The 72,089-nt window shown below is 33.9% G+C and overlaps 3 protein-coding genes across 3 annotated transcripts; 1 reads left to right on the top strand and 2 right to left on the bottom strand.

Moving 5' to 3' along the window:
- Positions 1-11,065: 11,065 nt before the first annotated feature.
- On the bottom strand, positions 11,066-13,125 carry LOC139896959 (F-box/FBD/LRR-repeat protein At1g13570-like). The gene is made up of 5 exons (XM_071879593.1): positions 13,015-13,125; positions 11,888-12,487; positions 11,709-11,813; positions 11,473-11,625; positions 11,066-11,392 (listed from the first exon to the last, which is right to left on the bottom strand). Exons 2-5 carry the CDS (start codon positions 12,470-12,472, stop codon positions 11,081-11,083), a joined length of 1,155 nt encoding a protein of 384 aa, XP_071735694.1. The 5' UTR covers positions 12,473-12,487; positions 13,015-13,125; the 3' UTR covers positions 11,066-11,080.
- A 563-nt stretch (positions 13,126-13,688) lies between these two features.
- LOC139900562 (uncharacterized) lies at positions 13,689-28,806 on the top strand. The gene is made up of 2 exons (XM_071883329.1): positions 13,689-14,757; positions 28,076-28,806. Exons 1-2 carry the CDS (start codon positions 13,689-13,691, stop codon positions 28,804-28,806), a joined length of 1,800 nt encoding a protein of 599 aa, XP_071739430.1.
- Positions 28,807-56,179: 27,373 nt separating this feature from the next.
- Positions 56,180-63,431, bottom strand: LOC139900563 (F-box/FBD/LRR-repeat protein At1g13570-like). Its single transcript, XM_071883330.1, has 6 exons — positions 62,856-63,431; positions 62,681-62,788; positions 62,435-62,587; positions 62,201-62,357; positions 58,788-58,948; positions 56,180-56,260 (listed from the first exon to the last, which is right to left on the bottom strand). Exons 1-6 carry the CDS (start codon positions 63,429-63,431, stop codon positions 56,180-56,182), a joined length of 1,236 nt encoding a protein of 411 aa, XP_071739431.1.
- Between the last annotated feature and the right edge of the window lie 8,658 nt (positions 63,432-72,089).

Below are 72,089 nucleotides of genomic sequence, written 5' to 3' on the forward strand. Positions count from 1 at the left end.
TAATTAAACTTATGATATGACATGATTATACAAATATGACTTTAAATAATACTATAACTTATATTATTAATATAATTTACACTTTAATTTCAATATTGACTAAGTTTGACCAAGGTTGACTTTTGAGTTGACTTTCGGTTGACTTTGACTTTCGGTTGACTTTTGTTGACTTTTGTTGACTTTTTAAATTAACGAAACTTTCCTAAGTTAAAAACTTTCCAAAAATAGAAACTCTCTAAAAATAGAAACTTTCCAAAAATAGAAACTTTCCAAAAATAGAAACTTTCCAAAAATAGAAACTTTCCTAAAATAGAAACTTTCCAAAAATGGAAACCTGCTAAAAATAGAAACTTTCTAAAAATAAAAAGCACGTGTTATACGATGTCCTGATCATACCAAAACGTACCGAGTGTTGTTCTATGATTATTTACAACAAGTACTATAGCTATCATACTAAGACTTGACATAAGTTAGTTATTTATATCGACGTGCTTTATTTATAGGTCGGCGTTATGATCATTCTTGAGCACTTTACCATTTGTTGTTCGCATTTCTGTGTTGTTGCTTCATTTACGTTAAGGTGAGTTATAGTCTCATTTTTCATACTATTTAAAGTATTTTTGGAGTGAGATTACATGCAATTTTTGTTTTACGTTTAGACACAAGTGGAAATTGATTTAAATTATTCATTATGAGTTGAACGTAAATATTCCCTAGTCTGGTAACTGTAATCACTGGTTTTTACTGGTGAACGCGAATCCTATGGATAGATCTATCGGGTTTGACAACCCCATTTCGAGCTAGTCGCGCTAGCTATTTATAATCGGAATGTATTAGTACTTCGTTATTTTTGAAGATACACTTGTTCAGTGTATAATGATGTTTGGTAAGGGTATGAAATTGGTTAAGTGATTACCAGGTGACTCATGGATTATTGGAATAATATATTATATGTTTTCTAACATTTGAAATCTTGTGGTCAAAAGTTTATACGGTTTTTAAACCTATAATTCACTCAACATTTTTGTTGACAGTTTACTCGCATGTTTTCTCGGGTACTTGATTAATTGGCTTCCGCTGTGCTTAGAGAGTCTACATATTTATGATGGCAGCTTTTGTTAAACATTAACTTGCATTCTATTTTGATACATTAAATTGTGAGTGTTTGTTGACTTTGTTTTTGTCAACTTTTGGTTAAGTATTTATGTATGGTTTTTCTAAACTTACATATTTTGGTAGGTTTTCTTTATAGGAAATCATTTTTAAATAAAGAATGCAAGGTTATTTATTAAATTCATTTAGAGTTATGATCAAGCTGTGGGACCAAGATAATGATGGCCGTCAAGTGTACTTTGATGGGTCGTTAAAGTTCGGTCTATACTTGATCAACAAACAAAGGGGATTTAAGAGTCTTTCGAGTTTAACTCTCCGGTCCGGAGTACCGTGAGTAACTCGGATACTAGATGCTGATCTCGGAAGGGGTGGTTAAACGTGACCCACCATCATTCGGGTTAGCCGGGGTTGATGGCTCATGGACGGTGCTAGGATTTATGTTTAAAGAACGTTACCTGAAACCGTGAGCTAAGTGTTGGATGTTCCGGCAGCACGGGTGAAAGGTGTTGTTGATGTGGAATTCTGTATTTCTCCAAGGAAGAATTATATTATTTTGTATATGCTGAATTTGGATTTCATTATGACTATTTATATATGGGAGTAGTTGTCCTTTAATTGTCACGTCAGGAGACAAAAAAAGGACGTACTAATACTACGTTTTACTATCATGTCGAATAAAGTTTTGTACGTACGTGGTCCTCGACGTATTGTGCTATCCTACCATCTTTTGCTATTTGTACGTTATAGAGATCCTGTCCATTGTTCGTACTGCTCTTTGTCTTATTCAGCCCATGTTTGTTTTTATTTCACGCACCTATCTAGTCGCGCAGTATTTATGCGTGCAATGAACGTTTTACGTTGTTGACTTACCCAGTATATAGCACTTTTATTCGCATATTCGTTGTATGTGACGAGCACATAACGCTAGTGTTCTCACAAATTGTGACGTGACAATTCTGTGTATTTACTGACGCAATCATTATTGCATTTCGTAACTGTCACTTCTGTGGTTAACTCATTAAATTCTCTGCCTATCTGTCATGCTTCGTCTGACACGTGTGCGGCTCAGATTTTATCCTATTTCTCTTTTGTTAAGCATTTACATGAAACAACTGAAGTTGATCTTGATGACGAGGAGTTTTCAGTTTGTAATGTATGGGTTAATGAATTAGGTCCATCCTCGGATGTGAGTAGTGTTTTAACAGATGAATTTCCTCATGAGTTTATGACTATTTCTAACCGGATTGTTATGACGGGCCACCCTTTATACGATCAACATGTCATTAATGTGCAAGACGCTATTGATGTCGAGGTTTCAATCGATAAGAAAAATGTTGGTGTCGAAGTTGAAACGAATGTTGTTGTGGCAGATTGCGTGGATGAGACTACCAGATCGGGTTCGAAATTTGGAAGTTTGGAAGTCTATGATCTTGTCGATTCTCCGGTTCACAAACGTGATCCTTGTGTTTTGGTTTGATACATTTGTTGAGGTTCGTGTTTTGAAAGTAGTTGAACCATGTATTAAACAAACTAAGGTACAACAAGTTGGTGTTGCACAAATATGAGTTACACAACAGATTGAGATTTTGTCAACGTGGAGTTGAAAAAAATAAGTTTGGTTAATCAACCTGTTGAAAACAATGAGGCTAGCACTATTGTTCAAACTGCTTATTCCCGTACAAAGATTGACAAATCAAAACTTGAGAATTAAAGGATAATGGTTCAGTCGTGCTTCAGGACGAAAATGAGGCGGTTAATCCGGACAACAATTGGAAAAGTTTATTTTCAAAATTTGACATGTCGATAAAGTGGACGGGATGCTTCTTGTCCGGATGAAAGTGTTAGCCGATTACTATTTATGATCTGCATGCCCATTTGTATCTTATTTGTATTGGGCCTGCGAGCCTGTTTGTGATTTGTATTGGGCCTGCGAGCCTGCTTAGTGCTAGGTTTTCCTTCTATATATATGCATTGTATATGTACGCTTAACATTGCTTCAATGGTACCGCGGTTACACTTGTGTACTCGCAGGACTAGAGGTCTCGGGTACGAGCCTCGTCACCCGCTCTAGGAATTGAAATATATTCCTTGAAGGTGGCCCAAAGGGAAGGTTTTACCGACTCGCTCCGGGACTAAGATCCGGCCCGCCTGCCCCTCGGGATGGTTAAAGGGTCGGATCCTCAGAGTGTGGTTCGGGTTTCCTGCCCAAAAGCGTGTGTGTGTGTGTGCAAATGATGACTAGGCTTCGGTCCGGACTGATGCAAGCTTGCCTTTCAAAAAAAAAAATATGTACGCTTAACATATGAATAAAACCGATCACTTTCCAAACCGACAGAAAGAAATCTAAAATAACCTTCTCAAGCCAGTTAAAACGTTTCTTTTAGTTGTCTTTCTTGTTGCTTTTAAATTCTAATGATATTTGTTAAATTTTGTTCTTTTATGTTGTTTTTTGTTCCGTTTTGAACGTTGGACTCAGTTAAAGTTAGCGAGTTATTAAGTTGTCTAGTTGGTTAAATTTTTTAGAGCCTTTCATTTTGTTGTCCACGTGTATCAGTTTGGGGGATTTTCATCTTCTGATGAATTGTTTCTTTAATTTTAATAGTGATCGATATTTAAACAAAAAAAAAAAATGATTTTCAACTCGTTGAAGTGATTTTTTTCGCAAAATATATTAGAGTATCGATTGCCTTCATTCATCGTCTACTTTTTGATAACGTCCAAAACTTTAATCATGTGTAGGTGTAAGTCCTTCACGGGATCCAATTATCCAAATTCATCATATTATACTCGTAAAATACAAAAGTTTTGTTACTTTGAGACTAAAATTATTGAAAAGTTTACCAAAGAGGTGATGCATAGATTCCTAGTCAATTGTGGTTACATAAATTTGAATAATTGATATGGCCCGGGTTCTTGGTAGGCTTATGTTAGAATCTGCATTTAAAGCACCAATAACAAGATCAAGCAGTATCTACACAATAATGAACTACCTCTTTTGTTAAAGTTATTGGAGATGGTAACACTATCAAATTCTGGTCGGATCTATGCATCGGTAATGCGTCGCTTAAAGAAATGTTCAGCAAGCTGTATGCTCTCGAGGCGGATAAAGAAGTAACGGTTCGAGATAGCGTACATCTACTGGGGAAAAGTTGATGCATAAATTGGCAATGGGTTAGGGTACCTCGGGGCATAAATATAGCCGAGATTGACACTCTGACATCTCTCATTTCATCTGTCAGATTTCACTCTAGCTCGCAAGATTCTTGGAGATGGTGTTTAGGGGTGGATAATGTCTTCACTACAAAACAGTTAACAACTTTGTTCGATGGGAAAAGATTGTCTCCAGGTATCAATCCACAAAACAACGTCTTCACTACAAAACAGCTAACGACTTTGAAACTTTAGGAGCAAATCAATTCCACAAAAGGTAGAAATTTTTGTTTCGGGGGCTAAACTCGATAGATTACCGCTACATATGGAACTTGATAAACGTGGTATAGACTTGGATTCTACTTTGTGTCCTATTTGTGAAGATGAAATAGAAACCGTGGAGCACTCGGTATTAAAGTGTAAAAAAGTGATTGATTTTTGGAGTGGTTTTCTTAGATGGTGGAGCATCCCTGAAGATAATGTAAGTTCTTTGGATCCTCTCGGTATTGACTCAATATTCTGTTCATTCTCCAAATCCGGGAAATGTATTTGGGAATCGGTTAAGTGGGTATGTTGCTACACTTTATGGAAAGCGAGGAATAATAAAGTCTTTAAAAACAAAGAGTGGAATATCACAAATATATTATCCGAGGTGCAAACCATATCGTTTGGTTGGATTTCAAGACTTTCCAAAAGGTTTGCCTTAGAATAGAATCAATGGATGCTTATCCCCGGTTTTTATGTGCCTTCATCAAATAATAGAACGAGTGTAGGCTAATTTTCGGCTTTAAAATTGTTCAGTGTAGGTTTTTTTTTTTGCTATCAGTTGTAATTGTCTTTTTTGTGCTTAGGGGGCTCTATTATCTCTGTACATGTCGTCGCCCCTCTGTTACTTTCGTTTATTTTCGGTGCCATTGTTTGTATATATGTATATATGTTGCTTGCGTTTCAAAAAAAAAAAAAATCCTTTAAAGACAAGCTTCTGATTTAAGATAGAGTAAAAAGTAGCACTTCATATAACATAATAACATAAACTAAACATGTAGTCCACAAATACAGTCCACATAACACCACAACACTTTGCTTTGACAATCCTTAAGAATCTTCAGTTTTTGGTCTTTCAACAATTACTTTTTGCTGAAGATAATGCACGGGGAAATGGCAGATAAATCATGTCTAAAAATCTTCAAATCTTCGTTCACATAAACATTGTCCTCAAGCTCAATCCGTTCTATCTGTTGATGTTGGATGGTGAATAATATCAAACAAAGTAATAAGGAAATGAAAAGTTGTTGTTGCACTAAACTTGAGACCAAGAGAGACTGTTTGTGATCGCAAAGGTTCAAACATCGCGAACCAGAGTCTTTATTTCGCGACAGGAAATTGTCATCGATCTGTTGCTCGCGAACGCGAGACTGGTTTACACTACGAGAGTCGCGATCGCGAAATAAGGCCTGGGCCGCCAGAACTGTATACGGACTAGGACTCCTTGTTTCTTCGCAATTTGGATTCGTTTCATTCTATAAATAGACCCTATGTATCCCATAACTTGTATGCACGAATTTTATCAATATTCTACTATTTAGTTTGGTCTGTGGATTAAAGTAACCGCATTGATTACATATAACCAAGTTATATCTCGTGTTCTTTAATTTTTCTCATATTACTTTCGTTTGTCGTTGTGGGTGGGTGATTGTGCTTAATCCCCTGCGTTGTTTGGGTCCTAAAATTTCCTTGGTATCAGAGCTAAGGCTTCAAGTTTGGAAACGATGGCGGAAAAGGAAAGTTTAAGATATCACGGCTTGATGGAAAAGACTTTGCTTTTTTAAAGATGCATATCGAAGACTACTTGTATCAAAAAATGCTTCATAACCCTTGTCGGAAGCTAAACCCGAAGACATGAGTAATGTTGATTGGAAGTTATTGGATTGCCAAGCCTTGGGTGTGGTTCGTCTTGCACTGGCTAAGAACGTTATTGGCAACGTTATGAATGAGACGACTACGTTTAATACGAAGATGAAGGATGATATGAGCGCAATGGATCATATCAACGAGTTCAACAATCTTATCTCGAGGCTAGCATCAGTTGAAATTGTGTTTGATGATGAACTAAAGACACTAATTTTTCTTTCATCTTTACCGGAAAGTTGGTCGGGTATGGTTACCGCGATTAGTAGTTATGTGAGAAATATTAAGCTTGCGTTTGAAGGAATTCGGGATTTGATTCTCGGTGAAGACACTCGTAGGAGAAACTCAAGGGAATCGTCATCCGGTTCTTTTTTGAGTACCTATAACCGTGGTAGAAAAATTGATCGCGGTGAAAGGAAGGGTATGAGAAAGTCTAAGAAAAGGTATCCATCTAAGGACCGAAGTAAAGTTATTTGTTGGGGTTGCAATCAAAAGGGGCAAACTAAATGTAATTGTAAGAATGATCTAACTAAATGTGTTAACTAAATCGCGATGGATATGGATGATGCACTTTTGTGTAATGTTGAAAATTTGGCGGAGTCTTGAATTTTAGATTCAGGAGCTTCTTTTTACGCTTCTCCCATTATGAGCGTGATGAAGAATTTTTGGTCGTACCGAGGTAAGGTAAGATTGACAAACAACAGAAGGCTTGAGATTGAGGGCATTGGAGATGTTATATTGAGTTCTACTGTAGATCTAGTTGGACTTTGAAAGACGTGAGACTCATTCCTAAGTTAAAAAGGAAGCTTATCCTAGTCGGTCAATTGGATGGGGAAGGTAACACGATTACTTTTGAAAACCGACAATGGAAGGTGGTAAAGGGTATTTGTGTCGTGGCTCATGGGCATAAAAGGAGAACAGTTTATATGGTTGAGGTGTTTGATGAAGACACGGTGGTTGCTACGGTTGATGTGGGAGCCGAGTCTACTCTATGAAGTTGAAGACTCGGGCATATGAGTGAGAAAGGTATGAAGATGCTTGTTTCGAGTGGGAGAATTCCGGATTTGAGGGTGAAACTTAGGTTTTGCGAACTATGTGTCTATGGGAAGCAGAAGAAGGTGACTTTTGGGAAATCGAGGAATGCGCCCAAATTAGAGAAATTGGAGCTAGTTCATACGGATGTGTTTGGTCCAACGAATGTAGAATCACACGGAGGTTCTTGCTATTATGTCACCTTCATTGACGACTGATATCGGCTAAAAGTTTTCACCCCGGTATTAAGGCCCAAAAACAAGAAAGATTCGAACTTTGTCGGCAAAATACCCACTTCGTCGGTTAGAATTGAAGAACAAGTAATTACGAAGGCGGTGCAAAAAGAATCAAGAGAATCGGAGCTAAAACGAAGATTCTAGAGCAGAAACGGTGAAAGACAAGAAATCAAGTTACGATCCAGTGAATCAAGGCTGACCAGCACCAAAAATGGCCTGCCATATGGCTTGCCAGTATGGGATACGACCTGCCAAACGGTCAAACGGGTTGCCAAGCAAACGGCTGGCCAAATACGGCCTGCCAAACGGCTTGCCATACGGCTTGCCAGCCGTTTGCAGGCAAAAAATTTGCTTATTTAAAGGGCCTTTGTCATTCATTCCAACACACACTTCAATTCACTTCTTTCTCTCTCTTGTACAATATTAGTCATACTCTCAAGCCCTTCGACTCTGTGCGGGAAACCTAGTACCCGGAGAAGAACGTTGAAGATTGTATTAGGAGCGGTCTGGAGTCTTGAAGTTGTCACTTTTGTATTCAGAACTCGTTTAATCTACTGGAACTTCTATCCTTTATCTTATATAATGTTTTATGATATTGTTGCCATGATTAGCGAGTAGTTATCTTTAGTGTATGCTATGATGTAAGCAGTTATAATGCCGAAATAATATTATGGTCTGTGCATGCTGTTGAAATGCTTTCCGATTACGCTTTAAACTCAATCGCTTTTCCAGCTAATAGAACATAGTTATAGGCTCTGTTATTGGGAAGTCGCGAACCCCGATTCAGAGTAGACTATCTGTGTCACCCCTTGGTAAGAGAAGTCTATCGGATACAACGTAAGATCAACTGAGGCACACCGGTTGTAGTAAGTCTATCAAGCTTTGGATTCTGACTGAGAACTCTTTCGTAGTGAAACATCTGACTAGACCCTTAGTACATTGTCGGTCCTAGACCATGCTAGCGTAGTCACCAAGCATATAAACTTCGTACGTGCACGCTGAAGCACAGCGGTTGTTGTAAGCTGTACCTCTGCTAAGTAAGGCCATGGAACTCGGTTAGTGTTGACCAGTACACTGCACCATAATGCGTCTCAAGCATTGCACCCCGCTTGAGGGATTCTTAGTTAATTAATGAACTGTTTGTTTAGACACATAAAGGATTGGACCGTTAGGATAACCGAACGTATTCATGGAAGTTAGCTTGACTTGGCCATGGTGTTCTTTATGGTTGAACTCTTTTTAAGGGCCTAACTATCTTTCAAAACCAATCATTAACGAAAGCATTGAAACACATCACGTCTCTCGGATATGGTAAACCATGTATTCTATTATGCTTACGAAAGTTTAGACCATTTTGGAATGTTAATACGTCACCCAACTGAGTCGCTCAATTGGATGAGTCGTCTGAACGTGTATGCCTGTAGTCAGACTGCACGGGCGTCGGGGGTAAGGGACGTTGCTGTCTATTCAGAATCTTCAAGCCTAACGCAATACCCAGTGACATGTCTTATGACAGGGGCGTTTAGGACCAGTGTAATGAATACAAGGCCTCTGCCTATTCATGAGCCAGCATTCCATAATCTCGGCTCACTTTAACCTTATCTGAATTACGAATTTTATCGCATTTACTTTATCTGTCTTATAAATTAGAAAATCCCAAAATAAATAAACACAACTCCCTAACTATCTTAGGCTTAAATATAGGTTCTATTCTACTGATATCTCAAAAATACGACTCTAGGTCATACTTCCGTTACTTATAAGGAGTAGTAAGATTTAGGCCCCGCTAAATATAAATTTAAAACAGTACCCTCTCCCACGAGTGGTTGATCCTGGCGAGCCGCGGCCCGACGACACCGCGCAAATAAAAACCGTCCGTTTCGGCCATATCAATGACTCCACTCGAAAGTTATGGGTTTATTTTCTTAAAGCTAAATCCGATGTGTTTGATACTTTTGTGAAGTGGAAAGTTATGGTTGAGAATGAGACTAATCTAAATGTATAGTGCTTGAAGTCGGATTACGGATGAGAATATGGCAGTCTTGAGTTTAAAGAACATTGTGCAAAGCTCGGTATTAAGATGTTGAAAACAGTACGGGAGACACCACAACACAATGGGACCGCCGAACGTATGAATTGTACGTTGAGTGAAAGGGCTAAAGGTATGAGACTACATGTCGGTTTGCGTAAGATGTTTTGGGAGGATGCGGTCAATATGGCGGCTTACTTGATCAATAGTCATATAATGACTTCATGTTGGTGAAATTTGTCAATTCATATCATATCTGGAACTTCTATAAATCTTATTATCGTTACAAAAGTCATTTAATGACTTCATGTTAGTGTAATTTGTTAACTCAATTTCACAAAGTCAGAATTCCAACATCCCATAAGATCAGAATACCGAAACTTGGAATCTTATTCTAAACCGTTGATTGCATATTAAAAACCGATATAACCAACTTATTTCAATAAGACAAATAACCGCTGCAAAGTTAACAATAATGGCAATAGCTTTATGAGTAATGACCATCACCTAGCCCTGTTGAATGAATAAATTCCATCACATTAGCATTTATGATAAATGACGTATCATCGGGTCAATCACAGATCAGCTACTTAATGTATACACAAAAGAGAGAAGTCGTGTTCATTTCTGGACTTTTGTGTAGTAACAAGATTGTGTAGATAGCGTGTAAGACATTACATTGGATGGATTACTTATTAAATGAAGGTCGTTCAAAGAGTTCATCGTCGAATTTCCTTTTCGGAATATTTTCACAGTGAATTAATCTGATTATCCAGTTCATGGTACTATATTCGTTCCATTCGTTCCAGGCAACCTGAAGAGCGAAAAAATCTTTTCATTTATTGAGGGGTATATAAAATTTTATGGTTCAGAAAAGGTAATCAAAGTCTAATATCTCAAAAAATTCCATACTTCAAACTTTCAAAACTCTGTATGCTACGTTTCTGAATTTTCTGTAATTAAAACAAAATTAATGACTTGACAATTGAGTAAAATTTTATATAATTTCATTGACAATGACAAATCTAGGATCAAAACTCAAATACTCTTTCATACATAGTGGTTTACCTAAAAAGCCATAAATCCTACTTATATATGGGTTCCTATACTCCTCTAGAAGTTAACATCTACCATCTTAGAGCTACCACTGTACTCCTCTAGGTTATATATCTATTCTCATCACACTGAATTGTCATGTAGCTACCAATGTATACATCCTTACACTTGCGCGACAAACAGTTAGTATTAAATGCATCAAGTATTGACATAAGATCACTGTTAAAATCCAACGTCAATATTTCAAGTGTCATTCTGCTCGAAAATAATGAACTTGAATGATCAGGGGTTCTTTCGAGGCCAATCTTATAATCTACATACATAAGCACCCCATAACAAGATCAAACTGTATGTACAAAATAATTAACGTGACTGGGTTCCGCAGAAGATGATTACTTCTAAAACAAGCTTTGTTTTTATTACAGAGCAGAAAGTAGCACTTCATACGACATAATGTAAACACATACTCCACAGAAATAGTCCACATAAAACCACAACACTTTGCTTTGACAATCTTTAATACTAACAAAGACAATTACCTAACATCGCCAAAATCTTAGTAAAGAGGTGTCCGTTGGATAAGTAATTTTGCTGAAGGTGATGCACGGGGAAATGGCAGATAAAGCATATTTCTAAGAATCTTCAGTTCTTCTTCAGCAGAAACACTGTCCTTAAGCACAATTCGTGCTATCTCTAGTTCAGGCGATTTAGCCATGATGAGTTTCACAAATTCCATCTCACACACAATGTTACCAAAATTATATATTTCAAAATGCTTAAGATGATCTAAGGTCAAACTCAAGTCGTCTTGGAGATCAACAAACTTCATGGAACTTTCCTTAGTAGGCAACTTTTCATTATCGTACATCTAATTCAGAAAACATGGTAATTAAATGTCATTTAAACTGTATTTAAAGAACTATAATCGAAAAATATACAATTATATACCAAGAAAGAAAGTTGCTCTAGATTTGGGGAGCTCCTGATTATGCACAGGGCGGATGAAATGACATCTTGTTCCCTTAGGCACACTTCCAAACCAACATCTTTGAGGTGAAGCGAAGTCGGAAGCTTATTTGGCATACCACCTACAGCCATGTACTTTAACAGAACAAAAAAACAAAATGAAGTTTAGCAATCACAATATTCTTGTAATGAATGTATATAATCTTAACCAAAATCACCTTCATGTAATACTTCGAGATAACTAAAGTATCAATTAAAGGTGCACACTGGAAAAATGTTACAAAATTAATGAATTTTTCATCTACATGTTCTTCATGAGCAATCTGCATTAATAAACATTCATTTAAAATGATATCTTCAAGTAAAGAAGCTTCATAAAAGGTTATATGCATGTTACCAAAACGAGTTCCTCAAGTAGCGGGCAACTCGAGAGGAAATGTTGAAGCTCTTCAGCAGAAACCATAACATTTTCAAAGTGCATATTCCTCAACTTATTAAATCCATTAAATTTCACTGGAGGTTGAAATTCACAAGCCGTTAGCTCTAAAGATTCTAATCCTTGTAACAAAAAGAACGATGTAGGTAGTTTGTAGAAGGTGTTTGAAGTATTAATGATCAAATCTTTCACATTAATTTTACTTGAAAGAGAAAGTATGATCTGATCAAACTCGGTTGTCATGCCCAATTTGTTGACATCAAGCTCAAAGTTTAGTGTCGTCGGACCACGGTGTATTAACAAAACATGGAAGATCGCGTTGACAAGCTTATATTTCACCAAACGTTTGCCACCAGCCGATATCGCTCTAACCAAGTTGTGATCAAATACAAGTTTGGGCATTGTCGTCCAGGAATACCTCCATCTCTTTGACAAAATGCTTGTTCTCAAAGCATCTCGAATTGGCATAAGACTTAAAATAGTATCGATTATGTTTTGAGGAAGGGAGCCGATTCTATCCGAACTTAGACGTTGAGTTTTCATCATATACACTCCTCAAGTCTGCAATATACATATACAATAATGTAAATCAGCAAACCAAGAGTTTTAATAAGTGCATTTGGCTATACAAGGGTGAACGTGTTATCCAGAAGATAGGTGACAAATATAGTTTTTAAGAAAAGAAAATAAAACATTTATAGAAACAAAAACCTCAATTTATAAATTATAACTGACCTTTTTGAAACTAACATTGACATAAACAGGATCGCATTATCCAAATTCCGGTAGTTTTATAGATTAAAAAGGACATTTCTTTTAACTTTATCAGATCAAACGCACTATTCTTCAGGATGGATCAAAAATATTAATTTTATCAAATCTAGGGCTAGAAAATTAGGAGTTTCGAGTAAGCGAATTATCAATTCAGATTAGAGTGATGTGTAGCTGTGATGTTTCTCAATCGGATTTATAAATAGAACTTGAACAAAAATTATATTTAATTAATCCGCAGTACAATGAGTTGTTGAGCTAATTAATAGAATAATGCATGTTTTCTTTCCCACAAGAAAGAAGAGACTGTGAATTACCTGTACGCTTTTGATCGAATTAGGGCTCCATCATCATCATCGAGCTACAATCTGGAACTGGAAGTACAAAGAGTGGGCACCCAAGGGCAGAAGTGATAAACTAGTAGTAACTTAATTAGGGCAAATTTTGTACAGCGAATGGAGCGTGTTCTATTTAATTTTAAACTGAATTACCGAAACCGTCCCTGTGTTTGTCAGTATTAATTGTTTTAGTCCCTATTTTTACAAAGCTGCAGTTTCCATCTTTAAATGAAGAAAAACGTCCTAAAATGATGTTGAGGGTTGATTTAATACAACAAATATGGATGGAGGAACCGAGCCTTCGTTTGGTGAGAATGGTCATCTCGACACAAACCAAGATGTGTTTAAAGATGCTAATGTTTGTGGAGGTGTAACAAATGTTGTAGGTGTAACAAATGTTATTTTAATAGGGATTGAGGATTTAAATGTCAAATGTGATGCTACTATTAAAAGATGTGGGTTTTCAAGTAGCACAATAGTGGTGATTTAAATAGCACAAAGGTAGTAAATGTTGAAAGAAACGAAGTCGTTAATGATGTGGGTGGTATAATGCAAAGTAGAAAAAAAAAATGTTTTGAGGATATCTCCGGTACGCATATTACACTATTATACTTAGCGAATGGACGAGACATAACATTAGAAGCTATTTCAAAATGCTAAAATGTTTTGAGGATATCTCGGGGCTTAAAGTAAACCACTATAAAAGTCATGTGTACGGTATTGGAATTACTCTAGGTGATGTACAAGCTTTGGCGACCCAAATTGGATGCAAACTTGGCTCACTCCCCATTATGTATTTGGGGCTCCCGGTCGTGTCTAAAATAAATAGGATGGAAGTTTGGAACCCGTTTATTGATATGTTTAAAAAGAGATGGGGTTGTGCCTCCTCAAAGGCCTCAGGACCGGATGGTTTCAATTTTAATTTCATTAAGCGTTTTTGGAATATTCTTGAGGCTGATGTAGTCAGGTGTGTCAACGAGTTTGCAACTTATGGAACTTTCTCAAGAGGTTGCAATAGCTCTTTCATCTCCCTTATCCCCAAGGTTTCCAATCCCGTTGGATTTAACGACTTCATGCGTATAAGTTTGATAGGCTGCCTTTATAAAATTGTTGCGAAACTCTTGGCTAATAGGCTTAAGAAGGTGCTTCCTAAGGTGATAAGTTTCAATCAATCGGCATTCATAAAGGGGAGGCAAATCTTAGATGGAGTCCTAATCGCAAACGAAGTCACTGATTCATGTAAAAGAGATAAGCGCAAGTTATTATTGCTCAAAATTGACTTTGAAAAAGCTTTCGATTGCATCAAATGGGATTTTCTTGAAGATGTTATGAGACTAATGAATTTCTCTTCTAAATGGATGTCGTGGATTCGTGGCTGCCTAAATTCAGGAGAGGCGTTAAGCGTGGCTATTGATGAGGCATCCAGAATCGGATGGTTCAAAGGAATTTCAATTGGATCAGATGCAATCAAATTGTCTCATCTGCAATATGCAGATGATGCTCTGTTTTTCGGTGAATGGTCCAAAGATAATCTATCAAACCTGATCACCATTGTTTCTTGCTTTGGGATGGCATCGGGGTTACAGATAAATTTTTCAAAAAGTAAATTATATGGAATAAATGTGGCTGCTTCGGAGGTGTTGGATACAGCCTCATCTTTTTATTACTCTTCAGGCTCGCTCCCTTTTGTGTATCTTGGTATGCCAGTGGGTCAGCGTATGGGTACAACTTGTAGTGACCCGAACTTTTCCATGTTTATATATATTAATTGAGATTGATATTTACATGATTAAATGTTTCCAACATGTTAAGCAATCAAAATTGTTAAGACTTGATTAATTGAAATATGTTTCATATAGACAATTGACCACCCAAGTTGACCGGTGATTCACGAACGTTAAAAATTGTAAAAACTATATGATGACATATATATGGATATATATATAGTTAACATGATACTATGATAAGTAAACATATCATTAAGTATATTAACAATGAACTACATATGTAAAAACAAGACTACTAACTTAATGATTTTTAAACGAGACATATATGTAACGATTATCGTTGTAAAGACATTTAATGTATATATATCATATTAAGAGATATTCGTACATGATAATATCATGATAATATAATAATTTAAATTCTCATTTGATATTATAAACATTGGGTTAACAACATTTAACAAGATCATTAACCTAAAGGTTTCAAAACAACACTTACATGTAACGACTAACGATGACTTAACGACTCAGTTAAAATGTATATACATGTAGTGTTTTAATATGTATTTATACACTTTTGAAAGACTTCAATACACTTATCAAAATACTTCTACTTAACAAAAATGCTTACAATTACATCCTCGTTCAGTTTCATCAACAATTCTACTCGTATGCAACCGTATTCGTACACGTACAATACACAGCTCTTAGATGTATGTACTATTGGTATATACACTCCAATGATCAGCTCTTAGCAGCCCATGTGAGTCACCTAACACATGTGGGAACCATCATTTGGCAACTAGCATGAAATATCTCATAAAATTACAAAAATATGAGTAATCATTCATGACTTATTTACATGAAAACAAAATTACATATCCTTTATATCTAATCCATACACCAACGACCAAAAACACCTACAAACACTTTCATTCTTCAATTTTCTTCATCTAATTGATCTCTCTCAAGTTCTATCTTCAAGTTCTAAGTGTTCTTCATAAATTCTACAAGTTCTAGTTACATAAAATCAAGAATACTTTCAAGTTTGCTAGCTCACTTCCAATCTTGTAAGGTGATCATCCAACCTCAAGAAATCTTTGTTTCTTACAGTAGGTTATCATTCTAATACAAGGTAATAATCATATTCAAACTTTGGTTCAATTTCTATAACTATAACTATCTTATTTCAAGTGATGATCTTACTTGAACTTGTTTTCGTGTCATGATTCTGCTTCAAGAACTTCGAGCCATCCAAGGATCCGTTGAAGCTAGATCCATTTTTATCTTTTCCAGTAGGTTTATCCAAGGAACTTAAGGTAGTAATGATGTTCATAACATCATTCGATTCATACATATAAAGCTATCTTATTCGAAGGTTTAAACTTGTAATCACTAGAACATAGTTTAGTTAATTCTAAACTTGTTCGCAAACAAAAGTTAATCCTTCTAACTTGACTTTTAAAATCAACTAAACACATGTTCTATATCTATATGATATGCTAACTTAATGATTTAAAACCTGGAAACACGAAAAACACCGTAAAACTGGATTTACGCCGTCGTAGTAACACCGCGGGCTGTTTTGGGTTAGTTAATTAAAAACTATGATAAACTTTGATTTAAAAGTTGTTATTCTGAGAAAATGATTTTTATTATGAACATGAAACTATATCCAAAAATTATGATTAAACTCAAAGTGGAAGTATGTTTTCTAAAATGGTCATCTAAACGTCGTTCTTTCGACTGAAATGACTACCTTTACAAAAACGACTTGTAACTTATTTTTCCGACTATAAACCTATACTTTTTCTGTTTAGATTCATAAAATAGAGTTCAATATGAAACCATATCAATTTTATTCACTCAAAAAGGATTTAAAATGAAGAAGTTATGGGTAAAACAAGATTGGATAATTTTTCTCATTTTAGCTACGTGAAAATTGGTAACAAATCTATTCCAACCATAACTTAATCAACTTGTATTGTATATTATGTAATCTTGAGATACCATAGACACGTATACAATGTTTCTACCTATCATGTCGACACATCTATATATATTTCGGAACAACCATAGACACTCTATATGTGAATGTTGGAGTTAGCTATACAGGGTTGAGGTTGATTCCAAAATATATATAGTTTGAGTTGTGATCAATACTAAGATACGTATACACTGGGTCGTGGATTGATTCAAGATAATATTTATCGATTTATTTCTGTACATCTAACTGTGGACAACTAGTTGTAGGTTACTAACGAGGACAGCTGACTTAATAAACTTAAAACATCAAAATATATTAAAAGTGTTGTAAATATATTTTGAACATACTTTGATATATATGTATATATTGTTATAGGTTCGTGAATCAACCAGTGGCCAAGTCTTACTTCCCGACGAAGTAAAAATCTGTGAAAGTGAGTTATAGTCCCACTTTTAAAATCTAATATTTTTGGGATGAGAATACATGCAGGTTTTATAAATGATTTACAAAATAAACACAAGTACGTGAAACTACATTCTATGGTTGAATTATCGAAATCGAATATGCCCCTTTTTATTAAGTCTGGTAATCTAAGAATTAGGGAACAGACACCCTAATTGACGCGAATCCTAAAGATAGATCTATTGGGCCTAACAAACCCCATCCAAAGTATCGGATGCTTTAGTACTTCGAAATTTATATCATATCCGAAGGGTGTCCCGGAATGATGGGGATATTCTTATATATGCATCTTGTTAATGTCGGTTACCAGATGTTCACCATATGAATGACTTTTATCTCTATGTATGGGATGTGTATTGAAATATGAAATCTTGTGGTCTATTATTATGATTTGATATATATATAGGTTAAACCTATAACTCACCAACATTTTTGTTGACGTTTTAAGCATGTTTATTCTCAGGTGATTATTAAGAGCTTCCGCTGTCGCATACTTAAATAAGGACGAGATTTGGAGTCCATGCTTGTATGATATTGTGTAAAAACTGCATTCAAGAAACTTATTTTGTTGTAACATATTTGTATTGTAAACCATTATGTAATGGTCGTGTGTAAACAGGATATTTTAGATTATCATTATTTGATAATCTACGTAAAGCTTTTTAAACCTTTATTGATGAAATAAAGGTTATGGTTTGTTTTAAAATGAATGCAGTCTTTGAAAAACGTCTCATATAGAGGTCAAAACCTCGCAACGAAATCAATTAATATGGAACGTTTTTAATCAATAAGAACGGGACATTTCAGTTGGTATCCGAGCGTTGGTCTTAGAGAACCAGAATTTTGCATTAGTGTGTCTTATCGAGTTTGTTAGGATGCATTAGTGAGTCTGGACTTCGACCGTGTTTACTTGAAAAATGATTGCTTAACAAATTTTGTTGGAAACTATATATTTTTAACATGTGAATATTATGTGATATATTAATCTCTTAACGCGTTTGATATTATGTGATAGATGTCTACCTCTAGAACAAGTCCCATTGACTCACCTAATAATAATGAAGAGTCAAATGTAAATTGGAATGATTCGTGGACTGATTCACAAGTTCCCGAAGAGGAACCGAAAGAAGAGTCGGAACCGGAAGAAGAATCGGAACCGGAAGAAGAATCGGAACCGGATGAAGAAATAGAACCGGTGGGGGAAATAATAAAACGGTTAAGTAAAAGAAAATCCTCAACCAACCGAACAAGGTTAATTATGGTCAATGGTGTTTCCGCCAAGGAAGCAAAATTTTGGGAGGATTACCAATTCTCCGATGAATTGGATTTCGACGAGAATTCCGATGATGTTATAGAAATTACCCCAACTGAATTTAAAAAGGCCAAAGAAAATAATAAGGGAAAGGGCATAAAAATAGAGAAATCTAATTCCAACCCCGATGAACTTTATATGTATCGTCAACCCCCGAAGTCCTTAAGTTGTAACAATGACCCGGGAACCTCTAAACCATCAGGTTTTTCTAAACCAATGTGGAAAATTACGGCTCGTATTAGGGGAACATCATATATCCCTAGAAACTTGGCAAAACGAACCAAAACCGAAGAAGAAGAAACAAGCGAGTCGGAATAAGATAGTTGTATTCGTGTGGTGTAATATATGTAATATAGTGTGCTTATGCTTTATGATATATGTAAAAATTGCTTGTATTAATAAGTATTTTTTTTATGAATCTAACTCTTGTCTATTTTACAGTATAAAAACACAAAATGGATAGACAACCCAATATTTTAAGAGACCTACCCGGAGACATGATTGATGAAATCTTGTCTAGAGTCGGTCAACATTCTTCGGCACAACTATTTAAGGCGAGATCAGCTTGTAAGACATTCGAAGAACGTTCCAAGAATGCCTTGGTTTATAAAAGGCTTTCGTTCGAAAGATGGGGGATATCACATTGGGAAATCCATAAGTTACGATGTGTTTACTTTGACGCATATATTGCGGGGAACCCAAATGCTATTTTACGCAATGGGTTAAGAAATTATTTTGACTCAATATATCCGAATATTGGACTTCGTGATTTAGAAAAAGCAGCTAACATGCAACATAAAGAAGCATGTTATGCTTACGGATTAGTAATGTTCGCTTCTCACAAAAGTGAGAACAAGAACATCGGGCTACAACTATTAAATAAAACATTCCCACAAGTGACGGAGTCGGTAATTGGGGTAAGAAATGAGGTTTTTAGATTGTTACGGGACTGTTGGACATTACGTAACCCTCGTCCCTTTGACGACGTTACAACACGCTGTCTTATCAACAGCCATAACGATTATGTTCCACAAGACCAAGGATGGGAAGTAATCCTAGTAAAACCAGAATGCATGACTTGTTTCTGGACGTATGAATTACGTGTCTTTATTACCTTTGCTGAACGACTTGTGTACTAGCTAGAATTATCTTCACAACCATCTTGTATCAAATTTATTGTGTGCTATATTTCATGCTATATGTAAAATAAGCGGTATTGTAAGTTTGTAAAATATTGTGTAAAAGTTTGAACGCGAAATATTATTATAACCAGTTTTTCATATAGAATTGTAGTAGTTGAATTGTATATTAGCTACTAAGTATGAACTTAACGGGTAGGTACTACCCGAATTTAAACTTATAAAACGCTAATATGAAGAAAAAGCTTTTATAAATGAGTTCATATTATGCTACGAAATACTATTAACTACTCTTAATATTCTGTATGATTAACTTGTTCCATTTGACTATTTTGAAGGAAATGGCACCGACTACTCGACACACCGTGAATATGAATGAAGAAGAATTCCGTACTTTTCTAGCTTCAAACATAGCCGCAGTACAGGCTGCGCTACATACCAACAATAACCTTGGATCTAGCAGTACAGGAAATCGTGTAGGATGCACCTACAAAGAATTCACTGCCTGCAAACCTTTGGAATTTGATGGAACCGAAGGACCGATCGGATTGAAACGGTGGACCGAGAAGGTCGAATCGGTGTTTGCCATAAGTAAGTGTACTGAAGAGGAAAAAGTGAAGTACGCTACGCATACCTTCACAGGTTCTGCGTTAACATGGTGGAATACCTATCTAGAGCAAGTGGGACAAGACGATGCGTACGCACTACCGTGGTCAGCATTCAAGCACTTGATGAACGATAAGTACCGTCCCAGAACCGAGGTCAATAAGCTCAAGACAGAACTTAGAGGGTTACGAACCCAAGGATTTGATATTACCACGTACGAAAGACGATTCACAGAATTGTGCTTATTGTGTCCGGGAGCGTTCGAAGATGAGGAAGAGAAGATCGACGCGTTTGTGAAAGGATTACCGGAAAGAATCCAAGAAGATATAAGTTCACACGAGCCCGCCTCCATACAACAGGCATGTAGAATGGCTCACAAACTAGTGAACCAGATTGAAGAAAGAATTAAAGAACAGACTGCTGAAGAGGCCAATGTGAAGCAAGTCAAAAGAAAGTGGGAGGAAAACGGTGATAAGAATCACCAATACAACAACAACAGCAATTACAACAATAATCGCAACAATTATCCCAACAATCGCAACATCAATCGCAACTACAACAAACGGCCCAACAACAACAACAACAACAACAACAACAGCAACTACAACAATCATCCCAATAACAATAATAACCGCAACAACAACAACAATCAGAAGCAGCTATGCCAAAGGTGTGAAAAGTATCACTCGGGGTTCTGCACCAAATTTTGCAACAAGTGTAAAAGAAATGGTCTTAGCGAGACGAAGTGTGAGGTCTACGGACCAGGGGTTAATAGAACGAAAGGAACAAATGGTGTCGGAACGAGTAATGGCGGAGCAAGTAGTGTCGGAGCAAGTTATGCCAATGTAGTTTGTTATAAATGTGGAAAACCGGGCCACATTATTAGAAATTGCCCGAACCAGGAGAACACGAATGGACAAGGCCGCGGAAGAGTTTTCAATATTAATGCGGCAGAGGCACAGGAAGACCCGGAGCTTGTTACGGGTACGTTTCTTATTGACAATAAATCTGCTTACGTTTTATTTGATTCGGGTGCGGATAGAAGCTATATGAGTAGAGATTTTTGTGCTAAATTAAGTTGCCCATTGACGCCTTTGGATAGTAAATTTTTACTCGAATTAACAAATGGTAAATTAATTTCAGCAGATAATATATGTCGGAATCGAGAAATTAAACTGGTTAGCGAAACATTTAAGATTGATTTGATACCAGTAGAGTTAGGGAGTTTTGATGTGATAATCTGTATGGACTGGTTGAAAGAAGTGAAAGCAGAGATCGTTTGTTACAAAAATGCAATTCGCATTATACGAGAAAAAGGAAAACCCTTAATGGTGTACGGAGAAAAAGGCAACACGAAGCTACATCTTATTAGTAATTTGAAGGCACAAAAACTAATAAGAAAAGGTTGCTATGCTGTTCTAGCACACGTCGAGAAAGTACAAACTGAAGAAAAGAGCATCAATGATGTTCCCATTGCAAAAGAATTTCCCGATGTATTTCCGAAAGAATTACCGGGATTACCCCCACATCGATCCGTTGAATTTCAAATAGATCTTGTACCAGGAGCTGCACTAATAGCTCGTGCTCCTTACAGACTCGCACCCAGCGAGATGAAAGAACTGCAAAGCCAATTACAAGAACTTTTAGAGCGTGGTTTCATTCGACCAAGTACATCACCGTGGGGAGCTCCTGTTTTGTTTGTCAAGAAGAAAGATGGTACATTCAGGTTGTGTATCGACTACCGAGAGTTGAACAAACTTACCATCAAGAACCGCTACCCACTACCGTGAATCGACGACTTATTTGATCAACTACAAGGCTCGTCTGTTTATTCAAAGATTGACTTACGTTCCGGGTATCATCAAATGCGGGTGAAAGAAGATGATATTCCAAAGACTGCTTTCAGAACACGTTACGGTCATTACGAGTTTATGGTCATGCCGTTTGGTTTAACTAATGCACCAGCTGTGTTCATGGACCTTATGAACCGAGTGTGTGGACCATACCTTGACAAGTTTGTCATTGTTTTCATTGATGACATACTTATTTACTCAAAGAATGACCAAGAACACGGTGAACATTTGAAAAAGGTGTTAGAAGTATTGAGGAAGGAAGAATTGTACGCTAAATTTTCAAAGTGTGCATTTTGGTTGGAAGAAGTTCAATTCCTCGGTCACATAGTGAACAAAGAAGGTATTAAGGTGGATCCGGCAAAGATAGAAACTGTTGAAAAGTGGGAAACCCCGAAAACTCCGAAACACATACGCCAGTTTTTAGGACTAGCTGGTTACTACAGAAGGTTCATCCAAGACTTTTCCAGAATAGCAAAACCCTTGACTGCATTAACGCATAAAGGGAAGAAATTTGAATGGAATGATGAACAAGAGAAAGCGTTTCAGTTATTAAAGAAAAAGCTAACTACGGCACCTATATTGTCATTGCCTGAAGGGAATGATGATTTTGTGATTTATTATGACGCATCAAAGCAAGGTCTCGGTTGTGTATTAATGCAACGGACGAAGGTGATTGCTTATGCGTCTAGACAATTGAAGATTCACGAACAAAATTATACGACGCATGATTTGGAATTAGGCGCGGTTGTTTTTGAATTAAAGACTTGGAGGCACTACTTATATGGGGTCAAAAGTATTATATATACCGACCACAAAAGTCTTCAACACATATTTAATCAGAAACAACTGAATATGAGGCAGCGTAGGTGGATTGAATTATTGAATGATTACGACTTTGAGATTCGTTACCACCCGGGGAAGGCAAATGTGGTAGCCGATGCCTTGAGCAGGAAGGACAGAGAACCCATTCGAGTAAAATCTATGAATATAATGATTCATAATAACATTACTACTCAAATAAAGGAGGCGCAACAAGGAGTTTTTAAAGAGGAAAATTTAAAGGATGAAATACCTAAAGGATCGGAGAAGCATCTTAATATTCGGGAAGATGGAACCCGGTATAGGGCTGAAAGGATTTGGGTACCAAAATTTGGAGATATGAGAAAAATGGTACTTAGAGAAGCTCATAAAACCAGATACTCAATACATCCTGGAACGGGGAAGATGTACAAGGATCTCAAGAAACATTTTTGGTGGCCGGGTATGAAAGCCGATGTTGCTAAATACGTTGGAGAATGTTTGACGTGTTCTAAGGTCAAAGCTGAGCATCAGAAACCATCAGGTCTACTTCAACAACCCGAAATCCCGGAATGGAAATGGGAAAACATTACCATGGATTTCATCACTAAATTGCCAAGGACTGCAAGTGGTTTTGATACTATTTGGGTAATAGTTGATCGTCTCACCAAATCAGCACACTTCCTGTCAATAAGAGAAGATGACAAGATGGAGAAGTTAGCACGACTGTATTTGAAGGAAGTCGTCTCCAGACATGGAATACCAATCTCTATTATCTCTGATAGGGATGGCAGATTTATTTCAAGATTCTGGCAGACATTACAGCAAGCATTAGGAACTCGTCTAGACATAAGTACTGCCTATCATCCACAAACTGATGGGCAGAGTGAAAGGACGATACAAATGCTTGAAGACATGCTACGAGCATGTGTTATTGATTTCGGAAACAGTTGGGATCGACATCTACCGTTAGCAGAATTTTCCTACAACAACAGCTACCATTCAAGCATTGAGATGGCGCCGTTTGAAGCACTTTATGGTAGAAAGTGCAGGTCTCCAATTTGTTGGAGTGAAATGGGGGATAGACAGATTACGGGTCCGGAGATTATACAAGAAACTACCGAGAAGATCATCCAAATTCAGCAACGGTTGAAAACCGCCCAAAGTCGACAAAAGAGCTACGCTGACATTAAAAGAAAAGATATAGAATTTGAAATTGGAGAGATGGTTATGCTTAAAGTTGCACCTTGGAAAGGCGTTGTTCGATTTGGTAAACGAGGGAACTTAAATCCAAGGTATATTGGACCATTCACGATTATTGATCGTGTCGGACCAGTAGCTTACCGACTTGAGTTACCTCAACAACTCGCGGCTGTACATAACACTTTCCACGTCTCGAATTTGAAGAAATGTTTTGCTAAAGAAGATCTCACTATTCCGTTAGATGAAATCCAAATCAACGAAAAACTTCAATTCATCGAAGAACCCGTCGAAATAATGGATCGTGAGGTTAAAAGACTTAAGCAAAATAAGATACCAATAGTTAAGGTTCGATGGAATGCTCGTAGAGGACCCGAGTTCACCTGGGAGCGTGAAGATCAGATGAAGAAGAAATACCCGCATCTATTTCCAGAAGATTCGTCAACACCTTCAACAGCTTAAAATTTCGGGACAAAATTTATTTAACGGGTAGGTACTGTAGTGACCCGAACTTTTCCATGTTTATATATATTAATTGAGATTGATATTTACATGATTAAATGTTTCCAACATGTTAAGCAATCAAAATTGTTAAGACTTGATTAATTGAAATATGTTTCATATAGACAATTGACCACCCAAGTTGACCGGTGATTCACGAACGTTAAAACTTGTAAAAACTATATGATGACATATATATGGATATATATATAGTTAACATGATACTATGATAAGTAAACATATCATTAAGTATATTAACAATGAACTACATATGTAAAAACAAGACTACTAACTTAATGATTTTTAAACGAGACATATATGTAACGATTATCGTTGTAAAGACATTTAATGTATATATATCATATTAAGAGATATTCGTACATGATAATATCATGATAATATAATAATTTAAAATCTCATTTGATATTATAAACATTGGGTTAACAACATTTAACAAGATCGTTAACCTAAAGGTTTCAAAACAACACTTACATGTAACGACTAACGATGACTTAACGACTCAGTTAAAATGTATATACATGTAGTGTTTTAATATGTATTTATACACTTTTGAAAGACTTAAATACACTTATCAAAATACTTCTACTTAACAAAAATTCTTACAATTACATTCTCGTTCAGTTTCATCAACAATTCTACTCGTATGCAACCGTATTCGTACTCGTACAATACACAGCTCTTAGATGTATGTACTATTGGTATATACACTCCAATGATCAGCTATTAGCAGCCCATGTGAGTCACCTAATACATGTGGGAACCATCATTTGGCAACTAGCATGAAATATCTCATAAAATTACAAAAATATGAGTAATCATTCATGACTTATTTACATGAAAACAAAATTACATATCCTTTATATCTAATCCATACACCAACGACCAAAAACACCTACAAACACTTTAATTCTTCAATTTTCTTCATCTAATTGATCTCTCTCAAGTTCTATCTTCAAGTTCTAAGTGTTCTTCATAAATTCTACAAGTTCTAGTTACATAAAATCAAGAATACTTTCAAGTTTGCTAGCTCACTTCCATTCTTGTAAGGTGATCATCCAACCTCAAGAAATCTTTGTTTCTTACAGTAGGTTATCATTCTAATACAAGGTAATAATCATATTCAAACTTTGGTTCAATTTCTATAACTATAACAATCTTATTTCAAGTGATGATCTTACTTGAACTTGTTTTCGTGTCATGATTCTGCTTCAAGAACTTCGAGCCATCCGAGGATCCGTTGAAGCTAGATCCATTTTTATCTTTTCCAGTAGGTTTATCTAAGGAACTTAAGGTAGTAATGATGTTCATAACATCATTCGATTCATACATATAAAGCTATCTTATTCGAAGGTTTAAACTTGTAATCACTAGAACATAGTTTAGTTAATTCTAAACTTGTTCGCAAACAAAAGTTAATCCTTCTAACTTGACTTTTAAAATCAACTAAACACATGTTCTATATCTATATGATATGCTAACTTAATGATTTAAAACCTGGAAACACGAAAAACACCGTAAAACTGGATTTACGCCGTCGTAGTAACACCGCGGGCTGTTTTGGGTTAGTTAATTAAAAACTATGATAAACTTTGATTTAAAAGTTGTTATTCTGAGAAAATGATTTTTATTATGAACATGAAACTATATCCAAAAATTATGATTAAACTCAAAGTGGAAGTATGTTTTCTAAAATGGTCATCTAGACGTCGTTCTTTCGACTGAAATGACTACCTTTACAAAAACGACTTGTAACTTATTTTTCCGACTATAAACCTATACTTTTTCTGTTTAGATTCATAAAATAGAGTTCAATATGAAACCATAGCAATTTTATTCACTCAAAAAGGATTTAAAATGAAGAAGTTATGGGTAAAACAAGATTGGATAATTTTTCTCATTTTAGCTACGTGAAAATTGGTAACAAATCTATTCCAACCATAACTTAATCAACTTGTATTGTATATTATGTAATCTTGAGATACCATAGACACGTATACAATGTTTCGACCTATCATGTCGACACATCTATATATATTTCGGAACAACCATAGACACTCTATATGTGAATGTTGGAGTTAGCTATACAGGGTTGAGGTTGATTCCAAAATATATATAGTTTGAGTTGTGATCAATACTGAGATACGTATACACTGGGTCGTGGATTGATTCAAGATAATATTTATTGATTTATTTCTGTACATCTAACTGTGGACAACTAGTTGTAGGTTACTAACGAGGACAGCTGACTTAATAAACTTAAAACATCAAAATATATTAAAAGTGTTGTAAATATATTTTGAACATACTTTGATATATATGTATATATTGTTATAGGTTCGTGAATCAACCAGTGGCCAAGTCTTACTTCCCGACGAAGTAAAAATCTGTGAAAGTGAGTTATAGTCCCACTTTTAAAATCTAATATTTTTGGGATGAGAATACATGCAGGTTTTATAAATGATTTACAAAATAGACACAAGTACGTGAAACTACATTCTATGGTTGAATTATAGAAATCGAATATGCCCCTTTTTATTAAGTCTGGTAATCTAAGAATTAGGGAACAGACACCCTAATTGACGCGAATCCTAAAGATAGATTTATTGGGCCTAACAAACCCCATCCAAAGTATCAGATGCTTTAGTACTTCGAAATTTATATCATATCCGAAGGGTGTCCCGGAATGATGGGGATATTCTTATATATGCATCTTGTTAATGTCGGTTACCAGGTATTCACCATATGAATGACTTTTATCTCTATGTATGGGATGTGTATTGAAATATGAAATCTTGTGGTCTATTATTATGATTTGATATATATATAGGTTAAACCTATAACTCACCAACATTTTTGTTGACGTTTTAAGCATGTTTATTCTCAGGTGATTATTAAGAGCTTCCGCTGTCGCATACTTAAATAAGGACGAGATTTGGAGTCCATGCTTGTATGATATTGTGTAAAAACTGCATTCAAGAAACTTATTTTGTTGTAACATATTTGTATTGTAAACCATTATGTAATGGTCGTGTGTAAACAGGATATTTTAGATTATCATTATTTGATAATCTACGTAAAGCTTTTTAAACCTTTATTGATGAAATAAAGGTTATGGTTTGTTTTAAAATGAATGCAGTCTTTGAAAAACGTCTCATATAGAGGTCAAAACCTCGCAACGAAATCAATTAATATGGAACGTTTTTAATCAATAAGAACGGGACATTTCACAACTGCTGCCTGGTCTGAAATTATTAATAGATTTAAGGCAAAACTTTCACATTGGAAGGCAAAAATTTTATCGGTTGGACAATGACTCTAACAAAAGCGTTGCTTGGGAGTCTCCCGTTATACTACATGTCCCTATATAAAGCCCAAAAAGGAGATATAAAAAAAGCTTGAAGCAATTAGAAGGAATTTCTTTTGGAACTCCTTAGATCATAAAAGCATATCGTGGGTCAAATGGGATCGAGTCCTAGAAAATAAAGAATCTGGCGGTCTAGGCATAGGAGGATTGTGTTTTAAGAATTTAAGTTTACTTGCGAAGTGGTGGTGGAGATATAAAAACGAAAAGCACTCCTTATGGGCTTGCATAATTCGATCCTTGTACGGGCCGGACGGTGGGTTTGTAACATCTGTTGAGGGAACAGGAGCAGCTAGCATATGGAAAAATATAATACAATGCGGAAAGGAGATAGATAATTGCGGTATTTCCTTCACGAGCTCGATTGTTAGCAAACTTGGTGACGGGTCTTCAAAACTTTTTTGGTGTGATCTTTGGCTCCCAAGCACAACAGCTAGCCTAAAATCTTTGTTTCCTAGATTGTTTGCACTTGATAGGAACAAATTCGCATCAGTGGCCGAAAGACTTCAAATCGGACGAATGGGTCAGCAAGGAAATTGGGATTGGATCAACTCCATACGTGGTAGGGCGATAAATGAACTTGATCATTTAACAACTTTAACTGAAACAATTCCTGGTCTTGAAGGAGAAGTGAATGATCGATGGGCATGGTCCTTAAATTCAAGTGGCATATTCAAGGTTAGCATTCTTTCCTCAATGTTGGGCAACATGCTTCTAAATACCGGTCATTCTCTGAGTAGAATCAAATGGATAAAGGCGATACCAAAGAAAGTAAACATTTTTCGTTTGGAGGGTGGCAAATAACAAACTACCAACAAGGTTGAATTTGGTGAATAAGGGTGTTACTTTGGACACACCAGTATGCCCTTTTTGTGAAACAACACCAGAAGATGTGGACCATCTATTCTCTACTTGTAGGTATATTACACCATTATGGAGATATTATACGTCATGGTTGTCAAAACCCGTACTTATTCACCTGGACGAAGTCATCAACATATGGTCCCATTGCGAGGTACTAATCTAAATATGCCATGAATGACTCCAAGTAATATCCTTAAAATGAGCTAATGCACAGCGGAAGATTTCTTTAATACCTGAGAATAAACATGCTTAAAAGTGTCAACCAAAAGGTTGGTGAGTTCATAGGTTTATCATAACAATCATTTCCATATGTTAATAGACCACAAGATTTCATGTATACAAACGTTTTAATAAAAATATTCTAAGTGGTTGAGCACTTGGTAACCATACTTAACATTTAATCAACGTCGCATATTCCCTTTATTATGAAATCTCACTACACTGTACCAAGTGTAGTCACGAAACGAAGTACTGTGCAACCATTGAATACTGGTCATCCAGCCCGGTTGGGGTTGTCAGGCCCGATAGATCTATCAACAGGATTCGCGTTTACAATACCCATGTAAATAGTAGTTACCAAGCTACAGGGAAGTATGCCACTGGTACAATTCAACGTAGAATATATTTTTAATTACTTGTGTCTATTTCATAAACATTTATAAAAGCAGCGCATGTATTCTCAGCCCAAAAATATATATTGCAAAAGCAATTAAAAAGGGAGCAAATGAAACTCACGATACGATACGATAGTTTGTTTTTCATATTTCGTAGTAAATAAGTGTAGGATGGCACTGAACAAGTGCAAAGTTGTGTTGACCTCGGATTCACGAACCTATAACAAATATATATATTAATACATATACTCGTAATCGAATAAGTTTATATATATTATTTCACTTGTTATATATTTCTGTATATATATTTGTATATATATTCTATATATATAAGTATTTGTTTGATAAAATGATTTTTAATATTGATAATGTATAAAGTGTTGCATTGTTTTGTAATAACAATAATAATGATAATGATACTGGTAATTAAATGTTAATAATAATAATGATATAGTTTTAATGATAGTAAAAATGTTAATGATAATAACGATAATAATTTTAATAATAACAATACTAGTAGTAAAAATAATACTATAGTTTTAATGATAGCAAAAATGATAATTTTGTAAAAATGATAAAAATGATAATACTTTTTAATAATAGTAATAGTAATAATAGTAATAGTAATAATAATAATAATAATAATAATAATAATAATAATAATAATAATAATAATAATAATAATAAAAGTAAAATGCTACGTTAAAAGCTTGTTCTAAAAAGATTGCCCCGAACCGGGCTCGAACCCACAGCCTCTCGCTAACATGACAACACCCTAAACCATCCTTCTGTCTTTGGTTTTCTAATTAAAACCTTATACCATATTCATTTAACCCGTTTCTTTCGGCCCAAATATAACGGCAGCCCAACACAGCCCATAATGCAACTTCATTTAAATATAAATGACCCAAGTGAAAACGTAAATTAATGGCCCAACATCATTTCCCAATTCCAACTGTGATTCTAATTACGGTTCATTTATTTATAACAGATATATATAAGCCACCAAATTTATTAATCATTATTATCATTATATTATGCCATAAAATATCAAGTGGGACTATCTTTTTAGTGGATATTGACCAAAGTGTTTGTATAATGTCCCACATACATATCAACATGCCTCTGTAATCATCATCATTGTTATACGTTTAATAACAGAAGGGAATAGCAGTAATAGCTGCTATACAGTAGTGACAGTAACCAAAAATTTATGGCGACGGTTTGGTTCATAAACGAATAGGAGGAAAAATATATCGACATGAGGAATAGTAGTATTGTGGTTTCGATGGTGGTTGATTCTTGGTTCAATGTTAGGCAGTCCGAGTGGCTGCAAACAGAAGTGATCGAAAAAAAAAATGGTGTTTGTTCAAAAGGAAAAATATAACGTAGTAGTGGTAAAAGGTTTTGGGTTTGGTTAGATATAAATCACACATTTTGAGGGTTGATGGGTTGTATTTGATAATGGCTTTCAAGGTTCACGAAAAGGAAATTTTAGAGAGAGAAGAAGAAAGTGATGGCGTTTCTTGGTTTGGCTCGATTGATCAGAAAAACACAGAAAGTAAGTGTAGTGTTAGTAGTTAAATGAGTTCCGATGGTTGTTAATTATAAATAGAAACAGAAAATGGGATTGTAGTTTGGTGGTCATGGAGGTTTACAAATAAGGGAATAGAGAGAGATGATGATGAGAGAGAGGTGGACGGTGGTCTAGTGATGGCGGTTAATGGTGGCCGTGGTGGTTCAAGGAGGAGGTGATAATTGTAAGTGGTGACGGTTTGTCGGAGTTACAGCAAAACACAAGTGGGTTTGTGTGTTTTTAATGGTGATCAAAATATGGAGATAGTGAGGGTGATTAGAACAAAATAAAGAAGTTGGTTTATATCCTCGATGTCTATACATAATGCATATATATATATAATAATAGAAATTTTCATTTTATTAATAATGTAAAGTAACATATAACATTTGTCTTTAAAAGAAAACAGCTATACATTAGCTGTATAACATATAAAAGGATCTGCCGACAGTTTTTAACTTGAGGAGCATATCGTGTCCTTTGCTAAACAGTTAACGTATAAAAGTGTTCCTAAAAATTCCAAATTTTTAGTTTAAATATATTTAATTATTTCACTCATTAACTGTTTGAAACCTGATAAAAAAGGTTCAGTAATTATTTATTTTCTGTACCAAATAATGTGTACGGAGTATTAATATTCAAACTAAAAAGGTAAAAATATTTTTGTCAAACATAAAATTTTCTTAAATAAATTACAGTTCAACTTTTATTTTGAACCTTCATATATACGTTTTAGATTTATATGAACCTTAACTAAATGTCAACCGAGTATCACAATTGTTTACTAAATCTACTCGAAACCATTCATTTTCGATATACACTTTCTATATATATATAACCAATCTTAATTAACAAGTTTAAGTAAATAAATATATTAATTATATCTTTTAAACAAACAAATATAATATTATATATTTACAAGTAATATTTATATAAATATAAATATCAATATATATATATTTAACAATATAATAGTTTTTATTATATCGCATATTATTTTACATATTTATTCCTACAATTAAATCATATATAATTTCAAATAATATTTCAAATTATATATATATATATATATATATATATATTTAAATATATACGTATCTATTTACAAATAGTTATTCTTGAATCATCGAGAACAGTCGAATGTCAATTGAATATATGAAACAATTCACAATTTTTGAGACTCAACCTAATAGACTTTACTTATCGTGTTTAAGATATTAAATCGTATCGAGAATTTGGTTCAAAATTAGTCAAAATTTTCCGGGTCGTGACAGTACCTACCCGTTAAAGAAATTTCGTCCCGAAATTTGATCGAGGTCGTCATAGCTAACAATAAAAATGTTTTCATGACGAATATGAGTTGATAAATAGAGTTTTATCACTATTGAGTAATATGAATAAGACAATTCGATTACTCGAAGAGTACGAATGAAGCTATCACTAAATAGTGAAATGAGAAAGACAAATTTCATCATAACTTTTGACAAGTCATGGTTGAATTTTTTTTGGAAAATAAGATTCGTCTTAACTTTTGACGTTGTCTCGATTGAATTCCGGAATTCAAGGGATTTAAAAGAAAGTCTTGGAAATCTATAGGATTTGATTCTTCGGGATTTTTGGAAAATTAGGATCCTCTTTAATTTAATGCGATTATCTGTCTCGATTGCTTTGTCTGGTATCTTCTCTATAAATGAACTTCTTTCATTCCATTATTTTCACCACTCCAATTCTTTCTTTCTCGATCCATACTTTCAAACGGTTGTGAAAATGCTTAATCCAGTTCTGATCCTTGTCCTCATCCTTACTAACGCAACATTCATTCTCCTTTTTCAACTTCCACCAGAGGAATCTACTTTCTTCTACTTCACCATTGGGTTTATAGTGTTTTTAATTCTCCCGTGTCTTTATGTTGCGATAAACATTGACATACACGGTTTGTAATTTATGTGTTGTTATCGGGTTTATATTCTCCCTTATATTTTGAAGCTCTATGCTTTTGTTTTCTCTTCCCGACTTCAAGTCAAGCGGATAATGGTCCAGAATTCGTAGATATAGAATTTCGAATAATTATAATGTTCTAAGCAGGAAGGAACGTGATAGCACGATTTGATTTTCAAATTTATCAAAATTACTGAAGATAGAACTATCAAGAATATATTCTTCTTGATATGTTCGGAGGTTGTGTAGAATGAAAGAGTTATGTAACATGACACATGATGATGGTATAATCTACTGTGAACCATCATCACATTTCATTAGAAACTCAGCATGACTTACTGTAATATAATCACGTTGGCCAAGCGTCATTATATTATACTAACCCATGCATCAGTTTCCAACACTACTTCAAAATCATTCATATTTTAAATTCGAAGGTTCGCAGAATATAGAAACTAATAGTTTCTCATATGATGTAACACTGATAGCTCAAGAGATAATTGATTTCAGATAAGATTAGTTATGAAAATATATTCAGAAGTATCGAGGATATTTATAATGAAAGATACTATAATATCTTTGAATATCTAAGATCAGAGGATGATGGAGACTATCGTCCGCAAGGGTTTAGAGTAAGGAGTAAGATATTCGCTAAATACTTCAGCAGGCATTGAATTATTTGAATTCTTTGAAGTCAAACTTATTCTTTGTGATTTGTCCACGGCTTCCTTCATAGTTTCGCATAATCCGCTTTTTGGTACTAAATTTTCTATTGAGTGTTTCCAATACTTCATTCTTTATCATTAAACTTTCGATGGTTAAGGTCGTGTGTAACGACCCGGAAATTTCTGACCAAATTTAAACCTTATCTTCTATATGTCTCCGACACGATAAGCAAAAACCCTAATGTTGAGCCTAGAAAGTTTGAAATCTATATTTGAATAATCCGTTACCCTTTGACCATTCCTGGCGATTCACGAACAACTGTTTATAAATAGATATATATATATATATATATATATATATATATATATATATATATATATATATATATATATATATATATATATATATATATATATATAAATATATTTATGTTAGTAATCATTTATATGAAATTATTATTATTATTATTATTATAATTATATATGTATGACTTCTATAATATATGTGGTATTATATATAAAACATATAAACATTGAATTTTAAAATGTGTGTAATTATTGTTATTAAATATAATACATAAATACAAAATTTAATATATATTAATTGATATAATATTATTATTTATATCATTATTATCATAAAATTAATATTATTTTTATTATCAACAATGATAATTATCATTTTCATAATTATTATTATTGTTAATATTACCATGAACATTATTATTAATAGTTATCAATTATTATTAGTAATACTAATAGAATTATTATTATTAATAAATTATATTTATTTATTATTAAAAATAATATACCCCGTAACAGATATTATAGGAGTAATTCTTTTGTGTATCCACGTTTTTGTTGCTATCTGATTCTTGTTAAAAACGATTGAAAATTTCGAACATGTCCCTATCTGCTTTTATTCACCTTGTTCTTTTCCTCTTGTATCGAATAATCTGATACATATCTTCAGTATAAAACAATCGACCCACATCTGCTTTCCTATCTGATATATGTTTCTTTTTATTTTTTTTTCTTTGCCATTCTGCAACAACAAACTGAGTACCACACTTTTTTTTTTAATTCGAGCTACTCAGACGATTATTTGATGAATTCCAAATCATCTTAACTATCAAAAACAATTACATCAACCAGTATTAGTTAAGGCTATTAAATTAAATTGAATTTTTTTCTTTTTTTCGTAACCTCTGTTCCTTAAACTTTTTAACCAAAACTTGAGTTTTTAATGAATCTTAAAATCCTTAATTGCTGTTCGTTTGGAAATAAGGAGTCCAAACGATCTGAGAAGTATCATACTCCAATTCTTCTTAACGAGTTGGAATTTAGGAGTCAAAGATCAATTTAAAAAAAAAACAATCGATTGTTCTTTGAATGAATTCGAGTTCTCTGGTATAATTTAAGTTCAATTGATTGTTCCTAACGTTTCTAGGAACGATTTAAAATATACATCATGTAGAAATTTCCTGTAAAACAAGCTTTTAATTCGAAGCTTGATGGTTGGGTTTTGGGTGGTTCACGAACGGCAGAACCTTGTAAACTTTGATATATGTTTATTTTATTTTTTTGTTAATTGAACAAGTACTCTTGTGAGGTTGATTATAAATTAATTTTAACCCTGTTTCATACCTCCAATCGATTAATTGATTTTTGTTTTGGGTTCCTGGGTCGACTGATTTATGGGATGAAGAAGGAGATAACAAAATACAAGTTAATTAAATTCGGTTGGGAATTCAAACAGAAAAACTAAATTGGAAGAATGGTTTAGGGGTGTTGTGTTAACCGAGAGGTCTCGGGTTCGAGTCCCCTTGTGGGCAGTTCCTTTCTTTTTAACACTATTAAGGTATTAAGTGACATCTTAATTATTATTATTATTATTATTATTATTGTTATTATTATTATTAAGGATAAGTAAATTATTATTATTACCCTTATTAATACAATTAAATATTACTATCATTATCGTTATTACTAAGTATTAACATTAAGTATTAAAAATATTATTTATATTATTATTATTATTAGTATTATTAAAATAGGTATTATGACTGTTATTATGACTACGATTATTATTATTATTTTGAAACCAATACAAATTATTATTATTTTTATCAACATTAGTATTAGTATCATTTTTTTATTATTATCAGTATTATCACTAAATATTATTTATTATTATTATTATTATCATTATCATCGTTATTATTTTAACATTAACATTATTGTTTTTAACATTATTATTATTATTATTATCATTGTTTGTATTACTAATATTATCACTAGTATTATTATTATTATTATAACAAATATTCTTTATTTAAAATATAATTATTACATGTAACCTAAATATAACTACGGGTATAAATATTAATTATTTTATAAAATAAATATATATATATATATAAGATATGACTGAAGATATAATATATAAATAAAGTATATATATATTTTAATTGGAATTTAACCATATAACTACAACATTAAATATATAAAAGCTATATAATTAACAGTTGAAACTATTTAATTTCTGTTACATGTATTAATATATATAAATGAATATAGGTTCGTGAATCCAAGGCCAACCTTGCACATGTTAAATGATGTCATATGTATTTTTACTACAAAATACATTAGGTGAGTATATAGTCCCTTTTAAACTTTAAATATTTTGGGCTGAGAATACATGCGCTGTTTTTATAAATGATTTACGTTATGGACACAAGTGATCAAAAATATATTCTACGTTGAGTTGTACCACTGGCATACTTCCCTGTAGCTTGGTAACTATTATTTACAGCGGTATTGTAAACGCGAATCCTGTTGATAGATCTATCGGGCCTGACAACCCCAACCGGACTGGACGACCAGTATTCAACGGTTGCACAGTACTTCGTTTCGTGACTATACTTGGTACAGTGTAGTAAGATTTCATAATAAAGGGAATATGCGACGTGATTAAATGTTAAGTATGGTTACCAAGTGCTCAACCACTTAGAATATTTTTATTAAAATGTTTACATATGAAATCTTGTGGTCCATAGTTATAACGCTGCTAGCATCAAACCTATATATCTCACCAACTTTATGTTGACTTTTTAAAGCATGTTTATTCTCAGGTACAAATTAAGTCTTCCGCTGTGCATTTGCTCATGATAAAGATATTATTTGGAGTCGATCATCGCAATGGAACCAGATATTGATGATTTCGTCCAGGGGATCTTGGACGGGGTTTGACAGAATGGTATCAGAGCGGTGGTCTTAGTGAACCAGGCCTTGCATTAGTGTGTCTAACTAGTAGTTGTTAGGATACATTAGTGAGTCTGGACTTTGACCGTGTCTACATGTCAAAAAGTTTTGCTTATCATTTCTAGTCGGAAACCATCTACTTATCATCCTTAGGGAATTGCCTGCTTATCATTCATAAGTCTAGACACGTCTTACTACATTTAGTGCATTGATAGTGTATAGACAAAATTCATATCTTAGCGTATTTGTTACTATAGAATTGCCTGGCATATGTCGTAAATTCCTCCATAGTCTACGGAATCTTTTGATATTCTATGAAGTTAGAATATCATCCTATATTCGAAAATCATGTCACATCGAAAATCCCTTCCATCCACCAAATTGCCCTCTTAGCGATGAACCTGAAGCACTTACCGGCGAACCTATTCGAAACACCATTTTCTCGCTCATTTCTAGAGTATCTCGTCACGACTATATAATATCTCATCTTACGAATCTTATTCATCCGCTCGTCCCAACCGCCAATCATCCCGGCATAATGGAAGATAACAAACTACGCGCTCGTGTGACGACTTTGGAGAACCTGGTGCGAAGGTTCCGAACACCAGCAGCAGCACCAGCAGCATAATCCATATCACCATCATCGACGTCAATGGTATCCTTATCACCCTCAAACCACAAACATGTCATAAATCTCAACGTCACAAATTACACCTCGAGTATAATCACCGTTCTACGTATCGCTCTATCCACTTTATTTTCGTTCTACATATCGTTCTACATCGAATATCTTCGATTTACGTACCATTTTACCTCATTACCTTCGTTCAATATGGCGACTAAGTAATCTCTAATGCTTTAGAGATTATGTAATCTAGTATTTAACAATAAATCTGATGAGTTTAATATCTTATTGACTCATTAAATCTATGATTACATCTGAAGAAAATATATATGCAAGTATATTTTCATAAAGATTGTAATTAAAAAAAAAAAATTTCTCGTACAAACTGTTAATGATGAAAATATTTTAACGGGTGGGTAGTACCCGAGGAATATTTGGATTTCACATTAATAAGTTACACTGTACATTCTTCGAATCTGATTCAACGATCATTTACTATCCTACTTACAACTACCGATATACGTATCCGTTCACCACAGAATAACCATTTCTATTCAAATTTCATATTTGGATTTTGACCTATCAGAATCCAACAAGTGGCATAACGAAGAAAACATTGGACAAAAATAAAAAGTGTTAGAAACAAACGAATTAATTAATTGGAATTGTGATAGGATTTCACGCTAACTATTCCGGCTAACTGTTCCCAGCTAACTGATTAACATTTAATTTATCGCAATTTACATTCTCGCAATTTTAATTTCTGCACTGTACATACTGTCGGGACACGTATGCAAGGTTTCGACTTATCATATCGACCCATCTATATATATATTTCGGAACAACCGCAGACACTCTATATGTGAAGGTGGGAGTTGGCTATACAGGGTCGGAGTTGATTCCAAAATATATATATACTTTGAGTTGTGATCGACACCGAGACCGGTACACGGGTCACGATACGTATTAATATTATATAATAAATTATATATGAATATGTTGAACTATTGAACTGTTGGACTGTTAATTTTGGACAATTAAAATGAGTTAAAATGCTGATTATATATATGAAACTAAACAATTCTTCAAGTTTGCCACTTGATTCTATTTTAAACCTCATTCGTATCTTGACGATTACAATTCGCATTCACAACTTTTCATGATTCTTGAAAACACCTCGATCGAGAAGTTGAACCAGCCGCATCTCGTCTATGGAAGAAAGATTCATGCATACAGTTATGCACCTGAAAAACTTTCGAAACCGAAGTTATAGTTAAAACCTATCCGTGTCGAATTCCTTATCATTCATTAGCAAAAACAACCATACGATTCCTTTTCAAGAAGCTAATTTTGTCACAGCTCCACTTCGACTTCTCAGTGAGACTACTCCTATTATAACCTCGATATTTATACCTTGTCCTTTCGCCGTCGTTACCGGAGAACCTTTTATATTTCACAACATCAACAGCAGATGTACCAGCAACTCGTTATCTTTTTGGCGAAATCCGCAATTGGTATTTTGAAAATCTCATAGAAATTCTCCCAGTTATACCGAAAACATCTATCCCTAAGAATTACATATTTCGAATGTGAAGTTCTTAAAAACACCCTGAACTATGAAGTAGTTCTTGAAATGCTAATGAAGCAGCAAAAACTGTAAACGACTTTAACAATGAAAAGTTTGACGATAAAATACAGTATGTTGGTAAAGCTCAGAAAAAGAGAAGGATGGAAACTGGAAAACGAATTAAGCAAAGTATGAAGGAGGCTGTGGACAAATCACAAAGAATAAGTTTGACTTCAAAGAATCCAAACGATTCAGTGCCTGCTGAAGCCGTTAGTAAGAACCCTACTCCTTATTCTAAACCTTTCCAGATGATATTCTTCATCATCATCTTATCTTAGATATTATAAGATAACTTCATATTTTCCGTTATACATGTTTTTCATATCCCTGGAGATATTTTCATAACTATTATTCGAGATCATTTATCTCTCCGTAGTGTCTGCAATACAACACAAAAGAAACTGTGAAACCTCCGAATTTAAAATATGAATGTTTTGAAGTAGTGTTGGGAACTGATGCATGAATTAGTATAATATAATGGAACTTGATCAACTTCATTATATTACAGTAAGTCATGTTAAGTTTCTAATGGAATGTGATGATTCACAGTACCGTCATCATGTGCCATGTTACACGGCTCTTACAATCTATCCAATCTCTAAACATATCAAGAAAATATTTTCTTGATGATTCGGTCTTTTCCAAGGTATTTTGGTAATTTAACAAATCAAAACCATGCCAATATTTTTTTTAGAGCATTAGCTATGTTCATTCCAAATCTCATACCTACGAATTCCGGACTATTGCTCGCCTGACTCAAAGACGGGAAGAAGAAACGAAGGGAGTAGTTTTATAGTGAAATATCCAACAAAGAAATCGAAACAGATTATCACATTAAATCAAAGGAGATCCTGTTTTCTAAATCGCCGAAGAACCAAATCTTATTATATAAGATTTTCTTTAAATCCCTTAAATTCTGGAAATCAATTCTAGTCACGTCATCGGTTGAAACAATTCCATATTCACTCATTACATTCTTTTGTGATAGCTTCACTCGTGCGCTTCACTTGACCGAACCGTTTTATCTATACCTCTCAATAATGATAAGACTCCATTATCATCTCATATTCGTCATGAAAACATTCCTATTGTTATTTATGACAACCTCTACCAAATTTCGGGGACGAAATTTTTTAACGGGTGGGTACTGTAACGACCCGGAAATTTCTGACCAAATTTAAACCTTATCTTCTATATGTCTCCGACACGATAAGCAAAAACCCTAATGTTGAGCCTAGAAAGTTTGAAATCTATATTTGAATAATCCGTTACCCTTTGACCATTCCTGGCGATTCACGAACAACTGTTTATAAATAGATATATATATATATATATATATATATATATATATATATATATATATATATATATATATATATATAATATATTTATGTTAGTAATCATTTATATGAAATTATTATTATTATTATTATTATAATTATATATGTATGACTTCTATAATATATGTGGTATTATATATAAAACATATAAACATTGAATTTTAAAATGTGTGTAATTATTGTTATTAAATATAATACATAAATATAAAATTTAATATATATTAATTGATATAATATTATTATTTATATCATTATTATCATAAAATTAATATTATTTTTATTATCAACAATGATAATTATCATTTTCATAATTATTATTATTGTTAATATTACCATGAACATTATTATTAATAGTTATCAATTATTATTAGTAATACTAATAGAATTATTATTATTAATAAATTATATTTATTTATTATTAAAAATAATATACCCCGTAACAGATATTATAGGAGTAATTCTTTTGTGTATCCACATTTTTGTTGCTATCTGATTCTTGTTAAAAACGATTGAAAATTTTGAACATGTCCCTATCTGCTTTTATTCACCTTGTTCTTTTCCTCTTGTATCGAATAATCTGATACATATCTTCAGTATAAAACAATCGACCCACATCTGCTTTCCTATCTGATATATGTTTCTTTTTATTTTTTTTTCTTTGCCATTCTGCAACAACAAACTGAGTACCACACTTTTTTTTTTTAATTCGAGCTACTCAGACGATTATTTGATGAATTCCAAATCATCTTAACTATCAAAAACAATTACATCAACCAGTATTAGTTAAGGCTATTAAATTAAATTGAATTTTTTTCTTTTTTTCGTAACCTCTGTTCCTTAAACTTTTTAACCAAAACTTGAGTTTTTAATGAATCTTAAAATCCTTAATTGCTGTTCGTTTGGAAATAAGGAGTCCAAACGATCTGAGAAGTATCATACTCCAATTCTTCTTAACGAGTTGGAATTTAGGAGTCAAAGATCAATTTAAAAAAAAAAACAATCGATTGTTCTTTGAATGAATTCGAGTTCTCTGGTATAATTTAAGTTCAATTGATTGTTCCTAACGTTTCTAGGAACGATTTAAAATATACATCATGTAGAAATTTCCTGTAAAACAATCTTTTAATTCGAAGCTTGATGGTTGGGTTTTGGGTGGTTCACGAACGGCAGAACCTTGTAAACTTTGATATATGTTTATTTTATTTTTTTGTTAATTGAACAAGTACTCTTGTGAGGTTGATTATAAATTAATTTTAACCCTGTTTCATACCTCCAATCGATTAATTGATTTTTGTTTTGGGTTCCTGGGTCGACTGATTTATGGGATGAAGAAGGAGATAACAAAATACAAGTTAATTAAATTCGGTTGGGAATTCAAACAGAAAAACTAAATTGGAAGAATGGTTTAGGGGTGTTGTGTTAACCGAAAGGTCTCGGGTTCGAGTCCCCTTGTGGGCAGTTCCTTTCTTTTTAACACTATTAAGGTATTAAGTGACATCTTAATTATTATTATTATTATTATTGTTATTAAGGATAAGTAAATTATTATTATTACCCTTATTAATACAATTAAATATTACTATCATTATCGTTATTACTAAGTATTAACATTAAGTATTAAAAATATTATTTATATTATTATTATTATTAGTATTATTAAAATAGGTATTATGACTGTTATTATGACTACGATTATTATTATTATTTTGAAACCAATACAAATTATTATTATTTTTATCAACATTAGTATTAGTATCATTTTTTTATTATTATTAGTATTATCACTAAATATTATTTATTATTATTATTATTATCATTATCATCGTTATTATTTTAACATTAACATTATTGTTTTTAACATTATTATTATTATTATTATTATCATTGTTTGTATTACTAATATTATCACTAGTATTATTATTATTATTATAACAAATATTCTTTATTTAAAATATAATTATTACATGTAACCTAAATATAACTACGGGTATAAATATTAATTATTTTATAAAATAAATATATATATATATATAAGATATGACTGAAGATATAATATATAAATAAAGTATATATATATATTTTAATTGGAATTTAACCATATAACTACAACATTAAATATATAAAAGCTATATAATTAACAGTTGAAACTATTTAATTTCTGTTACATGTATTAATATATATAAATGAATATAGGTTCGTGAATCCAAGGCCAACCTTGCACATGTTAAATGATGTCATATGTATTTTTACTACAAAATACATTAGGTGAGTATATAGTCCCTTTTAAACTTTAAATATTTTGGGCTGAGAATACATGCGCTGTTTTTATAAATGATTTACGTTATGGACACAAGTGATCAAAAATATATTCTACGTTGAGTTGTACCACTGGCATACTTCCCTGTAGCTTGGTAACTATTATTTACAGCGGTATTGTAAACGCGAATCCTGTTGATAGATCTATCGGGCCTGACAACCCCAACCGGACTGGACGACCAGTATTCAACGGTTGCACAGTACTTCGTTTCGTGACTATACTTGGTACAGTGTAGTAAGATTTCATAATAAAGGGAATATGCGACGTGATTAAATGTTAAGTATGGTTACCAAGTGCTCAACCACTTAGAATATTTTTATTAAAATGTTTACATATGAAATCTTGTGGTCCATAGTTATAACGCTGCTAGCATCAAACCTATATATCTCACCAACTTTATGTTGACTTTTTAAAGCATGTTTATTCTCAGGTACAAATTAAGTCTTCCGCTGTGCATTTGCTCATGATAAAGATATTATTTGGAGTCGATCATCGCAATGGAACCAGATATTGATGATTTCGTCCAGGGGATCTTGGACGGGGTTTGACATCGTGTAAAGTTTTTGCTGCTGTATTCAGCTTTTTCAGAATTTGTGGTATTGATTTGTAGACAGGATGCTTTTCAGAATTTCAGAAATGAAGATCATAATTCTAAGAGATAAATGTTATATGTTTACATATAACTGTTGATGTAGACATGCTGCGAGATTTTAAAATACCGATTGCTGAATCTCGGTAGTTGGTATAGTAATTCTTGGTATAAGATGTAAATGAGTGAATGATAGGGTTTCACTTAATATAGTGATTTTTCAAAAAGTCAAAGATTAACGGAGTTGTTGGTAAATTTACTGATAATGTGGTGAGATATAAACGGTTTCCCGGTATCGATGACGAAAGACAACTTATATATCAGGGTTATAATATGCTAATCTGAGTGAAAAGTTGAAGTTGACTTATTGGAGCTGTGATAAAATTGGCTAATTTGGAAAGGGATTGCAAAGTTATTTTGGGTAATAATAACACTAAAGGAATTAACACAGCTATGTATTAAACGTTTATTCAGTTTCTGAGAGTTTTCAGGTGCATAACTATATGCGTCAATCTCTTATTCCGTAGATGAAGTGCGGTTGGTTCACCCTTTCGATTGAGATGTTTTTAAGAATCTTGATAGATTTGAACGCTGATTGTAATCGTCAAGATACAATTGAGGTTTAAGATGAAATCAAGTGGCAAACTTGAAGAATTGTTTAGTTTCATATGTTATAATCAATATTTTAAATTCATTTTTAATTATCCAATGTTGATAGTCCAATAATCGATTTATATATATATATATATATATATATATATATATATATATATATATATATATATATATATATAATCTTAGAATTATCCCACGACGTATTGTATACGTATTGTCTTTGCATCAACCCAGAGACGTATTGTAGACGTATTGTCTTAGAATTAACTAAGATATATTGTGTACGTATTGTCTTAGGATTTATCAAAACGTATTGTATACTTATTGTGTTAGGATGTACCAAATATTCGAATTAATAAATACGTATCATGACCCATTGTACAACTTATTGTCTCAGAATTAATCCGACGTATTGTGTACATGTGTCCCGATTTATCCGACGATATGTAAAGTGCGTAAAATAAATAACAGTAATTGAATGACGATAAATAAAATTGCGAGAATATAAATTGCGATAATTAAATTGCGATAAATAAAATGTAACCAGTTAGCTAGGAACAGTTAGCTAGGAACAGTTAGCATGGATTCTTAACAAAATTCTTTATAATTAATTTGTTTGTTTCTAACAAATTTTATTTTGTCCAATGTTTTCTTCTTTATGCCACTTGTTGGATTTTGATAGGTTAAAATCCAAATATGAAATTGGATAAAAATGGTTATTTTGCTGTGAACGGATTCGTATCTCTGTAGATGTAAGTAGGATAGTAAATGACTTGTTGAATCATATTTGAAGAATGTACAGTGTAACTTATTAATGTGAAACTCAAATATTCCTCGGGTATTACCTACCCGTTAAAATATTTTCACCATTAACAGTTTGTACGAAAGAACTTTTAATTACAATCTTTATGAAAATATACATACATATATATTTTCTTCAGATGAAATCATAGATTTAATGAGTCAATAAGATTTTAAACTCATTTGATTTATTGTTTGTACTAGATTACATAATCTCTAAAACTTTAGAAATTACATAATCGCCATATGGAGCGAAGATAATCGATGTAGAACGATATGTAGAACGAAGATAAAGTAGATAGAACGATACGTAGAACGATGATTATGCTCGAGGTATAGATTGTGATGTTGAGATGTGTGGTGTTGAGGCTTGTGTTGTTGATGGTATTGGTGCTGATGTTGGTGGTACTGTTGGTGCCGGTGATGTTGCTGGAGCTGTTAAGTTTTGCACCATATTCTCCAAAGCCACTACTCGAGCGCGAAGCTCGTTGACTTCTTCTATTACTCTGGGATGATTGTCGGTCGGAACGAGCGGATGAATAAGGTTTAAAATTTTAGATAGAAGATAATCGTGACGAGCTACCCTGGAGATGAGGCTAAAAATGGTGTTCCGGATAGGTTCACCGGTAAGTGCTTCAGGTTCTTCGCCGAGAGGTGAATTCGGTTGATGAAAAGGATTACCTTCTTCTCGTCTCCATTGATTAAGTTTACTTCGAATCCATCAGATGAATTGGGGATGGCTGATTGATTGATTTAATTCTGGTGACGCTGCTTCTGGGCTGGAGTGGGACTCCATATCGGAATCCGAGGGACTTGAACTAGTTGTGAGTTTCATTGCGTACGATTGAATAAAGGGTTTTTCGATATGAAATGATTTTTGGATATCGGATGATATTCTAATTATATAGAATACCTATACATAGTACAGAAGATCCCGTAGATTACGAAGGGATTTAAGAAAACGTGTCAAATAAAGTCTACAGTAACAGATACGCTAATATATGAATTAGCAGATACGCTAAGATATGAATTTATCTGTACACTACCTATCAAATAAGTGCAGGAAGTCGTGTCTAGACTTAGGAATGATACTATAGTTTTAATAATAACAATACTAGTAGTAAAAATAATACTATAGTTTTAATGATAGCAAAAATGATAATTTTGTGAAAATGATAAAAATGATAATACTTTTTAATAATAGTAATAGTAATAATAGTAATAGTAATAGTAATAATAATAATAATAATAATAAAAGTAAAATGCTACCTTAAAAGCTTGTTCTAAAATAAAAATTGCCCCGAACCGGGCTCGAACCCACAACCTCTCGCTAACATGACAACACCCTAAACCATCCTTCTGTCTTTGGTTTTCTAATTAAAACCTTATACCATATTCATTTAACCCGTTTCTTTCGGCCCAAATATAACGGCAGCCCAACACAGCCCATAATGCAACTTCATTTAAATATAAATGACCCAAGTGAAAACGTAAATTAATGGCCCAACATCATTTCCCAATTCCAACTGTGAATCTAATTACGGTTCATTTATTTATAACAGATATATATAAGCCACCAAATTTATTAATCATTATCATTATATTATGCCATAAAATATCAAGTGGGACTATCTTTTTAGTGGATGTTGACCATAGTGTTTGTATAATGTCCCACATACATATCAACATGCCTCTGTAATCATCATCATTGTTATACGTTTAATAACAGAAGGGAATAGCAGTAATAGCTGCTATACAGTAGTGACAGTAACCAAAAATCTATGGCGACGGTTTGGTTCATAAATGAATAGGAGGAAAAATATATCGACATGAGGAACAGTAATATTGTGGTTTCGATGGTGGTTGATTCTTGGTTCAATGTTAGGCAGTCCGAGTGGCTGCAAACAGAAGTGATCGAAAAAAAAAATGGTGTTTGTTCAAAAGGAAAAATATAACGTAGTAGTGGTAAAAGGTTTTGGGTTTGGTTAGATATAAATCACACATTTTGAGGGTTGATGGGTTGTATTTGATAATGGCTTTCAAGGTTCACGAAAAGGAAATTTTAGAGAGAGAAGAAGAAAGTGATAGCGTTTCTTGGTTTGGCTCGATTGATCAGAAAAACACAGAAAGTAAGTGTAGTGTTAGTAGTTAAATGAGTTCCGATGGTTGTTAATTATAAATAGAAACAGAAAATGGGATTGTAGTTTGGTGGTCATGGAGGTTTACAAATAAGGGAATAGAGAGAGATGATGATGAGAGAGAGGTGGAGGTGGACGGTGGTCTAGTGATGGCGGTTAATGGTGGCCGTGGTGGTTCAAGGAGGTGGTGATAATTGTAAGTGGTGACGGTTTGTCGGAGTTACAGCAAAACACAAGTGGGTTTGTGTGTTTTTAATGGTGATCAAAATATGGAGATAGTGAGGGTGATTAGAACAAAACAAAGAAGTTGGTTTATATCCTCGCTGTCTATACATAATGCATATATATATAATAATAGAAATTTTCATTTTATTAATAATGTAAAGTAACATATAACATTTGTCTTTAAAAGAAAACAGCTATACATTAGCTGTATAACATATAAAAGGATCTGCCGACAGTTTTTAACTTGAGGAGCATATCGTGTCCTTTGCTAAACAGTTAACGTATAAAAGTGTTCCTAAAAATTCCAAATTTTTAGTTTAAATATATTTAATTATTTCACTCATTAACTGTTTGAAACCTGATAAAAAAGGTTCAGTAATTATTTATTTTCTGTACCAAATAATGTGTACGGAGTATTAATATTCAAACTAAAAAGGTAAAAATATTTCTGTCAAACATATAATCTTCGTAATCGAATTACAGTTCAACTTTTATTTTGAACCTTCATATATACGTTTTAGATTTATATGAACCTTAACTAAATGTCAACCGAGTATCACAATTGTTTACTAAATCTACTCGAAACCATTCATTTTCGATATACACTTTCTATATATATATATAACCAATCTTAATTAACAAGTTTAAGTAAATAAATATATTAATTATATCTTTTAAACAAACAAATATAATATTATATATTTACAAGTAATATTTATATAAATATAAATATCTATATATATATATTTAACAATATAATAGTTTTTATTATATCGCATATTATTTTACATATTTATTCCTACAATTAAATCATATATAATTTCAAATAATATTTCAAATTATATATATATATATATATATATATATATATATATATATATATATATATATACGTATCTATTTACAAATAGTTATTCTTGAATCATCGAGAACAGTCGAATGTCAATTGAATATATGAAACAATTCACAATTTTTGAGACTCAACCTAATAGACTTTACTTATCGTGTTTAAGATATTAAATCGTATCGAGAATTTGGTTCAAAATTAGTCGAAATTTTCTGGGTCGTGACAGTACCTACCCGTTAAAGAAATTTCGTCCCGAAATTTGATCGAGGTCGTCATAGCTAACAATAAAAATGTTTTCATGACGAATATGAGTTGATAAATAGAGTTTTATCACTATTGAGTAATATGAATAAGACAATTCGATTACTCGAAGAGTACGAATGAAGCTATCACTAAATAGTGAAATGAGAAAGACAAATTTCATCATAACTTTTGACTAGTCATGGTTGAATTTTTTTTGGAAAATAAGGTTCGTCTTAACTTTTGACGTTGTCTCGATTGAATTCCGGAATTCAAGGGATTTAAAAGAAAGTCTTGGAAATCTATAGGATTTGATTCTTCGGGATTTTTGGAAAATTAGGATCCTCTTTAATTTAATGCGATTATCTGTCTCGATTGCTTTGTCTGGTATCTTCTCTATAAATGAACTTCTTTCATTCCATTATTTTCACCACTCCAATTCTTTCTTTCTCGATCCATACTTTCAAACGGTTGTGAAAATGCTTAATCCAGTTCTGATCCTTGTCCTCATCCTTACTATCGCAACATTCATTCTCCTTTTTCAACTTCCACCAGAGGAATCTACTTTCTTCTACTTCACCATTGAGTTTATAGTGTTTTTAATTCTCCCGTGTCTTTATGTTGCGATAAACATTGACATACACGGTTTGTAATTTATGTGTTGTTATCGGGTTTATATTCTCCCTTATATTTTGAAGCTCTATGCTTTTGTTTTCTCTTCCCGACTTCAAGTCAAGCGGATAATGGTCCAGAATTCGTAGATATAGAATTTTGAATAATTATAATGTTCTAAGCAGGAAGGAACGTGATAGCACGATTTGATTTTCAAGTTTATCAAAATTACTGAAGATAGAACTATCAAGAATATATTCTTCTTGATATGTTCGGAGGTTGTGTAGAATGAAAGAGTTATGTAACATGACACATGATGATGGTATAATCTACTGTGAACCATCATCACATTTCATTAGAAACTCAGCATGACTTACTGTAATATAATCACGTTGGCCAAGCGTCATTATATTATACTAACCCATGCATCAGTTTCCAACACTACTTCAAAATCATTCATATTTTAAATTCGAAGGTTCGCAGAATATAGAAACTAATAGTTTCTCATATGATGTAACACTGATAGCTCAAGAGATAATTGATTTCAGATAAGATTAGTTATGAAAATATATTCAGAAGTATCGAGGATATTTATAATGAAAGATACTATAATATCTTTGAATATCTAAGATCAGAGGATGATGGAGACTATTGTCCGCAAGGGTTTAGAGTAAGGAGTAAGATATTCACTAAATACTTCAGCAGACATTGAATTATTTGAATTCTTTGAAGTCAAACTTATTCTTTGTGATTTGTCCACGGCTTCCTTCATAGTTTCGCATAATCCGCTTTTTGGTACTAAATTTTCTATTGAGTGTTTCCAATACTTCATTCTTTATCATTAAACTTTCGACGGTTAAGGTCGTGTACAGTTTTTGCTGCTGTATTCAGCTTTTTCAGAATTTGTGGTATTGATTTGTAGACAGGGTGCTTTTCAGAATTTCAGAAATGAAGATCATAATTCTAAGAGATAAATGTTATATGTTTACATATAACTGTTGATGTAGACATGCTGCGAGATTTTAAAATACCGATTGCTGAATCTCGGTAGTTGGTATAGTAATTCTTGGTATAAGATGTAAATGAGTGAATGATAGGGTTTCACTTAATATAGTGATTTTTCAAAAAGTCAAAGATTAACGGAGTTGTTGGTAAATTTACTGATAATGTGGTGAGATATAAACGGTTTCCCGGTATCGATGACGAAAGACAACTTATATATCAGGGTTATAATATGCTAATCTGAGTGAAAAGTTGAAGTTGACTTATTGGAGCTGTGATAAAATTGGCTAATTTGGAAAGGGATTGCAAAGTTATTTTGGGTAATAATAACACTAAAGGAATTAACACAGCTATGTATTAAACGTTTATTCAGTTTCTGAGAGTTTTCAGGTGCATAACTATATACGTCAATCTCTTATTCCGTAGATGAAGTGCGGTTGGTTCACCCTTTCGATTGAGATGTTTTTAAGAATCTTGATAGATTTGAACGCTGATTGTAATCGTCAAGATACAATTGAGGTTTAAGATGAAATCAAGTGGCAAACTTGAAGAATTGTTTAGTTTCATATGTTATAATCAATATTTTAAATTCATTTTTAATTGTCCAATGTTGATAGTCCAATAATCGATTTATATATATATATATATATATATATATATATATATATATATATATATATATATATATATATATATATATATATATATATATATATATATATATATATATATATATAATCTTAGAATTATTCCACGACGTATTGTATACGTATTGTCTTTGCATCAACTCAGAGACGTATTGTAGACGTATTGTCTTAGAATTAACTAAGACGTATTGTGTACGTATTGTCTTAGGATTTATCAAAACGTATTGTATACTTATTGTGTTAGGATGTACCAAATATTTGAATTAATAAATACGTATCATGACCCATTGTACAACTTATTGTCTCAGAATTAATCAGACATATTGTGTACATGTGTCCCGATTTATCCGACGATATGTAAAGTGCGTAAAATAAATAACAGTAATTGAATGACGATAAATAAAATTGCGAGAATATAAATTGCGATAATTAAATTGCGATAAATAAAATGTAACTAGTTAGCTAGGAACAGTTAGCTAGGAACAGTTAGCGTGGATTCTTAACAAAATTCTTTATAATTAATTTGTTTGTTTCTAACAAATTTTATTTTGTCCAATATTTTCTTCTTTATGCCACTTGTTGGATTTTGATAGGTCAAAATCCAAATATTAAATTGGATAAAAATGGTTATTCTGCTGTGAACGGATTCGTATCTCTGTAGATGTAAGTAGGATAGTAAATGACTTGTTGAATCATATTTGAAGAATGTACAGTGTAACTTATTAATGTGAAACTCAAATATTCCTCGGGTATTACCTACCCGTTAAAATATTTTCACCATTAACAGTTTGTACGAAAGAACTTTTAATTACAATCTTTATGAAAATATACATACATATATATTTTCTTCAGATGAAATCATAGATTTAATGAGTCAATAAGATTTTAAACTCATTTGATTTATTGTTTGTACTAGATTACATAATCTCTAAAACTTTAGAAATTACATAATCGCCATATCGAGCGAAGATAATCGATGTAGAACGATATGTAGAACGAAGATAAAGTAGATAGAACGATACGTAGAACGATGATTATGCTCGAGGTATAGATTGTGATGTTGAGATGTGTGGTGTTGAGGCTTGTGTTGTTGATGGTATTGGTGCTGATGTTGGTGGTACTGTTGGTGCCGGTGATGTTGCTGGAGCTGTTAAGTTTTGCACCATATTCTCCAAAGCCACTACTCGAGCACGAAGCTCGTTGACTTCTTCTATTACTCCGGGATGATTGTCGGTCAGAACGAGCGGATGAATAAGGTTTAGAATTTTAGATAGAAGATAATCGTGATGAGCTACCCTGGAGATGAGGCTAAAAATGGTGTTCCGGATAGGTTCACCGGTAAGTGCTTCAGGTTCTTCGCCGAGAGGTGAATTCGGTTGATGAAAAGGATTACCTTCTTCTCGTCTCCATTGATTAAGTTTACTTCGAATCCATCAGATGAATTGGGGATGGCTGATTGATTGATTTAATTATGGTGACGCTGCTTCTGGGCTGGAGTGGGACTCCATATCGGAATCCGAGGGACTTGAACTAGTTGTGAGTTTCATTGCGTACGATTGAATAAAGGGTTTTTCGATATGAAACGATTTTTGGATATCGGATGATATTCTAATTATATAGAATACCTATACATAGTACAGAAGATCCCGTAGATTACGAAGGGATTTAAGAAAACGTGTCAAATAAAGTCTACAGTAACAGATACGCTAATATATGAATTAGCAGATACGCTAAGATATGAATTTATCTGTACACTACATATCAAATAAGTGCAGGAAGTCGTGTCTAGACTTAGGAATGATACTATAGTTTTAATAATAACAATACTAGTAGTAAAAATAATACTATAGTTATAATGATAGCAAAAATGATAATTTTGTGAAAATGATAAAAATGATAATACTTTTTAATAATAGTAATAGTAATAATAGTAATAGTAATAGTAATAATAATAATAATAATAATAAAAGTAAAATGCTACCTTAAAAGCTTGTTCTAAAATAAAAATTGCCCCGAACCGGGCTCGAACCCACAACCTCTCGCTAACATGACAACACCCTAAACCATCCTTCTGTCTTTGGTTTTCTAATTAAAACCTTATACCATATTCATTTAACCCGTTTCTTTCGGCCCAAATATAACGGCAGCCCAACACATCCCATAATGCAACTTCATTTAAATATAAATGACCCAAGTGAAAACGTAAATTAATGGCCCAACATCATTTCCCAAATCCAACTGTGAATCTAATTACGGTTCATTTATTTATAACAGATATATATAAGCCACCAAATTTATTAATCATTATCATTATATTATGCCATAAAATATCAAGTGGGACTATCTTTTTAGTGGATGTTGACCATAGTGTTTGTATAATGTCCCACATACATATCAACATGCCTCTGTAATCATCATCATTGTTATACGTTTAATAACAGAAGGGAATAGCAGTAATAGCTGCTATACAGTAGTGACAGTAACCAAAAATTTATGGCGACGGTTTGTACATAATGCATATATATATAATAATAGAAATTTTCATTTTATTAATAATGTAAAGTAACATATAACATTTGTCTTTAAAAGAAAACAGCTATACATTAGTGTATAACATATAAAAGGATCTGCCGACAGTTTTTAACTTGAGGAGTATATCGTGTCCTTTGCTAAACAGTTAACGTATAAAAGTGTTTCTAAAAATCCCAAATTTTTAGTTTAAATATATTTAATTATTTCACTCATTAACTGTTTGAAACCTGATAAAAAAGGTTCAGTAATTATTTATTTTCTGTACCAAATAATGTGTACGGAGTATTAATATTCAAACTAAAAAGGTAAACATATTTCTGTCAAACATATAATCTTCGTAATCGAATTACAGTTCAACTTTTATTTTGAACCTTCATATATACGTTTTAGATTTATATGAACCTTAACTAAATGTCAGCCGAGTATCACAATTGTTTACTAAATCTACTCGAAACCATTCATTTTCGATATACACTTTCTATATATATATATATATATATATATATATATATATATATATATATATATATATATATATATATATATATATATATATATATATATATATATATATATATAACCAATCTTAATTAACAAGTTTAAGTAAATAAATATATTAATTATATCTTTTAAACAAACAAATATAATATTATATATTTACAAGTAATATTTATATAAATATAAATATCTATATATATATATATATATATTTAACAATATAATAGTTTTTATTATATCGCATATTATTTTACATATTTATTCCTACAATTAAATCATATATAATTTCAAATAATATTTCAAATTATATTTATATATATATATATATATATATATATATATATATATATATATATATATATATACGTATCTATTTACAAATAGTTATTCTTGAATCATCGAGAACAGTCGAATGTCAATTGAATATATGAAACAATTCACAATTTTTGAGACTCAACCTAACAGATTTTGCTTATCGTGTTTAAGATATTAAATCGTATCGAGAATCTGGTTCAAAATTAGTCGAAATTTTCCGGGTCGTGACAATGGTGAAATATATCTAGTCCCATCCCAATTGGAGTGGCAAATTGCATTAGCTCGGCGAATTTTGGTATCGATGCAGATAACATCAAATTGGAAGCCCTTGCAACGAGAGATATATTAATGTGGTTAATCTGGAAATGGAGAAATAAGGTTGTACACAGCACAACGGAGCAAAGAGGTGTGGTTTTGAAAGAAGACATCATGACAAATTTGAAGATCCTTTCTTTTTTATGGCTCTCAAATAGGGATAATAAGATAAATGGAGATTTTGAAAACTGGAAGAAGCACCCTTATAATCAGGTGTCGTAAGGTAATTTGCAGCAGGTGAAGTTTGGCTGTATGTATGTTTGCTTCTTGGTGTTAATCTATGTTATTTTCTTGTAAGCTGATATATATTCTGGAGTTTTAATCACGCTCCTTGTGTGTGTTTTAATGAAAGTTTGGTTTCCAAAAAAAAAAAAAAAAATTGTTTTAAAAGAGATTCGCGGATTGAAAGGCTAAAACGTTTCTATATGGGGGTAGATTGACTCTCACCAAATCGGTTATTTAGAGTTTACGGTTGTACTTTTCCTCCATTTGGGTCACTCAAGAGTAAAAACTTGGCTTTGGTTAGCAAATGGTGGTGGCGATTTAAAACCGTACTTGAGACTTTTTGGGTATCCATTATGTAATGTATTTACGTTTGGGATGGGGGTTAAGTTCCAATGGCACTTCAAACTTTAAACTATCCTTATGGTCCAAAATACATCAATTAATCTGGAATTACAATCTTTCGGGGTCAACTTTCTTGCTTCTTTTGAAAGAGTCATAGGTGATGGCAAAGAGACGCAGTTTTGGGAACATCAATGACCTGGGAGATCAATGCTTCAAGGATAAACTGGAACGGATCATAATCTATTACATTTAACTGGAGTTGGATCAGAGAGCCAGACGATCGATCATGAGACACTCGTGAATCTTTCGAATTCGGTAACATTCAGCAACTCAATAAATTCATACCAGAAAAAATTGTCATTTTTTTTGGCGATCGAGGCTAAGGAGACTCCAGGTCCGCACTGAAATTGACAAAAAAAGGTATTGATATAGACTCGGTTCGTTGCCCAACTTATAATAAAGATTTAAAAACCGCACTTTTTTTTTGTAAGAAAGCAATGGAGGTGTGGACCCGGGTTTATAATTGATGGAAACTAGGTAATGTATCTAATCTGAGCATCAACGAGGCTTTCTGTGGTAATGGAGCCAACTTTTCGAATAACGTGGGTACAAAGATGTGACAAGGGGTTGATGGAGTGGAGCAATCCGGACATCTTCAACGAAATTCAAGTAAAATCCTTCAAATGGATTTCTAGGAGGCACCAATGGCTTGATAATCGAACCTGCAACTGCTCTTTGGGACATTGAAGAACTGGAGTGGGCTAATTGTGCTTTGTAGCCAACATTATTGAAGAAATGTTGGTTGGTTTTACACGTAAAGTCAAGGAAAGAAGGCTACACTTTTCTTGTTACTTTTCACATGATGAGATAAGTGGCTGGGAATGATTGCAAGTATATGCATCATCATGTATATATAGATGGACATGCAGAGATCATTTGGGCATCGAAAGATCATCACAAAGGGAAAACGCAGTTGAACGATAATATCAACGGAGAGTGTATTTGTGAGGTTAAGAGTTTATTCTTATTAGACTGAAAAGAGTGTACGATAAACTTAAATTTTATCTAAGGGGCTTGGGCTTAGATTTAACTCATAGTATACTATTTATTGTACCGGGGTCTTTTCATTATAAGAATTACGTAAACTCTTGGGGTGTACGTAGTTAGAACCACGTTAAATCGTTATGTTATCAGTTACTTTATATTGCTTTCTATTATTTCTCGCAAGTTTGTTTCAAACAATTATATCCTCGCTTCTGCTGGTGCGGGTGCGTTAGACAAGTTTTCACAACAATAAAATAAAAATATACATTATAAAAAAAGGCAAGTACTTTACACACAAAACGACAAAACTTTAAGGGAGCAGTGTTTGATTTTATAGTGTTTGATTGGAGTATATGTTAGCTAGGTTAGCTTGTTAAACTCTACAAGCGAGTAACATAGTGGGGCATGCCTTGCTGGGACAACAACACAAAAGCCGGCCGCCTGATATTACAAGGAAAAAAAATCTACAAAATGTCATCGGTGAACAGTGCTTCCTAACCTCAAAATGACAATTCGCCTTTGATACCCGACCCATCAAACGAAACCCAACCAAGCACTATTAGTATTAGTTTGATATGATATCAGAATTTAGTCCTCTAGGGTATATATCTATTCTCATCACGCTCAGTTTTCATGCTGTCACCAATGCACATCTTTACCTCCATTTGTGAGACGAAACGCCAGTTTCAAGTATTGGCATAAGAATTCAAACCTTTAGTATAAAGCTTAAAGGTAGATCATTGGTAAATTCCAAAGTCGAAATTTCAAGTGTCAATCCTGCTCTAATTTTATTTTTCCGCAAAATTTGTTATATTGAATGCCTTCATTCATTGTCCAAAAACAAGCTTCTGGTTTAAGATAGAGCAGAAAGTAGCACTTCATACGACATAATAATATAATCTAAACATGTACTCCACAAATATAGTCCGCATAAAACCACAACACTTAGCTTTGACAATCCTTAAGACTCTTCTTTTTGGTCGTTCAATAGTTAGTTTTGCTGAAGGTTGTTAGAATTGTAGTGTATTTAGATTAATTGATTAGTTTTAATTTAGATGTTATATAATATTGATGGGTGTTAATTTAAATGTTATGAGGGGATTTTTATTGAATAAATGGTGAAGACTAGTTTTTAGAAAGAATTATTTATTGCTATTGAATTGTGTTTGTGTTTGTGTACATCAAATGCAAGATCATATGCCTATTTATAGGCCTCAAATGTGGGTAAAAATATCTAGATTTTTTTGATAGAATTTTCTAGATATTTTTGTTAATGATATCTAGATATTTTTGTTAGAACTATCTAGATAATTTTGTTAATAATATCTAGATATTTTTGATATAAATATCTAGATAATTTTGTAGATAATTCTAGAAATACATTAATATTTTAACACTCCTCCTTAATGTATTTCGATGTTACTCCGAACATGTTACGTAGGAACTCGAACTTGGGTCTTGGTAGTGCTTTAGTGAAAATGTCTGCAATCTGCTCTTCGGTCTTGCAGTATTTTAATTCAATATCTTTCCTGGCTGAGACTTCTCGTAGAAAGTGATATTTGATATCAATATGTTTTGTTCTGCCATGAAATACTGGATTCTTTGCCATAGCAATTGCAGACTTGTTGTCGCACAATATTTGAGTAGCTTAGACTTGTTTCTCGCCCATGTCTTCAAGTATTCTTCTTAGCCATATAGCTTGATTAGCTGAGTTAGCGGCTGCGACGTACTCGGCTTCGGCTGATGATTGTGCCACCGTTTCTTGTTTCTTTGATGTCCATGAGAATACACCAGATCCAAGTGTGAATGCGTATCCGGAAGTACTTCTCATGTCATCCACCGATCCGACCCAATCACTATCAATGTATCCATGAAGCTTCGAGTCTATAGTAGACTTGTACCATATCCCATAGTCCATGGTACCTTGCAAGTATCTTAATATTCTTTTAGAAGCTCCGTAATGTATTTGAGTAGGGTTTTGCATGTACCTGGATAGCAGACTCGTTGCGTACATGATGTCTGGTCTTGTTGCTGTTAGATATAGTAGACTTCCGATGAGACTTCTGAATCTTGAAGCATCCGCTTTCTTCGATCCATCCTCTTGTCTCATCTTCTCATTGGCAACTAGTGGCATCGCGACAGTTTTACAACCGTATAGTTTAAACTTTTTCAGGAGATTTTCTGTGTATTTCTTTTGGCATATGAATATGCCTTCATTTTCTTGACTGATTTCGGTGCCAAGAAAATAGCGCATCAATCCAAGGTCGCTCATCTCGAACGTTTTCATCATGTCTTCTTTAAATTCTTGTATCATTCTCTCATTGTTTCCAGAATATATTAGATCATCGACATACAAGGAAATAATGAGAGTGTCAGAGTTACCTTGGGTTTTGATGTAGAGTGTAGGCTCACTTTGACTCCTCCTGAATCCTGAACTTGTGAAGTAGCTATCAATGCGGCTATACTAAGCACGTGGTGCTTGTTTAAGTCCATATAAGGCTTTCTTGAGCTTTAGGACTTTTTCTTCTTTTCCTTTTTGAATGAACCCTTGTGGTTGCTCTACATATATTTCTTCTTCTAGAAACCCATTTAGAAAGGCTGACTTCACATCTAGTTGGTAAATCTTCCACCTTCGTTGAGCTGCTAGCGCCACAAGTGCTCGTATAGTATCCAATCGTGCTACAGGTGCGTAGGTTTCGGTGTAGTCGACTCCTGGTTGTTGCGAGTAGCCTTTAGCTACTAGCCTTGCTTTGTGTTTTTGTATAGAACCATCAGGATTGAGCTTTGTTTTGTAAACCCACTTAACTCCAATGATTTCTTTATCTGTGGGATGATCAACTAACTTCCATGTGTTGTTTTTCTCGATCATTCCGATTTCTTCGTTCATAGCAGTCACCCATTTTTCATCTTTAGCTGCAACTTCATAGCTTTTGGGTTCTATGGTTGTGAAGTTGCAAGTCTCATATACCTCTGTTAACTTTTTGACTCTTCCAGGTGTTGACTCTGGACTTGACTCGTCTTGTGCCATAGGTATTGTTGCTGATGGAGAAGTTGGCGTAGTAGGGCTCGTTTCTCCAGTACTTTCATGACTAGGATGCTCCGTTTGTAGTGGTTGTTGAGCTGGAGTTTCTATAGATATCCTCGACAAATATGTTTGTTTTTCGACTTTATCTTTCTCCCAATTCCAAGAAGCGTCTTCGTCAAACTCCACGTCTCAGCTGATTACAATGTTATTGGTCTTCAAGTTGTAGACTCGGTAACCTTTTGATTGTGTGCTATAGCCCAAGAATATTCCCTTCTCTGATTTTTCTTGGAGCTTGTGACGTTTCCCCTTTGGAATATGGATGTAGCAGATAGATCCAAATACTCGCAGATGTTTCGCCGACGGTTTCCTTCCACTCCATGCCTCTATCGGAGTCTTGTTTTCAACGGCTTTCGTGGGGCATCGATTTAGTATATATACAGCTGTGTATACAGCTTCAGCCCAGAAACTGTTTGGAAGGCCTTTTTCATGTATCATTGTTTTCGCCATTTCTATTACAGTTCTGTTTTTGCGTTCAGAGACGCCATTTTGCTCAGGGGCGTAACCAACAGTAAGTTGGCGTTTAACTCCTTCGTCTTCACAGAATTTGTTAAACTGTGTAGAGGTGTATTCTTTTCCTCTATCACTCCTTAGCGTTTTTATATAATGACCACTGCTTTTTTCTACGAAGTTCTTAAACTTCTTGAATATCGTAAATACTTCCGATTTTTCACGCACGAAATAAACCCACGTCATTCTAGAATAGTAATCGATGAAGAGAATAAAGTACCTGTTTTGGTTAAGAGACGGGGTCCACATTAGTCCACAAATGTCGGTGTGCACCAGCTCCAGTATACCTTTCGCTCTCCAAGCTTTGTCATGAGGGAAAGGTTTTCGATGTTGATTGCCCATCGTACAGCTTTCACACGTGTCAGTGATTTCTTCTATGTTAGGCAAGTCTCTCATCATATTCTTTTGTTGGAGGATTTTTAGTGCGTGAAAGTTAAAGTGGCCAAATCTTCGATGCCATAGCCATGATTCTTCGACTTGAACTTTCATGGCCGTATCTCTGATATACTGCCAACAAAGCGGAAAGTTGTGGTTCTCAATTGGCACTTCGGCTATTAATTTGTAGTTGTTTTTCTTATCACGAATAACGCATGATTTGTCTTCGAAGAGTAAAGAGTATCCGTGCTCCATCATTTGTCCAACACTTAGCAAGTTACTTGCAAGGCTTAGTACTAAAAGAACGTCATTAACATATCGAGTGACGTTATTAGTTTGAACAGTTATCGTACCTTTGCCTTTAGTGTCAACAAGTGCTCCATTCCCTAGTTTGACGCGGGACTTTACGGAGGTGTTGATACTATCAAATAACTTTTCATCTCCTGTCATGTGGTTGCTGCACCCACTATCGATCAACCAAGTATCGTTCCTCTGTTTATTTGCGACATGGCAGGCATAGAATAGCTGATTTTTGTTCTCCGGTATATCTTCATTTTCTTCTGTGTAGTTAGCCCGGTGATTTTGTTTTAAACGACAATCTTTTTCTAGATGTCCAAATCTTTTGCAGTTATTGCATCGTGGTTTCCATTTGTGCAAACAATCTTTCTCCAAGTGGTTTGTCTTTTTGCAGATACCACATGGAGGATAGTTTTTTCTTCTCTGATCAAACCCGGTTCTGGGTTTTTCTCCTTCTCTCGACTTTTCTTCGAGATTTCTTTTCCCCCCATTATTAGATTTTTGAGACCTTAATTTGAGTTTAGACTGAAAGTCACTTTCGAGTGAGTTTTCACTGCGCCGACTCAGTCTAGCCTCGTATGCTTCAAGAGAGCCAATTAATTCTGGTACCGACAGAGTCTCGATGTCTTTCGACTCTTCGATAGCAGTAATGACATGATCATATTTTTCTGTCATACTGATAAGTATTTTTTCTACGATCCTCTTATCAGTTATATTATCTCCATAGGCTCTCATTTGATTTACTATTTCTTTAATTCTAGAATAGTAATCTTTTACGGTCTCAGTCTCTTTCATATTTAAATTTTCAAAATCTCGTCTTAGAGTTAGTAGTTTTACGGATCTCACCTTGACATTTCCTTGAAATTCTTCTTGAAGGATCTTCCACGCCTCTTTGGCTGTCGTAGCTCCCATGATTCGTGGAAAGATAGACGGTGTCAAGGCTTGTTGAATATAGCCTAGCGCAGCAGCATTTCTTACAACATCTTTGTTGTATTTTTCCTGTTCTTCCGCGGACAGAGTTTCGACGTCTTTTGGAGTTGTAAACCCGACTTCGACAATATCCCACAAGCTTTGTGCTTGGAAATACGTCTTCATTCGGATACTCCAAAAATCATAGTTGTCGCCATCAAAGATGGGGACGGGAATATTATATGCACCAACGGTAGTCATGGTGTATTCGAACGCACGCCCAAAATGGCTCTTGATACCACCTGTTAGAATTGTAGTGTATTTAGATTAATTGATTAGTTTTAATTTAGATGTTATATGTTATATAATACTGATGGGTGTTAATTTAAATGTTATGAGGGGATTTTTATAGAAGAAATGGTGAAGACTAGTTTTTAGAAAGAATTATTTATTGCTATTGAATTGTGTTTGTATTTGTGTACATCAAATGCAAGATCATATGCCTATTTATAGGCCTCAAATGTGGGTAAAAATATCTAGATTTTTTTGATAGAATTTTCTAGATATTTTTGTTAATGATATCTAGATATTTTTGTTAGAACTATCTAGATAATTTTGTTAATAATATTTAGATATTTTTGATATAAATATCTAGATAATTTTGTAGATAATTCTAGAAATACATTAATATTTTAACAAGGTGATACACGGGGAAATGGTAGATAAATCATGTCTCTAAGAATCTTTAGTTCTTCGTCAACACTAACATTGTCCTTAAGCACAATTCGTGCAATCTTCAGTAAAGGAGACTTAGTGTGCGTTTGATAAAACTGAATGATTTAACGCTGAATGGTTCAGAATCTGAATGATTCAAAGCCTCTGAATAAAGTTTGTTCTGAATGAAAATAAGCTGTTTGATAATAACGATATAAACCGAGTAAAATTATCTTATGAAAGTGTAACATGAATAAAATATTCAATATACTTGTTAGTTAATTGTTTAGGATAGGATTTGAGGAGAAATTTACAAAAAATGTATGCTCTTAATGGTTAAGAGAGTGTTTCATCTCTGAATAATTCAGCACTGAATTCTGAACCATTCAGCACCATATGTCATTCAGATGTCAGAAACAAACGCACTGAATGCTGAATGGTTCAGCATTCAGCACTGAACCATTCCATTAAGATGCAAACAAACGCACCCTTACCCAAGATCAGTTTCAAAAATTCCATCTCTAACGGCATGTTACTAAAACCTACTATCTCAAAATACGTAAGACGATCTAAGGTCAAGCTCAAGTCATCTTGGAGATCAACAAACATAAGGGAACTTTCCTGAATCGGCAACTTCTCATTATCATACATCTAATTAAAAAAACATCATTAAATGTCATTAAAACTGTATTTAAAGAACCATTATCGTGAGCAATACAATTATATACCAGAAAGAAAAGTTGCTCTAGATTTGGGGAGCTCCTGATTATGCAAAGTATGGATGAAATGACATCTTGTTCACTTAGGCACACATCCAAACCAACATCTTTGAGGTGAAGCGAAGTGGGAAGCTTATTTGGCATACCACCTGCAGCTAAGTACTTTAAGAGGAAAAAAACAAACAAACAACCAAACAAAGATTATCAATCACGAGATTCTTGTATGAGATGTATACATTCGTTAACCAAAATCACCTTCATGTAATACTTTGAGATATCTAAAGTATGAACTAAAGGCACATGCTGGAAAAGCTGTACGAACTTAAAGTAGTTTTCTTCTACATATTCTTCTTCATATCCACCCTGCATGAGTAAACATACATTTAGACAGATATCTTCGATTTTCACGAAAAGTTATATGCAAATTTACCAAAATGATTTCTTCAAGTAGTGGGCAATTCGAGAGGAAATGTTGAAGCACTTGAGCAGAAACCCGAACATTTTTAAAATGCATGTTTCTCAATTTATTAAATCCAGTAAATGTCACTGGAAGTTCAAACTCACAATTCATTAGCTCCAAAGATTCTAATCGTTGTATCAAAAAGAACGATGTGGGTAATTTGTAGAAAGTGTCTGAAGTATTATCAATGATCAAATCTTTCACATTAATTTTACTTGAAAGAGAAAGTATGATCTGGTGAAACTCGGTTTTAAAGCCCAATTTGTTGACATCAAGCTTGAACTTTAAGGTCCTCGGACCACGGTGTATTAACAAAACATGGAAGATCGCATTGACAAGCTTATATTTCAACTGGGAACCAGATTTCGCTCGAACCAAGTTGTGATCAAATACAAGTTTGGGCATAGTCATCCAACAATATCTCCATCTCTTTGACAAAATGTTGGTTCTCAAAGCATCTCGGAGTGGCATAAGAGTTAAAATAGTTTCGATTATGTTTTGAGGAAGGGAGCTGATTATATCCAAACTTAGGGATTGAGTTTCCATCATATACACTCCACAAGTCTACAATAGAACACAAACGTGTTATTAAAATACCTGGGAACACTAGAAAAAAAAAGGATATCTCGGACTCGGTAACAAAAACTATAGGGGACTGTTATAAGGGAAGTGACAAATAAATTTATATATTTATGTTCTTTTAGAAAAAAGTCATTTACAGAAAGGAGAAACCTAACTTATTAATATTATTAAAAACTTTATATAACTCACGTTCATAGAAAACAGGAACACTTATTTCAAAATTTCAGTGGTAATAAAGATACTCCATATAACACATTTCTATCAAATTACAGAAGTATAAAGATGAAAAAATGTAAGAAAAGTTCTAACATCAAACGCACTGTTCTTTTCAAGATGAACAAAAGATGTTGAGTATCATTTTACTCCTATAAACTAAAAGCCACCGGCTTTTTAGTCGTTCACACTACAAACAATCCCTCAACTTCCGCTCAATTTACATAACGACCCCTCAGGTTTACACTTTTCAGGAATACAAAGTGTAAATATATAATTTTATTAAAATAAAAAAAAGCTAATTCCACCCTAATTTATAACGGGCCCTACCTTCTCGCTCGGTGCGAGTTAAATTTCTCGGAACCCACCGTTCAACTCGAAAAAATCTCGCGAACACAACGTGGCTAACTATACGCAAAACGGACATCGTTAAAAAAAACTAAATAACGGGCCATATATTCTTGCTCGGTGCGAGTTAAATTTTTTCGAGATCACCATTCAACTCGAAATAATATTACGAACACAACGCGACTAACTATACGCGAAACGGACATAGTTAAAAAAACACTAAATATTTTGGGCTATATTTCATACATATACATACGCGTCCAACAAGCAACCCAACCTACCAGATATATTAGGTACCAAACAATGTATATACAAATTCGATCGCGCGTTGAATAAAACCGCAGCAACGCGCGGTCAAATTTTTTTCTAGTTATCAGAATTAGGGCTGCAAAATTAGGAGTTTCGAGTAAGATATTTTTTCAGATTGAAGTATTGCGTTGCTGTTTCTTAATCTAATTTATTGATGGATAAATAAATAAAACTTGAGTCGAAATTATATTTTATCCGCAGTACAATGAGTTCTTGAGGTAATGAATAAATCAGTACAACTTAACTTTACAAGAAAGAAAAGAGTATGAATTACGTCTACGATTTTGATGGATTTAGGGCTCCATTATCATCATCGACCTACAATTTTGAATTAAAAGTGCAAACTGTAAGAGCGGCCAAGGTAAGTGAAAGTAGGAGTAATTTAATTTAGGGCAAATTTTTTACGGTAAAGGAACGTCTTCTACAGAGTATTTTATGGAGTATTTTCTCTAAAGGATTAGAAAATAAAATGCTATCTTATATACTACTTTTTTGATTCATTTACCCTTAATTATCTATCTTACTTTTAATTATACTTATAATAATAATGTGATTTTTGAAGATAAAAATGTACATCGATCAAAAAATGGTGTGTGAGAATCATCTCCCGGTAGATATACATAATATGTACTTATATTTTTTATGGAAAAAAATAAATAACATAATATATATTATTTTTCAATTTTATATTTACCTGAAACAAAATAATAGCATCAATAGTAATCTACTTGGATATTTTAAAAGAAATTAATCATAAATGCCTTTATTTTCAAAAGTGTTTAACAATATACATTAAAAAATCGAAAATACAATTATGCCCCCTGACCACACGCATCAGGCACCACGCATGATGCGTGTACATTGGTGCGTGATGCATGGTCACCGAACACTTAACCATGACAACCATGTTTAACCATGGATTAAATATGGATCAAGTGACGTCATATCTGTATCCATGTATCATTTAAAATTCATATTGAAATTCATATTCATATTCATTTAATAAATAGAATGTCAAAAGTTCTTAATAAAGGGAACGTCACATTTTTCTTTGCCAAAAAAAATTTTGATTTGAATTTGGTACATAGAAAGGATTATAATAATGTTCAATAAAGGTAATATTCTTCCACATGTGTATTCACGTAGGTTCTACCTCATCGAATTTGATGAGGTGGCATTACGTCATCCAATTTTTCCATGCCACGTCATCCGGTTTTTTGTCCTGGTGATTGATTAAAGAAGTTGATGACATTGGCGCCGCCTCATGATATTTCATGATGTGAATTCTATGCAGATACACGTGGATTAATATTACTATTAATGAGTTTTTTTTTTTCAATTATAACCTTACCACGCATCAAATTAAATTTAAAATCCTTTTTAGGCGAAGAGAAAAGTGACATTAATTTTAGAGTTTTATGTTAACTTTTTGGGCTATTAGCACTCTGTTACTCTAAAAATGACAATGAATACACATATTATTTATACTAGAAAGGTTTTAAGATCCAACAATATGAGTAATTTCAGAAAATTAATCACCTCACAAAGATAAACGAAGACAATAACAAGAATAATAAGAATGCGCTAATTTAACGTAATTATATATAATCAAGAGTTTATTACTTTAATCCACGAACCAAACTAAAGAGATTTTATTGATATAATTCGTGATATATGCTATGTGTTACAATAGGTGGTTATATTGGCAAACTCAATAAGGAAACAACTTTACGAACAAGAAAACGCGGTTTTGGAAACTTTGGCCCGTCAGTCCTCGACTCGCGATCGCGAGTCCTTGCCCACCAAAACTCTCGCGTTCGCGAGATATTGTTTGAGGATAACTTCCAGTCTAGCTTTCCACTTCGCGAGCTCCTACGAGTGTCTTCACAGAGAATCAAATTCCTAATACCTTCAAACGCTAGCTTAGTAGTTCCCGTAGAGCTACTAACCGCGGTGACCATACCCGACCAACTTTTCGGTAACGATGAAAACAAGATTAGTGCTTTTAGTTCATCATCAAACTTGATATCTACCGATTTAAGCCTTGATATGATATTGTTGAATTCGTTGATGTGATATGTTGCACTCGAACCTTCCCGCATCTTCGTATTGAACAATTGTCGCATAAGAAAAATCTTATTCACTGCCGTTTTTCATACATGTTGGAGAGAGCCTTCAAACATGTAAAAGTCGTCTTCTCATTCACAACGTTATATGCAACGTTCTTGACAAGAGAAAGACGAATCGCACCAAAAGCTTGGCGATCCAAAAGACTCCAATCGGCTTCATCCATGCCTTCGGGTTTGATCTCTAACAAGGGTTGGTGTAGCTTCTTTTGATACAAGTAATATACAATTTGCATCTTCCAAAAGTCGAAGTCTTTTCCATCAAATCTATCGATTCTAAATTTTCCATCTTCCGCCATCTTCCCAGACTCGTAACCTTGTGCTCTAGATACCAACTGTTGGGATTTAGGACTCAACAATAAGAGTGATTTCCAGAAAAATCACCCTCCAACAGAGACAAACGAAGACAATAACAAAGAAAATAAGAACGCGATAATTTAACGTGGTTATATGTAATCAAAGGTTGATTACTTTAATCTACAAGCCAAACTAGAGAGATATTATTGATAGAATTTGTGATACATGGTATGAGTTACATTGGGGGTTTATATAGGCATAACATAAAAGGAAACCACTTATGGGCCAAGAAAACTCGGTTTTGGAAACTTTGGCCCATCAGTCCCTCTTTCGCGATCGCGAGGCTATTCCCAGCCATATTCTCGCGTTCGCGATATATACATCGAGGGCATCTTCCAGTCGAAAAATTCAGCTTTCCACTTCGCGAGCTCCTGTCACGTGATCGCGAGTTTGACCCTCGCGGTCGCGAGTCTCGTTTTTTCGATTTGTTCAAGCTACTTCACTCCAACAAATGTTTTACCAAATTACTAGGATCATTTACGCCACCCGAAAACGACTTTCGCAAAGCTACGATCATCATATCCCAACTCACTCCATTTGACATGACAAAAAACAGGGTTCATTTTTCGAGCTTCATTTGAAGTGGTAAGAACGGAACAGCCAAGCCAACCTGAAGCTTTTTTCCTTTCCAACTCTTTGTAGGTATGAAGCCATCGGCTATATATTTGAATAGAGTTTAAGATTTTGACAAAGCTTTCAACATCAAGAATCCCTTCAAACTTCACGAATCCAAATCGTTTCCCACTCGATAACGCTTCCACGCTAGATACACATCCCTAACTGAATGATTAAAAAATCCCCAAAACTCGGTTTAAACTCAGTTTTTAAGGAAGTTAAAAAGCATGAACGTAGTGATAGGACTTTCACGCGACTCGACAAAAGATACTCCGATCTCTCTCGATTTGAAGCACACACTCTCGCTCACACTAAGAGATGGCAATGGATCGGTGTAACATCCTGCATTTTTCCGTTAAATTATTTTAACGCCATCTTTTTTTTTTATAATATTCTTCGTATCGAGATTCGTAACCTCCGTTAGCTAACATTCATAATATTTTCGTTATTGGATTATAACTACTCCCGTACTCTCGTGTAATTCAAAATAATTCGTTTGGTTAATTCCCGCACCCGACTACGAAATTGAGGGACCAAGGTTGCCAAATGACCAAAGTTTTGACTAGGTCAAATGGTCAACCTTTCACCACATCCACTCATTCATCTCTTTTCTCTCTTTCTCTTCTTTTTCATACTTCCATTTTTTTCTTTCAAGAACACCAACAAAATTCATCATCTAATTTCGGATTTGCAGGCTAACATCAAAACAATTTACATATTTGGAATCCTCCTCTTCATCCTCTTCGACTTGATACCAATTTCATCTCATTTGGGTAACTTTCAAAAATCACTAGATTTTGTGTTCTTGATGTTTTTGAATTATAAAAGTGTTAATTAGTGTCTATGGCTCGTGTATAACATGAATATATGTTTTGTTTGTACGATTTGTTGATTTGAGTAACTAGTTTGAACACTTGAAAATGGGTTTGCTTAATCTTTGATTTTGGAAGATTAAAGGTTGTTAAATTGTTAAAGTCCATGTTTTAATTGTGTTACTAGTATCACTAGCTTCATTTTGATGTGTAGGTTGATTTGTAAAACTTCAAAAACATGATTTATGATTTTGTGATCCTTGATTAGGGTTTGATCGTTCTTGAGATGAACTTTTTGATGCTTGAATGCCATGAAATGTTAATTGTAAGTGTGTAGTTGTAATGTATGTTTCATTACCTTCAAAACGGCATATCACATGTGTGAATTGGATTTCCGAAACTTAAATTGCATTTTGTGAGCTTGAAACTTGGAAAATGGACTTTAAATGATCACTTGACGAGAAATCGGTTATTTGAAATGATGTTTTTGTTTGATGAAACATGTTTAGTTGTATTCCTTGTCAAAAGAGCTTTTCAACGATATAAAATACGAGTCCCAAGTGTTTACGGTTTGCAAGTTGTGCTTATTTGAATTTAGAATTGGGACTTGAATAAATTCAGCAGAACAGGTACCAGATCACGAGCAATGCCGCGGTGCGGCGCCCCTGGTCGCGGCGCGACCCAAAGGGGTTTCCAGATTCTGTTTTTCTTACCCATTTCACGTAAAATGTTTGGCATGCTATGGACCTCCGATTCACATGAAACTTGTTCTAACATGCTTATATATGAATAACTAGCACAGAAAAATAGTTCGGGACCCGACCCGAACGTGTTGACTTTTTCGTTGACTTTGACCCGACCCAAGTTTGACTTTTTGTCAAACTTAACCAAATGATTATGCAATCTTTCTAACATGATCCTTTACTTGTATCTTGCATGAAACTTGACAATTTGATTCACATGCTATATAATCGAGTCGTAACGAGCCATAGGACTAATTGAACATCTTTGACCGATCGTGTTTACCGTTATTGATACAACCCTATTTGTTTAGGTCAAGACTAGCTTTGTCTTTGCACGCGTTTACTTGTTGAAGTACTTTATTACTCTTGCACTCAAGGTGAGATCATAGTCCCACTTTTACTCTTTTGAACTTATATTTGGGATGAGAAAACATAAACATTTCTTTTAACTAAGTGAACACAAGTACAGGAAAACAAACATTCTACATACGAGTTTAGAACAAAAATCCTCAATTCGATTATCATTAGTTACACTTGCAGGGTGTAAGTGTAGGCGTGAACTTATGTTATATGGCCATATGAGTTTGACAAACCCTCATCTTGGACGGTTCGCTACCGTCTACGGATGAAATATATTTTCGAGAAACAGTGTTGTTCTAGCACTATTAATGGGGTATCAACGGACGAAACGTTAAGCCTTGATAATTGGGTGCTCGTGAATATTAACTTTTAGAATGTATTACTATTATTTCAACTTTGCAAATCTTGTGGTTCGGCTTACTTTACTTTCTCAATTACTTACTTAAACCTATGATTTCACCAACGTTTTCGTTGACAGATTTCTATGTTTTTCTCAGGTCTTTGAACGATATGTGAAACATGTTTCCGCTCATTATTTGATATTTGCATTGGATTTCGAGTATATATGCACTACATGGAGCGTCTTTTGACTTTCTTTAAACTGTGTCGCATAGTATTCACTTGTACTTATAACTTTGTAACGTAACTTTGGATGAACAATTCTTGTAAACTTTGAAACAAATCTTAACTTTTGAAATGAATGCGACATACTTTTGGTCAAACGTTATTTTTAAAGACCTACGACCACGTAACGGGACCTAAGTAGTCGACGCCGTCAATGACGATTTGTCGGGGTCGCTACAAGTGGTATCAGAGCATTGGTTGTAGGGATTTAGAGTTCATTGGTGTCAACCCCGAGTCATAGGGTACATTAGTGAATCTAGACTACAACCGGTATATAGACTGAAGTAGGAATTACTTGATTATTTGTGCATTATACTCGAACTCTTTTATCATATCTAACTCGTATTCGATCTTGATCTTACGTTGATAAATTTTGTTGACGCGCCACCTTGACTTTATGAAGTAAAGTTAAATGCACATGTGAATCAGGGTAATATAATTTCTGGGATTATATTACGGTAATTCACATGAACGTTCCGACATTATGACATAAAGAATTTAAGGCGAGTCAAGGAAAAATTTTCTCTCTATCCTTTTTCCGTATCACAGTTAGTATTGTTGAAAATACTAATCAACGATATTCTTGTGTCATGAAGGAACAATGGCTCACCAAGGTCAACACAATACTCCTCCCAAAACTCTAGAACAAGCTCTTCAACAAATGATAGCCACCGCCGTGGGTGAGGCCGTGGCCGATTACTTTTCCAACAACAATAATCAGGGAGCCAGTAATTCAAACGAGGGGTGCTCCTACAAAAGCTTCATGAAGTACAACCCTCCCACTTTCGATGGAACCGGGGGACCAGTTGCTCTCACCCGATGGTTTGATCAAACGTAATCCGTTTTTACCATAAGCGGTTGTCGAGACCGAGATAAGGTCAAATTCTCCACCCTCACTTTCACCGGTGTTGCTCTCTCATGGTGGAACACGTATGTACGATCGGTGGGTATCGATGAAGCCCACACACTACCTTGGACCGAATTAAGAGAAAGAATGATCACCGAATATTTCCCGCGCGATGAGACTCGAAGGCTCAAACAGGGACTAAGAAATTTAAAAACGGTCGGGAATGACCTCGAAGATTATAATCAACGGTTTGCCGAACTAGCCTTAAGTTGTCCGAATCTCATGACTCCCGAGTCCCTAAGAGTTGAACTTTACATGGATGGCCTCCCTAAGAGCATTCAACACGGGGTAATGACATCCAAACCCACTAACCTACAAGAGGCTTTAATGATGGCCCGCCAATCTATAAAAACGGTGGACGAAAGTGAAGCACCGGCACCAATGGTAGAGAATCAACCGAGCGACAACAAAAGAACATGGGAAGCCTCTCAATCAAGCAACCACAACAATAACAACCTCACCAAAGAGCCTTTTTCCCCCGGCGGCAAGAAGGGGTATGCCGGAAAACTACCTTTTTGTAACAAATGCCACAATCATCACGTTAGTGAATGTGGTAAGCTAATTTGCCTCCGATGCCAAGGAAGGGGTCATATGGCCAAACATTGTGGAAGTACCGCCCCCGTCACTCAAAAGGAGCCCAATGTACCGAAAACGGGTGTTTGTTATAAGTGTGGCCAACCGGGTCATTTTATAAATGCTTGTCCAAAGAATAAAGCTAAAACCAACGCAAGCCGTTGAACCTTCAACATTTACACCTAGGATGCCCGAGATGACAACTAGTCACGGGTACGTTTCTTCTCAAAATTCTCAGGTTTCATGTTTATTCGATTAGGATGTCGATAAATGTTTTGTATCCGAGGCTTTGGAGCCTACTATTTGCACTCCACCACTCCCCTTAGATGTTACTTACGCCATTCAAGTGACCAACGGAATAATATTGTGTACCTATAAATTTTATCGGGGGATGTACGTTAAACTTATTGGGTGGATAATTGAAATTTTGACTTGACACATATAGAACTAAGGAGCTCAAAACCTATTCGTTAAGGAGAAATGTTTCCCTTCAATTATGTATAGATTATTGTGAACTAAGTAATTTTCGGTTGAAAACCGATACCCTCTCCCTCGTATCCATGACCTCATGATTATTTGCATGAATTCCGTGTGTATTCCAAATCGACCTTCATTCTGGTTATCATCAATTGAGG

The sequence above is a fragment of the Rutidosis leptorrhynchoides genome, chromosome 3, assembly GCF_046630445.1.
Source record: "Rutidosis leptorrhynchoides isolate AG116_Rl617_1_P2 chromosome 3, CSIRO_AGI_Rlap_v1, whole genome shotgun sequence".
NCBI classification, from domain to species: Eukaryota; Viridiplantae; Streptophyta; class Magnoliopsida; order Asterales; family Asteraceae; genus Rutidosis; species Rutidosis leptorrhynchoides.

Excerpts from the sequence above, each read along its gene's own strand:
- LOC139896959 (XM_071879593.1), bottom strand. The coding sequence starts at position 12,472 with ATGATGAAAACTCAACGTCTAAGTTCGGATAGAATCGGCTCCCTTCCT. Across the intron at positions 11,626-11,708 it reads TCTCGAAGTATTACATGAAG|TACATGGCTGTAGGTGGTAT; the intron begins GTGATTTTGGTT and ends GTTCTGTTAAAG. Across the intron at positions 11,393-11,472 it reads TAGAGCAACTTTCTTTCTTG|ATGTACGATAATGAAAAGTT; the intron begins GTATATAATTGT and ends TTTCTGAATTAG.
- LOC139900562 (XM_071883329.1), top strand. The coding sequence starts at position 13,689 with ATGCTAAAATGTTTTGAGGATATCTCGGGGCTTAAAGTAAACCACTAT. Across the intron at positions 14,758-28,075 it reads GCCAGTGGGTCAGCGTATGG|ATCATAAAAGCATATCGTGG; the intron begins GTACAACTTGTA and ends GGAACTCCTTAG.
- LOC139900563 (XM_071883330.1), bottom strand. The coding sequence starts at position 63,431 with ATGGAAACTCAATCCCTAAGTTTGGATATAATCAGCTCCCTTCCTCAA. Across the intron at positions 62,588-62,680 it reads TCTCAAAGTATTACATGAAG|TACTTAGCTGCAGGTGGTAT; the intron begins GTGATTTTGGTT and ends TTCCTCTTAAAG. Across the intron at positions 62,358-62,434 it reads TAGAGCAACTTTTCTTTCTG|ATGTATGATAATGAGAAGTT; the intron begins GTATATAATTGT and ends TTTTTTAATTAG.